General features: G+C 40.2%; 4 protein-coding genes and 1 pseudogene across 6 annotated transcripts; 4 read left to right on the top strand and 1 right to left on the bottom strand.

Annotated features, from left to right (window-relative positions):
* Window positions 1-23,413: 23,413 nt before the first annotated feature.
* LOC109239754 lies at window positions 23,414-24,149 on the top strand. The gene has a single exon (XM_019406338.1). It carries the CDS (start codon window positions 23,447-23,449, stop codon window positions 24,017-24,019), a length of 573 nt encoding a protein of 190 aa, XP_019261883.1. The 5' UTR covers window positions 23,414-23,446; the 3' UTR covers window positions 24,020-24,149.
* Window positions 24,150-29,605: 5,456 nt separating this feature from the next.
* Window positions 29,606-36,879, top strand: LOC109239761. 3 transcript variants are annotated; one of them, XM_019406345.1, is made up of 10 exons: window positions 29,606-29,741; window positions 30,262-30,392; window positions 30,630-30,813; window positions 31,010-31,319; window positions 32,759-33,003; window positions 33,160-33,375; window positions 33,449-33,541; window positions 33,642-33,758; window positions 33,840-34,223; window positions 36,564-36,879. In XM_019406345.1, coding segments are annotated over exons 2-10 (1,641 nt in total). In that variant the 5' UTR covers window positions 29,606-29,741; window positions 30,262-30,390; the 3' UTR covers window positions 36,654-36,879. The 3 variants fall into 3 exon arrangements, with proteins under 3 accessions (XP_019261890.1, XP_019261893.1, XP_019261891.1); XM_019406348.1 differs by having other exon boundaries at window positions 30,262-30,357; window positions 36,564-36,871; XM_019406346.1 differs by lacking the exon at window positions 30,262-30,392 and having other exon boundaries at window positions 36,564-36,871.
* A 935-nt stretch (window positions 36,880-37,814) lies between these two features.
* On the top strand, window positions 37,815-52,010 carry LOC109239763 (annotated as a pseudogene).
* Window positions 52,011-64,782: 12,772 nt separating this feature from the next.
* LOC109239762 lies at window positions 64,783-66,389 on the top strand. Its single transcript, XM_019406349.1, has one exon. It carries the CDS (start codon window positions 64,897-64,899, stop codon window positions 66,055-66,057), a length of 1,161 nt encoding a protein of 386 aa, XP_019261894.1. The 5' UTR covers window positions 64,783-64,896; the 3' UTR covers window positions 66,058-66,389.
* Window positions 66,390-66,681: 292 nt separating this feature from the next.
* On the bottom strand, window positions 66,682-71,073 carry LOC109239744 (uncharacterized mitochondrial protein AtMg00810-like). Its single transcript, XM_019406328.1, has 6 exons — window positions 70,921-71,073; window positions 67,716-67,821; window positions 67,443-67,547; window positions 67,233-67,401; window positions 66,995-67,134; window positions 66,682-66,947 (listed from the first exon to the last, which is right to left on the bottom strand). Exons 1-6 carry the CDS (start codon window positions 71,071-71,073, stop codon window positions 66,682-66,684), a joined length of 939 nt encoding a protein of 312 aa, XP_019261873.1.
* Between the last annotated feature and the right edge of the window lie 1,016 nt (window positions 71,074-72,089).

The following is a 72,089-nucleotide window of genomic DNA, read 5'->3' as shown; positions in this document are numbered from 1 at the left end:
ATAACTGCACAGGTTTATCTGGAGTCTGGTCCTAGCCTCGTCACTACCTCGCCGGGGTTAGGCCAGGCACTTACCAGCACATGGGGTCGGTTGTGCTGATGCTACACTCTGCACTCTGTGCAGATACCAGAGCAGCATTGGGACAGTAGCTTGGGAGCCAGCCTTCAGTCCACAGAGATCCCGAGGTAGTCCTGTAGGCGTCCGCAGGCCCGGCGTCTTTTCTATATACTATTATGTTCTGTTATCACTTGTATCCGAGACAGACTGAGTTTCTTTCTTTCAAACATTTGTATGTAGTAATCATAGACAGTCCGTGAATGTTGTGACACCGGTTTCTGGGTAGAGACATATGTTGGCTATTCGTATCGATTTTGGTATTATATTTGTCTAAGTCTTCCGCTTAATTTTCGTCTTCCGCTATTATTTTACTGTTTGTCACCTGTTTCTACAAGTTGTTAAAAGGATTAAATGAAAGAGTTAATGATTTCTAAACTTCGTGGCTTGCCTAGCTTCTACGAGTAGGCGCCATCACGACTCCCGAGGGTGGAAAATCTGGGTCGTGACAAGTTGGTATCAGAGCACTAAGTTACATAGGTCTCACAATTCACGGACAAGCTTAGTAGAGTCTGAGGGATCGGTACGGAGACGTCTGTATTTATCCCCCAGAGGCTAGTTAGGAAACCTTCACATTTGTTCTTCCTTATCGTGCGGTTTGGTTTCTCAATACTAATTGAATTTCTACTTTGTTCTTTCGCAGATGGCGAGAACACGCGCTTCCTCATCTACCGATCAGCAGCCCGAGCCCCCAACAGCAGCTCCCACGAGGGACAGAGGGCGAGGCCGAGGCCGTTCTAGAGGCCAAGGCAGGGGAAGAGCTCAGCCCAAGGCAACAGCACCCATAGCGGAGCCCCAGGTTGACTTTGATGACGAGGTTCCAGCCCCAGCAGTTCCGGTGGGCCCAGCTCAGGTCCCAGAGGGGTTTATAGCTACCCCAGTTCTTCAGGATGCTCTGGTTCGTCTAGTGGGCCTTATGGAGAGCGTCACCAGGGCAGGTTTACTTCCTGTAGCACCAGTCGTCTCTCAGGCTGGAGGAGGAGCCCAGACTCCTTCTACTCGCACTCCGGAGCAGGTAGCTCCCTAGTTTCAGACTCCAGCGGCTCAGCCAGTTGGTGCAGTTCAGCCGGGTGTGGTAGCTCAGACCGGCGATGGTACAGCTATGTCTGCCGATGCTTTGTGGAGATTGGACAGGTTCACCAAGCTCTTCACTACCACTTTCAGCGGTGCATCTACTGAGGATCCCCAGGATTATCTAGACAGCTGTCACGAGGTTCTGCGGAACATGGGGATAGTTGAGACCAACGGGGTCGATTTTGCCACATTTCGCTCGTCTGGATCCGCCAAGACTTGGTGGAGAGATTATTGCCTAGCTAGACCAGCAGGATCGCCAGCCTTGACCTGGGAGCAGTTCACGCAGCTATTTCTGGAGAAGTTTCTCCCTATCACACAGCGAGAGGCCTATTGGAGGCAGTTTGAGCGCCTCCAGCAGGGATCCATGAATGTCACCCAGTACGAGACCAGATTCATTGATTTGGATCGCCATGCCCTTCTTATACTTCCCACTGAGAGGGAGAGAGTGAGACGGTTCATTAATGGACTCATTCAGCCGATTCGTCTTCAGATGGCTAGAGAGACTAGGAGTGAGATATCCCCCAGGCCAATTGATTGACTATGCATTGACTTGTAGTATTGATGCCCCGATAGAAGGTTTGTTGAATCATCGCCTCGGTCATATCATTGTTTGGGCATTCTTTTACCATTGTTCTAAACCGCTCCCAAATCTCATGCAAAGGTTCCGTGGGTTCTTGCTTGAAAGCCAATATCTCATCTCGAATGCTGCCATGTGCCCGGGTGAGAAAAATTTAGCAATAAACTTATCCGCCAACTCATCCCAAGTTGTGATGGAATGGTTGGGGAGTCTCTCTAGCCAATCCAATGCCTTTCCACGAAGTGAGAACGGGAAAATTCTCAACCTAAGAGCATCTTCGGACACATTCGTCTGCTTGCTACCCCAACATGTATCCACGACCCCTTTTAGATGTTTGTAGGCATTTTGATCCGCAACGCCCATGAAATACCCACGCTGCTCAAGTAAGGTCAACATCACATTAGTTATCTGAAAATTGCCCGCCCGGATTTTGGGTGGGACAATAGCACTTGCATATCCTTTGTTTGGTAATACTCTGGGAGCCACTCTTGGAGATTGCGGATGAGGGTCTGGAATATTATCATTAGCATTGGCTTGGCGGCCTCGTCGTGGTCCGGGAGGTACAAGAGGCACCTCATCCTCTCCAATTTCATCTACCTCCTCCCCCGCAAGCATATTCCCAAGAGGATCATTAGCATTTAAAGCCATTTGGTACCTGTAGTAATCACACACACAAATTAGTAACAAAGAAGGAAAGAAGAACAACACACAAAACTAACTAAATAGATAGCCAAAACCATTAGCTCCCCGAAAATGGCGCCAAAAAGTGATCACTATCACTCTACACTACTACAAAGTAAGAAGAGAGGGTCGCAATAGCTTTTACCCGATATGAGGGTCGGGATCGAATTCCTCAGGGAGCTAGAAAGGGAGTTGATGTATCTATCTAGTCTAGAATCGTGTAATTGTTCCAAATGTCACTTCCAACATTTTTGGGTCTTCTTTTATAAACTACTATTATAAAACTACTAATTATAATTGAAACTAGATTACGCTAAGAGATAATTGCTAAGAGTTGTATCTAATGGATTAAGGGGCACTAGGGTAGTGACTTTCACCTAGGTGGCTAATTGACGGGTAATTGCTTCTAAGGCTTGATTGACGTGATTGGGGAAATATGTATAACCGTTGCACAATTTTACCCACTCTCACACCTCTTGGTAGAGAGAGTGATTTTTCCCAATTGACTCTCTCGAGACCAAATGGGTAGGCAAATTAGCTCAAGCAATTAGGGTTCAAGTCGGGTAATTACTCTCTCGAGATTTAACCCTTTAATTGGGACTATCAATTCTTTTGAGTCCATCCCAATTCCTTGTTGGGTCAATTTTGGAGACTTAGGCTCTCTCTCTGAAGAAGAGCCAAGTCAACTTAGCACAAACCAGTGTTTGCAACTACCAATTCATAAATTAAATCATAAAATTGACCCAAATACAAACACCCATAGTCAATCTAACCTTAAATCACAACACCCATCAATTACCCACACTAGGGTTGAGCCACAACCCTAGCTATGGGTTTAACTACTCATGCTTGAACAAGAAAATAGAGAAATAGATGAAGAAGAAGACATATTAATTAAACACTAAAGTAAAATACAAGAATCTATCATTAAAATTAAGCTAAGATGCCAAAAATAGCTACAGATGATGTTCTCACGAGTGCAGCTTAAAATAAAATAACTAGTTGCCCTAAAAATGGAAAAAGGTTCTATTTATACTAAGCTGGAAAAACTGGACAAAAATGCCCCTGCGGGGTCAGTGCGGGCCGCACAAAATGGACTGTGGCCGCACTAGGCTCTTGGACTTGCAATCTTGGCTCTCTGAACTCAGGCTCCGCGGACCGCGCAGAATGGACCGCGGACGCAGAGGTCTCTGCGGGGTCAGTGCGGACCGTGCAGCTTGAACCATGGCAATTTTCACCTCTCTGAACTTCTCTTCCGCGGACCGCACATAATGGTAGTGCGGTCGCGGAGCCTTTACCGCGGACCGCACATAATGGAGTGCGGACGCGTTGCTTGAAGCCTTGATTTCTAACTCTCTGAATCTCTCTAGTGCGGACCGCACAAAGAGTAGTGCGGCCGCACTAGGCCCGTTCTCCTGAGTTTTGCCTTGTTTTAGATACTTGAGCAGGTTTCACTCCTTTTGAGCCGATCGTTGATATTTCGTCACTTTGTCGATCAAACCTGCAATCAAGCACAACTTATGAGCCTTTTAGGACTATTTTGTAAGAATTTATAATCAAAGCATAAGCAAGAAGGAGCATAAAACACGTCAAAATCCCTAGTTATCAACTCCCCCAAACTTAAGCTTTTGCTTGTCCTCAAGCAAACAAAATAAGACCCACCCCTTAAGGTAAAATCCAAGAATTTCCAGGTATCCGAAAGTAACCTCAACAAGCATCAATTGGGACTAACAATTGCCCTCAATACGAATGCATCATTAACAACATTTAACCTTTGAAGAACCATGGATCAATTGTGACACAAGAGCATCAAGAGTTGACTCAAGACATCCTCAACTCTCCCTAAGCAAACCTCACCTTTTTAGAGTATTCACACACAAATCGAGGTTAATGGGAATTCACTCATCTCTCTCAAGAAAAGGTCACAAGTCCGGCTCTAGGTACCATATGCTTGCCCCTTATGTAAGTATCCACTAATGTAAGCTTCATTCAACTCAAGATCATATAGGGCTTTTGTGGAGTCGTTGTGAAGGCTTTTGGTTCAGGGTAGGAAATGTTTTGGTCTAAGTGGGTTCCATCTTCCCTTAAGCACTTCTTTTTATTTATTTGGCACAATTCACTTGACTCTTTGAGTCATTTCACCTCTTTCCAAGGGGTTAGAGAGACCCATTGTCACTCTTTCTTATGCATTTCAATTCTTTTCTCCTTTTTCAACTTTCCACTCCTTTCTTTCTTTTACTTTCCTTGAATCCCTTTTTATTCTTTCTCACATTGAGCATTATTTTTGTCTTTTTGCTTTTCTTTCTTTTTTTTTCATTGCCTTTCCTTTTCTTCATTTTTGTGCCTTATACCACTTTGTTGTCATTCTCGTCTCTCTCCCCAAACTTATACTTTTGCCATGTGCTCAAGGAAAGATAGGGTGCCAAGAGAGGGTATCTTTTAGAACGGGTATAGGCTTGTAACATGGTTCTTGAAAGAAGAAGGTCTAAGGCTCAAAACGGTTAACTAGGGATCATATCATTGGTAGGCTATGGAATTTGTTCAACTATCATTTGGATCAAGGAGAGCCTATAATCACTTCTCAAGTCAAATTTCACTCAAGATTTCGCCTCAACAAACATTCAGGGCAAGTTCTAGACCAATGGCTCGGGACTTGGACTCGCAATTCGATTTCTCACCACACAAGCTAAAGGATTGCTAAAGGCATAGAGTCGGGGGCCTACAACGACCTTAGATACGATTTGAGCACACAATGGTCCCGAAAAACCCTTGATGATTATCGGCCAACGCAAGAGTCTCAAGGCCACAACTTTCACCATCCTAAACACAACATTTTGTCTTTGACCATGGGATCAAAGGCAAATGTGCTAGGACCAAGTGAAGCTTTACTTGAGGTACCCTTAACCATAAACTACCAAAAACAAAAACAAAAACAAAAACGGACCCAAACCCTTAAGAAAGTTGTCACGCCATCTATCATTGGGAAGAGCCACCCGGTTCACACAATACTCCACCTTTGGAAAAAACCATGGCATTAAGAAAACCAAAGGCTTATTAAAGCGTCCAAAACAAAACAAAAGGCTACGAGCCTATATAAGAAGCTAAAAATGAAAATTTTTGCGAAAATAGAAAATAGAATGAATATGTACAATAGGGGAGTGAATATACAACAGTGAATGAATATATACAGTGATGTAACTATATATACAGACCAAAGGCCGATGCCTTGAGTAGGAAGTCAGCCAATATGGGCAATTTAGCTTATATTCCGGTCGGTGAGAGACCACTTGCTTTGGATGTTCAGGCTTTGGCCAACCAGTTTGTGAGGTTGGATATTTCTGAGCCCAGTCGTGTGTTAGCTTGCACAGTCGCTCGTTCTTCATTATTGGAGCGTATCCGAGATCGGCAATATAATGATCCCCATTTGTGTGTCCTTAGAGACACGGTGCAGCACGGAGTTGCCAAGCAGGTTACCATAGGTGATGATGGAGTTTTGAGATTGCAGGGTCGGGTTTGTGTGCCTAATGTGGATGGTCTTCGAGAGTTAATTTTAGAGGAGGCTCATAGCTCCCGGTACTCTATTCATCCGGGCGCCGCGAAGATGTATCAGGATTTGCCGCAGCATTATTGGTGGCGGAGAATGAAGAAGGATATCGTCGCATATGTGGCTCGACGTTTGAATTGTCAGCAGGTCAAGTACGAGCATCAGAGGCTCGGTGGTTTATTTTAAAGGATTGAGCTTCCCGAGTGGAAGTGGGAGCGGATCACTATGGACTTCGTTACTGGACTCCCGCAGACTCGGAAGAAGTTCGATGCAGTGTGGGTCATTGTGGATAGGCTGACCAAGTCAGCACATTTCATTCCTGTGGCGGTCTCCTATTTTTCTGAGAGGTTAGCTGAGATCTACATCCGGGAGATTATTCGCATTCATGGTGTGCCCGTGTCTATCATTTTGGACCGAGGTACGCAGTTTACCTTGCATTTCTGGAGAGCAGTTCAGCGAGAGTTGGGCACACGGGTTGAGTTGAGCACAGCATTTCATCCCCAGACGGACGGGCAGTCCGAACGGACTATTCAGATTTTGGAGGATATGCTCTGAGCTTGTGTTATTTACTTTGGAGGCTCGTGGGATCAGTTTTTGCCTTTAGCGGAGTTCGCCTACAACAACAGCTACCAGTCGAGTATCCAGATGGCTCCTTATGAGGCCTTATATGGTACGCGGTGTCGGTCTCCGGTTGGATGGTTTGAGCCGGGGGAGGCTCGGTTGTTGGGTAAGGATCTGGTTCAGGATGCCTTGGACAAGGACAGGAGCATTCAGGATAGGCTTCGTTCAGCTCAGTCCAGGCAAAAGAGTTATGCCGATCGCAAGGTTCGAGATTTGGCTTTCATGGTCGGTGAGCGGGTATTGCTTCGAGTGTCGCCTATGAAGGGCGTGATGAGATTTGGGAAGAATGGCAAGCTTAGCCCTAGGTTCATTGGCCCGTTTGAGATTCTTGATCGAGTGGGAGAGGTGGCTTATAGACTTGTATTGCCGCCGAGCTTATCAGTCGTGCATCCAGTGTTTCATGTATCCATGCTTAGAGGTATCAGGGCGATCCCTCCCACGTGTTAGATTTCAGCACTGTCCAGTTGGACAAGGACTTGTCTTATGAGGAGGAGTCGGTGGCTATCCTAGACCGGCAGGTTCGTCAGTTGAGGTCGAAGAGTTTTCCCTCTGTTCGTGTTCAGTGGAGAGGTCAGCCTGCTGAGGCATCGACCTGGGAGTCCGATTCGGATATGCGGAGCCGTTATCCCCATCTTTTCCCCGCTCAGGTACTTCCTTCTTATGTCCGTTCGAGGACGAACGGTTGTTTTAGAGGTGGAGAATGTGATGACCCAAAAGGTCATCACTTGTTTATAAATTTAATTCTGTGTTTTGAGGCCTTAAAATCCTCTTTCATCTTCACCCCGATTTGCGTGCACAGTCCGGGCGTGTAGCCGGAAAGCTTTTATGTGAAAAAACTGTGAAATATTAAAAAATTTTGACTTAAAATGCATTTAAGTTGACTTCAGTCAATGTTTTGGGTAAATGGACCCGGACCCGTGATTTGACGGTCCCGGAGGGTCCGTAGAAAAATATGGGACTTGGGCGTATTCCCGGAATCGAATTGCGAGGTCCCAAGCCCGAGAAATGAATTTTTGAAGAAAATTGTTTTCTGAAATTGTTTAAAGGAATTTGAAATGAAATTCGATTAGAACATGATGGTATCGGGCCCGTATTTTGGTTCTGGCGCCCAGTACAGGTCTTATATATGATTTAAGATGATTCTGTGAATTTTGGTGAGAAACGGATGTCATTTGACGTGATTCGGACCTAAATTGCAAAAATTGATGTTTTATGAAGTTTGAGAAAAATTCTTTGATTTTGAGGTTTAATTCGTTGTTATTGAGGTTATTTTGGCAATTTGAGCACACGGATAAGTTCGTATGATGTCATTGAGTTAGTACGTATGTTTGGTTTGGAGCCCCGAGGGCTCAGGTGTGTATTGGATGTGTTGTTTTGGACTTTTAAAAAGTTGCAGGTTTTTCTGCTGTTCAGTGCCCAGGGATTTTGTTCTTCGCGTTCGTGTGGGCCCACTCGCGAACGCGTAATACAAGTATCCCAGGTGCCCAATTTCTTGTTCGCGAACGTGAAGCTCGAGACGCGAAACGCGAAGCTGAGGGGGGAGACCCTTTGCGAATGCGTAAGGTTCTGGGGAGGGGTCACCAATTTGTTCATCGCGAACGCGGTCACGGGTCCGCAAACGCGTAGGCTTGAGGAGCCAAAGCTCCGCGAACGCGAAGGTCTGTCAGACCTAACTCATCGAGAACGCGATGTGCCTGTCGCGAACGCGATGAGTATTTTTGCGCAGTTATTTTAAAAGACCAGAAATAGTAGCATTACGGGACTTCTTCCAAAATTCATAACTTCTTCATTTTAACTCCAAATTGGGCGATTTTTGAAAGGGGATTTCACCACCAATTCATAGGTATGTAATCATAGACTCATTTTCTTCAATTTCCATTAACACCCATTAGATTTCTAAGCTTAAATCATGTGATTAAGGGTAGAAAATTAGGGATTTGGGTAGAGTTAGGGCTTTTTGATTATTTGGGGATTTGACCTCGTTTTGGGGTCGGATTTGAAAGAAAATTATATATTCGGGCTCGTGGGTGAATGGGTGATTGGATATTGGTCCGAACCTCGTATTTCGACCAAGCGGGCCTGGGGTCAATTTTTGGATTTTTGGGAAGAATGATTAAAAAGCTATAATTAAGCATTAGAATTGGATTGTTTAGCATTTATTGATGTTATTAAGTCGATCATGTATAGATACAATTGTGTTGGAGCCAAATTCGAAAGGAAAGGCGGTATTTGAGGATTGAGTTGGCCGTGGAAGTTCGAGGTAAGTGTCCGGTCTAACCTTAGCTTGAGGGATTAGGAGTTGTGTCCTATTTGCTAATTGCTTCTTGTTGAGTACGACGTATAGGCATGGTGACGAGTATCTATACGTTGGTGTCGAGCATGACCGTGAGTCTTGAATTGATAGTTGTTGTGTTCTTAAATGTTACTACGAATGTTTTAATTGATGATTCTCGATATTGAGCAAAGATTTAGTTTATTTTCGTGGATTTTATTTATGATTGAGTATTAGTTCTAATTGAGCTGAGTAGGAGTTGAGTTAGGATTGGTTATAGTTGATTCTCCCTTGCCAGGATTTTTGTCTTGATATTGTTGTTCCCTTGTCGGGAAGTTATTATATTGCTTTTGTTCCCTTGTCAGGATTCCTTGTGATTTTGTGTTGGCTTGTAAATGGGAGCGGGTGGTACGCCTACCACAAGATATAATAAAACGGGAGCGGGTGGTACGCCTACCACGAGATTTAATGAAATGGGAGCGGGTGGTACGCCAACCAAAAGATATAATGAAATGGGAGCGTGTGGTAGGCCTACCACGAGATTTAATGAAAATGGAGCGGGTGGTACACCTACCACAAGATATAATGAAATGGGAGCGGGTGGTACGCCTACCACGAGATATAATGAAATGGGAGCGGGTGGTACGCCTACCATAAGATATGAGAAATGGGATCGGGTTGCACGCCTGCAACGAGATGTGAACCGAGAGTGAAATCTGCCTTTGTTTTCCTTATCCTTGTTAGAAGTTAAATTTTGGTTTCCTGATAATTCTCTTGAGATTCTGTTTTATCTGTTATTCCCCGAAGCATGTTTCCCCTTCCCAGCTTTAATTGTTTGTTCTAGTTTATTTTTCCGTTGTATATATATATATATATAACTGCACAGGTTTATCTGGAGTCTGGTCCTAGCCTAGTCACTACCTCGCCGGGGTTAGGCCAGGCACTTACCAGCACATGGGGTCGGTTGTGCTGATGCTACACTCTGCACTCTGTGCAGATTCCAGAGCAGCATTGGGACAGTAGCTTGGGAGCCAGCCTTCAGTCCACAGAGATCTCGAGGTAGTCCTGTAGGCGTCCGTAGGCCCGGCGTCTCTTCTATCTACTATTATGTTCTGTTATCACTTGTATCCGAGACAGACTGAGTTTCTTTCTTTCAGACATTTGTTTGTAGTAATCATAGACAGTCCGTGAATGTTGTGACATCGGTTTCTGGGTAGAGACATATGTTGGCTATTCGTATCGATTTTGGTATTATATTTATCTAATTCTTCCGCTTAATTTTCGTCTTCCACTATTATTTTACTGTTTGTCACCTGTTACTACAAGTTGTTAAAAGTATTAAAATGAAAGAGTTAAAGATTTCTAAACTTCGTGGCTTGCCTAGCTTGTACGAGTAGGCGCCATCACGACTCCCGAGGGTGGAAAATCCGGGTCGTGACAAATATAAACCTAGGACTGCGATTAAGTCACAAGTTTTGGTCGACTTAGTGGTTGATTTCAGTATGGGATTATTACCTCTGGCTACCAAAGAAGCAGTGATGGTTTCAGAATCGACATCAGATGTTTGGACCCTATATACAGATGGCGCTTCCAACGTAAAAGGGTTCGGGCTTGGCATAGTATTGACCACGCCTTCGGGAGAACCCCTAATGCAGGCCATGAGAACGGTTCCTCTGACTAACAATGTAGCAGAGTATGAAGCTTTGATTGTAGGATTTGAATTGGCCCGGGGACTAGATTCCGAGGTCATAGAAATCGAATGTGAATCCCAGCTTATTGTAAATCAGGTCTACGGGATCTTCGAAGCCAAAGAGGAACGCATGCAACAATACGTAGTGAAGGTTCAGGCTCTACTTGCTCAGTTCCGGGAGTGGTCGATTACACATATCCCAAGGGATAAAAATGCATAAGCAGGCACATTAGCTAACCTTGGCTCCTCAATAAAAATGAAGGGATCGAACTCATGTACGATCGTATAGCTTATGCACTCGGTTATGGATGCAAATAACTATTACGCGGTAAACACGACTAATTTGCTCTAGTATTGGAGGAATGAGATCATTGATTACCTCAAGCATGGAAAGTTGCCTGAAGATCCTAAGGCATCCTGGGCGCTGCGCTAAAGCAGTATGTTATAATTTCAAAGGAGGCCAATGGTACAGGAAATCATTCCAAGGCCCACTGGCCCGATGTTTGGGAGCTTCCGAAGCTAATTATATTATGCAAGAAGTCCACGAAGGGATCTGTGGAAATCATTCGGGCGCATATTCCTTAGTACTAAAATTGGTAAGGGCAGGCTACTGACCTCGAATGTAACACGACGCCAAAGCTTTTGTTCAAAAATGTGATAAGTGTTAATGCTACATACCGTTGGTACATCAACCAGCAGAACCATTGCATTTGGTTTTGTCTCCCTAGCCATTCATGAAGTGCGGGATAGATATCGTCGGACTACTACCACCTGCTCCTGGTAAGGTAAGACTTCTTTTGATTTTAACTGACTATTTTTCTAAGTGGGTTGAAGCATTTCCTTATGAGAAGATTGGCGAACGTGAAGTGGTATATTTCTTATGGGAGAACATAATTTGCAGATTTGGGATACCAAATGAGATATCATGTGACAATGGGCCACAATTTATAGGCGCAAAGGTCACGAAGTTCCTTGAAAACTTGAAAATCAAAAGGATCACATCTTCGCCCTATCATCCGAGAGCAAATGGTCAAGCGAAATCAACGAACAAAGTAATTATACAAAATCTCAAAAAGAGGTTGGAAGCAGCTAAAGGCAAATTTCCCGAGCAACTGCCATGAGTACTATGGGCGTATCGAACAACGGCCAAATCGAGCATAGGAGAAACTCCTTTCTCCCTTGTGTACGGAGCAGAGGCCCTAATCCCGGTGGAAGTAGGAGATTCTACTTTGAGATATTTCCAGGAAAATGAAGAAGCAAATAATGAAGCAATGTTGGTCAATTTGGAGATTCGATGAACGCAGGGACTTGGCGCATATGGAAGCTCAAAAGTAGAGAATAGAAAGATATTACATTAGAAGAGCCAACCTCCTTTATTTTAAAGTAGGAGACTTGGTTTTGAGGAAGGTAACTCAAAACACCCGGGAGCTCAATGCATGGAAGCTAGGTCCAACATGGAAAATCCCCTACCGGGTTTCGGCTGTCATTGGGAAAGGATCATACGAGTTGGAGAATCAAGATGGCAAAAATTTGCCAAGCAACTGGAACGTGGCACACCTCAAGAGATACTATTGTTGATGAACATCACCTATACTGAAAGTATGTGTTGCACTTTTTTCCCTTCGTCCAGTTTTTGTCCCAATTGGATTTTTCTGGCAAGGTTTTTAACAAGGAAGCAATGGAAAGCATACTACGAAGGAAGTTTCAACAGAAGAAATAAGACCTTTTAATAATAAGGCACAGGAGCGAAGAATCACTTCCGAGCGGTTAGATAATCTTTTTCTCGGTAGCAAAGTTCCCATTAGGAAGTTTAGTTTTCTATCGAACAAAGGTTACCCGACCATTTACAAGTGCAAGCCACTAGGGGATTGTTAGATAGTCTTTGGCTCGATAGCATAAATTCCTAAGGGGAAGTGAAGTTTGTTACTGAACTGAAGATTATCTAGCAATTCATTAGTGGAATCCTCAAAGGTGTTAAACTTCTAGTGTTCTAATTCACATTCTTCGCATTCGAACACTGGGGGAATGATATGAGGGCATGACAACAACGACTGCCGCTTCGAACGGAATACGAAACCCGAAAGCATAATTATATCATCGGTATAGGGGACTATGCTGCCAGCCCCATAGAAACAATTTGTACAAGTTAGCCACAAGAAATGGCAATTTCTTTTTTGCACAACGGATGCTTATGTACTTTTTGAAAATGGAAGGAATAAAGTAAATTCCTTTTATTTTTATCTTATTTCTTGTTTAAACGATGAATTGTTTTTGTCATTTGAAAGTTATACAAGTACATCAAATGCTAGTGCCGTAATGAACAGAAGACGTCCTCTTCAAGAGCAGCATAAATATCAGAGGGCCCTCTCTAATGAAAACTCTCACGATAAATGGTTTGATTTCGGAAGAACATGTGCCTGAAATTCAAATACTTTCGAGGAAAAAATACACCCAAAGCCTTCCATAATTAGACGCAAATAGAAAAACATGCGCAAAAAACATAAACGAAAAAGGATGAAAGGATTAAACTTGCATAAATGCTTAAACGAAAGTACGCAGAAAGAAAAACTCATGCAATACTTGAGCAAAGGTTGTTTTTATTTACAACGAACGTGCCAAATGGCACAAGTATAAAAGTGGGGAAAAGAAATGAAAATCTAAGTTATTGCATCTCCGGAACCTGGAGGAAGAGAAGCATTCGCGTCCCCAGGAGAAATGGGTAGATCCGTCGCCGGCTCAATGTCTTGGCCTTCATCATTTTGACCTTCATCATCATCGCCTTCCAATTCCTCTTCAGTTCTCGAGAATTCAGAACCGGAACCAGAAGAATCGTAAGCATCAGGCCTAGCCGGGAGACGCCTTTTAGCAGCTCACGAGCTTTATCGATTTCAGCATCAAAGTCAATGACACCCGTTTTATCCTCTTCCAAGGTTTTTCTCCACATACTGTACATAACATATATTTTTTCAACAACGAGGGAAACCGTTCGGTGCTTGAGTTCTTCTTTAAGTTGGAGAACCTCGGCAGAAAGATTTTCCCATGCGGATCTGACGTACCGGAGGCTAACATCGAGATCACAGACAGTGGAGCTGAAAAGTCTATTATGCTCAATGGTCCTCTTATACTTCTCCTCCAGTCGAGCATATTCCACCCCGGCATCAGTAAGCTCTTCAGTTTTGGAGTTCAAGGTCGCTTTCAAATTGTTAATCTTTCAGCGGAGGCAGCCTCGCGATCGGATGCAGCAAGAACGACACTATAGACTTCAGCGCATTTGGCCCTAGCCTCTTCAAATTGAACGCAGTGGGGCAATCTCTTGGCCAAGGGTCTCTACTTCTTGCTCGATTTGCTGCAAACAAGCCTCCAACAAAATAGCCTGAGTAGCTTTGGCTTCCAGTTCTGAGAGGCGAGCAGTAGTTTGGTTCCGCTCGGCTAAAAGTTGATCTCGCTCGGAAGTAAGTTCCTCCTTATCTCGAATCAACCTTTGGAGGCCCTCGGAAGCAAGGAAATTGGCATGTGAAACAAAAAAAGGCAAACTCAAAATACTACTATATCAAAGCGAGAAGAAATAACGAAGGAAATGAAGAATATACCGATGCGGCTTTATGCATAGCACTGTTCAACAAGTACTCTCTCTCGAGAGCTTGTATCTTTGCCCAATTTTTTTTTAAGCCAAAGGCTTCAGATAGTTAGTAAATTTCACCGACCAGGATAACATGTTGCATATGGTGGAAATCGAGAAAATAACTCTTCTCCTCCTTTGTAGGTCTTTTGAGGGGGCGGCATAATTTTTCCCCAAGTTCCTATTAACTGGGGACTGAGGAGAGGAACATTCTCTTCTTGGATAGATGCGGCCGGTGGAGACGATGTAGCAGTTGCTGGTGGAAGAGTTGGTGAAGAAGAAGATGAAGTTGATAGTGTTTGGAGGATGAGAAGTGGCTGCGACAAGCGCAGTGCTAGGTGTTGGTTGCTCGTCAAACGAAGACGGTGGGGACCCGCTACTCAGCCTCACGTACCGGGTGCAGGGATTGGGATCCGAAAATGGGAGTTAGCATTTTCCTCCATCTCAAACTCCCCCAAGAGCATCGAGGCATCGTCCTCGATTGGTGTAACTAACTCAACAGATTGAACAGTCTGTTTGAGTTGAAGAAGATCGTCGTCTTCTATGTATAGAAGCCCCCTCCTCGTTGGCTTCCCCATCATCGTCAATCATCATAATACCTATGGCCGGCCCGGGCGGGGGGCTCATCACCACAACTTTCGGAGGCGACTCGGGAGCGGCATCCTTCAGCCTCTTATTCTTTCCCCCGGCCGCGAACAAACATCTTGTTTTTTTTTGCTTGTTCTCCGGCCGGGGACTCCGAGAAGCAGCATTCGCACCAGAAGCAGGCTCGGAATACCTATTTATGTAAAAGCCTCCTGCAACAGCCTCGCTGCGTCAGCAGGATTAGCTAAAACATCCTCCTCGAGGACGACAATGGAGCCTTGGGGTAGACCTGAATTCAACAGGAAAGAGGAGTCAAACAACTTCTTTATGAGAAAAGGAAAAAACATGACGAGTTCGACTTACCACAATTTCTAGCCTTCCACCCGTATTTCAAGGACAGCTCTTTCCACGTGCGGGTTCCGGGCGGAGTAGCGTCCAAAATTTTCTGGACCCATTGTTCTAAGCCCTCAACCCTAGGTGGAACCCAACGAGTTACTGAAACATGTGAAGGAAGAGAGTTAATAATAATGTGTAATGATCTTTAATGGTAGAAGAAACAAACGATAGACTTACGAGTACACTTCAATAATTTCGGGAAAGTCGGAGCCGTGGCCGGGATGATGTCACTGGTAGCGACTGAAACAAATCGTTCCATCCACCCACGGTCGTTGTCATCATCAGTGTTGGATAGCAGTGCATGGTGGCCACGCTTGCTAAAATTTATCATTCCCCCGCGGATGATTGTAGGGGAATAGAGGTTCATCACTCGGCTAAGGATAGCTCTTCTCCTGTCTCTTGGCACAAGCGTCGAAGACAAGCGATTGTCCTCCACACGGAAGGGCTCACCTATGACAAGCACACTTGATAGCGGAGGCAAAACTCCACAATGACGCAGTCAAGCTCTCTGCTCAAAGAAAACGCTCTCAAAGTAAAGGGAACGTGTAAAAATATGTAAAACCCTTCTTGGGTAAAGTTATCCGCTCCTCCAGGTCGGGAGCGATAACGTCCAAATCTTGACAATGACAATCTTCCATCACAGCAGAGATACTGGAAGGACAGATAGAAGAAGGGTATACGCTAACAGCCCATGTACAAGGGTGATAGAAGGGTACTTCTCTTCAAAATCTTTGGTGGTAATCAGATTCTTTGGGATGATGGTACTCACCATAGGGGGAGCAACATCATCAATTTTACCTTGTTCTTTGAAGAACTAGGGTTTCTTGAAATAGAATCCATTTTTTAATCAAAATGAGGGTTTTTCTCTCAAAGAAGGAAGCTAAATAAAGGTTAAAGACGAAATATGAGTTGAGTAAAGAAAGTTTGAGAAAATTCAGAGTATTATGAAGTGTAAATAAATGAGGTTGGTGCATATGAGTAAAGGTATAGGCGGCAAAACTCGCGGCCATAATTACCTCAATAACTGGCAATAGATATGCTAAATCGTGGGATGACACGTGTTCGGGGGCATTAAATGCGAGGAGACGTGCGTCTAATCAACCGTCAGAAACTTTTCAGAGGGTGTTAGTAAATTTTCCGCCAAAACCAACTTCCCGGTGACACAAATTTATGCCACTGGAAAGCATGAGGACTATCTGTATAGGGTAAAATATGTTATATTAAATGACCGTATGAGGAAGTGACACGTGGAGCCGAAGACAGAAGATAGCTGAAACCGAAGACAACGATCCCGTCTATTTCCGGAGAGAATGATACTCATAAAGATGAAATAAATATTTTTCACCTGATAGCATTTAATGAAGAATGTTCTACAACATTAAGTACACTGCCCGTTACAAGAAATATGGCATTCACTGCCCATCATTACACATTTTTCAATGGCCCTCATAACTGACATTAAAGAGAGGCTTGATCCTAGGACCTTGTTCCCTAGGTGCAACTATAAATAGTGAGCTCTATTATCATTGTAAGGGACACGAATTTTCTAGCAAACATACGCTACACTCTATTCAAAGTTTAAGATAATTTTATCTTCTTGTTCTTTGATATCATTGTTGTTGTGCCAGGAAGTCTTGCTCCCGAATTACCATTTCTGATATTTTATCTCAATCTCAAGGCTAAGTATTACATTTTTATTTAATTCATCTATTATTTTAGGATCAAATTAATTCATTTGTCTATAAACCACGTATAAATTCAATTATAACGTTTTACGAATAAACAAATATATCAACAACAAAAAAAATCGGAAAACGCTTAGCTTTCAATTTCCGTAGCCAAAAGAAGACAAATTGAATCGACATACAAACTTAATTTAAATTTTTTGAGCATAATGTGATGACCCGCCATGTCATCATGCCACATAGGTGCCATTTGGCATATATTAATGCCATGTGGAAGCTTACATAAGAAGAAGGCTAGCATTTGTGAGAAGATTCTAGAGAAGTATGGACATTTCCTTAGGAAGAACCTAGATCCTTATGGATTTGCTAGGGAAGTCCTTAGAATCTTCTAGGCTTGTAGAGAATTTTAGCGAAAGCCTTTTATTTTGGTAAATATTAAGGACTTGTGTAATAATTATTATTTACACACTAGCCCCTAGGAGACTAGTATATAAAGGGGGCCATTCATTTGTAATTCACCAAGCAAACAATTCAAGTTCTCTCTAATACAAAGCTTCCTTTAGCAATTCTCTTGTGTTCTTTCTAGCATTCCCTTACGATCTTGAGTGTAGTAAGGCTGACGTGGCATAGCAAGAACGTGATCAAGTTGTGCAAGATCGTGAGCGAGTTGTCAAGTGCCATATGTGTACTTAGTTAATTACTAAGGACGTGACAACGTGGTATCAGAGCGAAGGTTTCAACTAAGGGAATGGCGAACGACGGAGAAATTAACACTGCCAACACGCAAGCCAACGTCATCCAGGATGTTGCTGGCAAGAGCGGCCGTAGCAAAAAGAGGAATGCCACCAATAAGAGCCAGGAGTTACCACCCAAGGTTGTCTCAAACGAAGGGCTTACATCCCAAGAACCATCTGCCACTGAGGCGAGTGAGGATGAAGTGGAAGTCCTACCCGAGGACGTCTCTCTTGGTAAAGAGTGGGTGATGAAGATGAACGTGGGGATGGACGCCGTGGAAGTCTTTGGCCAACGCTTGGGGAAGGTGGAAGGCACCCTTAGCATTTTTGAGGGGCACACTCTTGAAGAGATTGAGAGTATCCGAAATGACTTGGAGGGATGTACACAGACCGAGATGGAACTAAGGCAAACCATCACTGCCTTAGAGTGTAGACTCATGGAGGCTTTGAGTACTATCGATGCTATGAAGGCAAAGATAGAGTCACTCGAGGAGCATGTCAATGCTGGCATGACCGAGGTAGCTAGCAATGTTGTGGTGACGAGGGAGGCCAAGATCGAGGCTCCCAACCCCTCCGGTGTTCAAAGGTGTTCGTGATGCAGAAGAAGTGGAAAACTTCCTTTGGCACTTGGAGAACTACTTCAGGCACGGCAAAGTGAGGGACGACGAGGCCAAGATCAACACTGCGGTATTGTACCTCTCAGAGACTGCCATGCTATGGTGAAGAAGGAAGATGGCTGACGTGGATAAAGGTCTATGTACTATGATATGGGATCAGTTCAAAGCCGAGTTCAAGCGACAATTCTTTCCAAACAATGTCTTGTACGAGGCAAGGCGTAAGCTCAGGGAGTTGAAGCAAACAGGGAGAATACGTGACTATGTCAAGCAGTTCACTACCCTTATGCTTCAAATTCCCAACCTGACCAATGATGACTTGTTGTTCCACTTCATGAATGGGTTGCAAAATTGGGCTAAACAAGAGTTACCACGTCGGCAAGTCGTGGATATAGACCAAGCCATAGTGGAGGCTGAATCATTGATGGATTTCAGGCATGACAAGCACGACAAAGGCAAAGGTAAGGAATTAAAGATTAGCTATGTCAAAGGTGGGGGAGACCGTGGAAAAGGCAAGGAGATACAACAACAATACTCCAAGACTCAAGATTCCAAAAAGTGGAGTGGCCGTCAGGGCTACGCTGAGAAGAAGGCGCAGGCCGAAAAAAAGGGATGCTATATATGCGGAGGGCCACACGACTTCAGGAATTGTCCTGACCTCAAGAGCCTCAGTGCCATGGTCCGTGAACGGAAGCATCAACCACAAGGAGAGAGTCCGGGAACCGCACAGTTGGGTATGATCGGATTATGTGGTGCTGTCACAAAGCAAGCTATCCAACCTACCGAGAATGGCAATCAGTACGTGGATCTCACCATCAACAACAAAATCGCTCGTGCAATGGTGGATACTAGAGCAACTCATAATTTCGTGTTTGAGGTTGCCGCAAAGAGACTAGAATTGAAGCTTGCTCCAACCAACTCTCGCTTCAAGACCGTGAATGCCGAGGTATAGAATGCTCGTGGGGTAGCTAATGGAGTTGGTGTCAAATTGGGAGCTTGGAAAGGTATGACAAACTTTACCGTAACCGCTATGGATATCTTTGACATCATATTGGGGCAAGAATTCTTTAGACATTGTCATACTTTGATCGACCCCTACCTCCAACGTCTCTTGGTTATGGAGAGAGAAGGAGCTTGCATGGTACCTACAGTGACTATTCCACACGGACAGATCCAAGCACAAGTCTCAGCTATACAAGTTGTCAAGGGAATCAAGAAGGGGGAGCCGACGTTCGTGGCAACCATTGCTAGTCTAGAGGAAGACAAGAATTTTTAAGAGATAGTGCCGCCTTGCATAGAGAAGTTGCTTGAGGAAAACAAAGATGCCATGCCCGAGGAGTTGCCTAAGCACTTGCCGCCTAGGCGAGAGGTGGATCACAAGATTGAGTTGGAGTCAGGGGCTAAGCCACCCGCATTTGCCCCATATCGTATGGCACCGCCAGAGCTAGAGGAGCTCAGGAAACAATTGAAAGAGCTGCTAGATGCTGGTCACATTCGCCCATCAAAGGCACCTTTTGGCACACCAGTATTGTTCCAGAAGAAGAAGGATGGATCGTTGCGTGTGTGCATAGACTACCGAGCACTTAATAAGGTAACAGTAAAGAATAAGTACCCGATCGCTCATTGCTGACTTGTTCGATAGACTTGGGCAAGCCAAGTACTTTACCAAGGTGGATCTTCGAAAGGGCTACTACCAGGTTCGCATTGTGGAAGGGGATGAGCCAAAGACAGCATGTGTGACGAGATATGGAGCCTTTGAGTGGTTGGTGATGCCCTTCGGCTTAACCAATGCACCGGTCACATTTTGCACCCTTTTGAACAAGATTTTCCATCCCTACCTTGATCAGTTCGTGGTAGTCTACCTAGACGACATAGTCATCAACAGCAACACCTTGGAAGAGCACGTGGAGCACTTAAGGAAGGTTTTCTAAGTCTTGCGGGAGAACGAGCTATACAACAAGAGGGAGAAATGTGAGTTCGCACAATCAAAGGTGCACTTCTTGGGTCATGTCATTAGCAATGGCGAGCTACGCATGGACGAGGCTAAGGTACGTGCTATCCAGAAGTGGGAGGCACCTACAAAGGTAACCGAGTTGAGATCCTTCCTTGTCCTTGTTAACTACTACCGTCAGTTCATTAGTGGCTACTCAGCCAAGGCCGCACCATTGACTGAGTTGCTAAAGAAGCACAAGCCATGGGTTTGGACGGAGCATTGTCAAAAGGCATTTGAAGGCCTTTAGGCAGCTGTAATAGAGGAGCCAGTCTTGGCGTTACCTGACTTTGCCAAGACATTTGAGGTGCACACAGATGCCTCAGACTTCGCTATTGGGGCTGTCTTGATGCAGGATAAGCAACCCATAGCGTTTGAGAGCCGCAAGTTAAATGAGACGGAGCGACATTACACGGTGCAAGAGAAGGAAATGACTTCCATTGTGCATTGCCTTCGTACATGGCGACATTATCTGCTCGGGTCGAGGTTCGTGGTCAAGACCGACAATGTGGCTAGTAGCTACTTTCAGACGCAGAAGAAGCTCACACCAAAACAGGCTAGGTGGCAGGCTTTCTTGGCCGAGTTTAATTATGCGCTGAGTATAAGCCGAGCAAAGGTAATGTTGTAGCCGATGCCTTGAGCCGGAAAGCCGAGCTTGCTGCAATCACTTCACCAAGATGGGATATTCGAGAGGCTATAAAAGAAGGCATGCATCATGATCCAGCAGCCAAACAGCTTATCAAGTTAGCCAACAAAGGCAAGACGAGACGGTTTTGGATAGAAGACGACCTACTGCTTACCACAGGTCGGTGGGTCTATGTACCTAAGTCTGGAACATTAGACGACGGATCATAAGGGAGAGTCATGACACAATATGGGCTGGTCATCCAGGTCAACATCGCACTAGGGCCTTGGTTGAGTCAGTCTACTATTGGCCACGCATGCGAGATGACATAGAGTGCTATGTGCAGACTTGTCTTGTCCGTCAACAGGACAAGGCTGAGCAACAATAACCCTGAGGACTTTTGGAGCCACTACCAGTTGCAGAGCGTCCATGGGAGAGCGTGACTATGGACTTTATCACTTGCCTACCGAAGTCCGACGGTTATGGTACTATTATGGTAGTCGTGGATAGATTTTCCAAATATTCCACCTTCATGCCCGCCTCAACGGGTTGCACAACTAAGGAAGCGCCAAGCTATTCTTTAAGAACGTGGTAAAGTAGTGGGGCTTACCAAGGCTTACCAAAGCTATTCTTTGGAGAGAGCTGTTCGACATACTTGGCACGGAATCGCACTTTTCTACTAGTTTCCACCCACAGGCGGATGGACAAACGGAACGGGTCAATGCCTTACTAGAATGCTACTTGAGGCATTATGTAAGCGCGCATCAGAAAGATTGAGCAAGGCTCCTAGACATCGCCCAATTCTCTTATAACTTGCAGCGGAGTGAGTCCATAGGGCAGACACCATTTGAGCTAGCCACAGGCCAACAGCCACAAACTCCATATTCATTACCAGCTGCGTTCGAGGGAAAGAGTTTGGGGGCTTATCATATGGCCAAAAGATGGGAGGAGCAGCTTGACACTGCTAAGTCCTACTTGGATAGGGCAGCTAAGAAGATGAAGAAGTTTACGGACCGTAAGCGTCGTCCCACGGACTATAGAGTTGGGGACATGGTCATGGTGAAGTTTAACCCAAGACAATTCAAGGCACTACGGGGCATGCATCAAAATCTGATTCGCAAGTATGAGGGGCCATTCAAGATCGTCGCCAAGGTAGGCAAGATCTCATACAAGCTTGACATGTCATCGTATCTTAAGATCTACCATGTCTTCCATGCCAGCATGCTTAAGCCATATCATGAAGATAAGGATGATCCGAGTAGGGGCCAATCAAGTCGAGTGCCTATGATTATCACCGCCTCGCATGATCGGGAGATTGAGGCTATTATGGATTACCAGGCCGGGCGAAAACAAGGGCAAAAAGCCACCGCTATGTTCCTCGTCCATTGGAAAGGGCAATCACCGGAAGAGGCTACATGGGAATGATATGAAGACTTATGGCAATTCAAAGATAAGATCCGAGAGTTTAAGCAGCAGCATTCCGCCGCGGTCGTCGCAATATTAGGTGGGGGAGAGTGTGATGACCCACCATGTCATCATGCCACATAGGCGCCAGTTGGCATATATTAATGCCATGTGGAAGCTTCATAAGAAGAAGGCTAGCATTTGTGAGAAGATTCTAGAGAAGTATGGACATTTCCTAAGGAAGAACGTAGATCCTTATGGATTTGCTAGAAAAGTCCTTGGAATCTTCTAGGCTTGTAGAGAATTCTAGAGAAAGCCATTATCTTGTAAATATTAAGGACTTGTGTAATAATTATTATTTACACAGTAGTCCCTAGGAGATTAGTATATAAAGGGGGTCATTCATTTGTAATTCACTAAGCAAACGATTCAAGTTCTCTCTAATACAAAGCTTCCTTTAACAATTCTCTTGTGTTCTTTCTAGCATTCCCTTAGCGATCTTGAGTGTAGTAAGGCTGACTTGGCATAGCAAGAATGTGATCAAGTTGTGCAAGATCGTGAGCGAGTTGTCAAGTGTCACACGTGTACTTAGTTAATTACTAAAGACGTGACAATAAGCTACAAGGAATTTAATAAGGTTAACGTCTCAAACTTGAAGAATGTTTCGCTATGACGTAAAGGCATAAGGTTGACTTGATCAACAAAATTGTTAGTGTCACATTAGTGCACAAGGAGTTGGGTCCCATCTATGCCTGATCATTGTGAAAAAGGAACAGATGAAAAAGAATTTCACTTAGTTGGGTTTTAAAAAAGTATAACTAAAGGCTAATAAAATAAAATATTATAATTTTGATCCCTTAATTATTGGCATATTCTAGTTTGATCCTTGTACTATCTCACTAAATATATGTAATCTTCAATTAATAGAGTAAATGAAACTATAGTAGCATTTCTTCCTTTTAACATTAAAGACGAACATTCATATGATTTTACATTTACAAAATAAATTGAATTTACATGGATTTGTTACTGGAAGGACCAAAAGCGCACAACTATACTATTTGAAGGTTATAAGTAGTATTTGTTCCAACCATAAGGACCAAACTTCAAAATCTTTAATAATTGAGGGACAAAAAGTGTAATTCTCCCCTAATATAAATATACAACACGGTTTGACTTCACAAAACAAGAAAGAAAGGTTACAAGTTACAACTAACAATAATGGAGATGATACCGATGGAACAGTACTATAGCCATTTCAGCCATCGCCACCCATTAAAGATCTCCGATGTAGAAGAAGAGGACCAAGTCATCTGCTCCGGCTGCGAGCACGATCTCTCCGGCGGCTCCGCCTACGCGTGCACCAAAATGAACTGCAACTTCATCCTCCACGATTCTTGTTTCGAGTTGCCAAGGCAAATTAAGCACAAGTCTCACCCAAAACACACTTTAACTCTCCTCTTCTTTCCTCCTTACGACGACGGAGAATTCACGTGCGACGCTTGTGGGAATTCGGGTCATGCTTTTACGTTTCATTGTGAGAAATGTAAGTTTGATCTTCATGTTGAATGTGCTTCGTTGCCGGAGATTGAAGAGAGGAAAGATCATCAACATCCTCTTACGTTGTGTTATAGTAATGTTTTTTTTGGGAAGGATAAGGACGTGGATTTGATGTGTTATGTTTGTCAAAGAGGTGTTGGGAAGAGTTGTTGGTTTTATTATTGTTTGGCTTGTAAATGTGCTACCCATTTGGATTGTGTGTCTACTCAAGAAATTCAAGTTTCAGAAAATTGAGGAGAAAATGTATGCTCTTTAAGAAATTCAATACTAATCGAGAGCTTCCTTTTGATGTTAATTACTCTACCATTTCCATAAAGTTTTCGATGTTACAAGTCATTTGTTTGATTGACAAATTTGCGATTAATTTTGCCTTTAATTAATTGAACCTTGTTGAGTTTTTTTCTTGGTTGGTGTTAAAGCGGATTAGAGCTCGGAAGTGGATAAATATAAAAAAAATTATTTGTGCCTCGTGCAATTGATCTTAGTTGTGTGAGACCTCTTTTTTGTTTCATAATTTTGTGGACCCAAAAGTGTAATGTATGGATCCACAAATTTGTGAGATAAAAAGAGGTCTCACACAACTAATGTCAATTGTATGAGCCATATAATAAAACTTTTTGATAAATATGTACTGGTACGTTATAATTAGCTCGATTAAGATATTTATTGCTAATTAATAAGATGGATTAAGATGATGTATATATTAACATTTTAATGTTTTTGTTTGTTCTCTTAGATGTTTAATTACTATGTCCAGAAGTGGTTGGCCACATGTATAGCCTGCAGATTCTTATATAATTTTTTTATAACTACCTCTTTAAAAGATAAACCGGTTATTAGTATTCTCAATTAATAGTTTTTAATGTGTGTATCCACGATAATCTCATTTCTTTCGACGGAGAGGGGGTCCACCTTCTTCTATTTCTACATCTAGGATTCGACTTGTATCATGGATACTAATAGGAATTCAACCATTATGGCAAGGAAAAGTTTGATTCAGAGGGAGAAGAAGAGGCAAAAATTGGAACAGAAATATCATTCGATTCGTCGATCCTCAAAGAAAGAAATAAGCAAGGTTCCGTCGTTGAGTGACAAATGGGAAATTTATGGAAAGTTACAATCCCCACCACGGAATAGTGCACCTACACGCCTTCATCGACGTTGTTTTTTGACCGGAAGGCCGAGAGCTAACTATCGAGACTTTGGACTATCCGGACACATACTTCGTGAAATGGTTCATGCAGGTTTGTTGCCAGGAGCAACAAGATCAAGTTGGTAAGGATTAACGCTTCATTTCTATTTCTATGGTCGATGATCATAGAAGCCCCTTTACCATTCTGTATAAATGGGCTATTCTATTTGTACAGATAGGGTGGAGGGGCGCATTTAATCCTTGTTTATCTATTAGTTTTCAGTTCTTATCTTCGGCGCGGGGTAGAGCANCTCATAACAGGTTCTGATATTATTAATCACAATTATGTCAAAGGACGAAGAGAAACAAATTTTGGATCCTAAAACTATGATGAAATACCTGTACTTATTTATATTCAGAATAGCTAAGCTTTTATAACAGTACACTAGAATAAATTTAAATGAAGCGACATTTGAATAGTGCAACCCGAAACATAAATAATAAGTAAAGCTTAAATAAAAAAGCATAAATCTGAAAGCTTAATTACTTGGTCCGTCTTGTGTGCACGTGCGCACCCCATAGCCATTATATTGCTCGAGCAGAGGTTTGGAGAACAACCTAATTACAAAAGAAACCCTGTTGATTCATAGAAAATCTACAAGTCAGGATTCTAGATTTCATTCGAAAGTCGAAACTAACAAGTATTGGTTCGGGGATTTTTGCCTTGTTATATGCACATTAGACTTTGTTTTCCCTCCTTTTTCCACTTTTACCGTATGTCTCTGATAGTATTCAAGCTTGAACATAACCAAAGTAATCAAGCTAGAAAATCCAAGCGATACACGATCATTTAAGATACAAGAACTATAGTTACTATTGTTGGTTACTCCTTTTAAAGTTATGAGATTTTTCCAAAATAATTATTTTACATTTGAAAATTATTTAATTTTAAATTTCTCGCTTGAGCCTTAATATCATGTGTTTGTAATTTCAGAAAACCAATTATAAGTTCTACGAGTTCTTTTTAAGCTACATACTCAATTATACTACACCATGTAAATTGAAATAAAAGAATACTTTTAGGGGCGAGCAGTTTTTTCGTTAAACCAGCTTGTTTGGATGGTTGTTATATATCGTTTCATATTGTGTTGTATCGTATTGTATTTTATTATATTATACTGTATCATTTGATATATATAATGTTTGGATAGATCTAGTCCCTGTCGATCGCCCAGTAGGTTTAAGATGAGGATCCGTTCTCTTCTGACCCATGAATGTCCCAATATGAATGTGTGTATGTGATTTGCATGGTAACATGAATGTCCCATTTAGATTTTGCATCTTTTTCTTACATATAAGTAAATAATTCACATATTATTAAAGAGGGATTGAGATTGTATCTTGTATGACATTTTATGAATTATCGCAATTCATGCAAAAACTATGCAGGAGTTTTTCCTTGATTTAGTTAGAGGTAATTGTTGTCCAAATTGTATTCATGTATTACAAAAAGTGGCTAAAATTTGAAAGGTTTGCTAAATATTGATGTAAAATTGCATGGGGCGTTTTATTTGGTCGCCCCTTTTTAACTTATATCCGTTTTGTTTTTCCGTTTGCATCCGTACCCATTTTTTTGGTTAAAAAATATTTTAAAAAGATGACTTTGCCCTTTTTTGATAAAAGACTATTGACAAACTGCATGACAAAAACTTAAGCATATTTTGACTGAAATTTTAGCAAATGAACTAAAAACTTTAGCTTGTTTAGACTGAAATTTCGGATAAAACTCAGGACAAAATTGTAGACTGCATTACAAAACTTCAGCATGTTTTGGCATAAAGTTTTAACAAATGAACTAAATAACTTCAGCATGCATTAGCAAAAACTCTTTAGAAAATTACATACTGCAAGACAAAAACTTATGCATGTTTAGTATGAAGTTTTAGCAAATGAACTGAAAAACTTAAGCATGTTTAGTCTGAAGTTTTAGCAAATGAACTAAATAACTTCAGCAAGTTTTGTCTGAAGTTTTAGCAATAACTTCAGCATGCATTAACAAAAACTCATTAGAAAATTTAATACTACAAGACAAAAACTTAAGCATGTTTAGTCTGAAGTTTTAGCAAATGAACTAAAAAACTTAAGCATGTTTAGTTTGAAATTTTAGCAAATGAACTAAAAAACTTAAGCATGTTTTGTCTGAAGTTTTAGCAAATGAACCAAATAACTTCAGCATGTTTAGAGTGAAGTTTTGGATAAAACTCATGACAAAACTGTAGACTGCAGGATAAATAACTTCAACACGCATTAACATGAAATTTTAGTTTCAATGTGAAACAACTTCATGCTATATTAGCATGAAGTATTAGCTTCAACATGAAACAACTTCATGGTACATTATCATGAAGTTTTCGCTTCAACGTGAAACAACTTCATGCAAGTGTGATTCTGAAGATGAATCTGGATAAGTTTCTAATTTTTTGATAAAGCTGCTGCGAGGAGAGGGGGAGATCTTTTTTCACGAATGAGGTTGCAGATCACGCGATTAATGCATGATGCAGGTTTTATATCTTTTGTCAGGGGTGTAATTGTAATATACGAATTTTTTTTGCAACTGGCTACCAATCAATAATATTTAAAAATAGGGTACAATTAAAAGGTGGCACAAATATAGGGACGACTATAAATCCTACAATATTAATTAACGGTCTATAAAATGGCTACTTGTCCATATCTTCTGACAAAATTGGCCTCTAGCGCCCCCCCACCCCCCACCCCGGTCGATTGTTTAGACACGAAAGGTAAACAATTACTTGGGCAAAATTTTCCAACACAAGTCTTCCCTCACTCTGCTTAATAAATTTCATTTATCCAGAGTTGGCCCAAGAGAAGAGAAAACATTTCTCAAAACTCCTTCTCAACCTTCCACACCCTATTCTCCATTCCCATCAAACCCACCCTCACACCCAACCCAAAACCCGCCCCCCAACCTCCACCTTAAATAAAAATATTATTAATACTACTTTCTTTTCATGTTATAGATAGATTTTTTTTGGTTGCATTTCAACTAATGATATGATATAAAAAAGCATTTTATTCATTTCAATAAAAAAAGTATTTTCTTTTCATAGAAAAAGTATTTCTTTCATTTCAACAATTTTTTTTCCATTTCAACAAAATGAGTATTTTTTTATTATGTAGAAAAAGTATTTTCGTTCATTTTGATAAAATGAGTACTTTATCTTCATGCTGTAGAAGAGTACTTTCTTTTTCAACCAAAAAAAGAGTATTTTTATTTTTAAGTTATGGAGCACAAATTTTAACTTTTTTTGCATAAAAATGTAAAGCAAAACATTAGTTCCTTTGGGTTTGTGTGAATATTTAGAAAAATAATTAAATTCTTGAAGAAAAAAATAGAGTCACGAAGACGTTGGGTATTTGGAGGGAGAAGGAGGGGAGGGGGGTAAGCAAGGAAATATGGGGACTTGGGGGAATGCGGGGGTGCGGGGAGTAGCATAAAAAATATTTTCCTAAAAATATATTTTCTAACTTCAAACTAAACACTAAAAAATATTTTTCGGAATTTTTTTCCACTCACAAATCAAACAACAAAAATAAGTAATAAAGCACTCATTTTCATTTCCATGGAAAACATTTCACCCTAAGGGTGTGTTTGGTATGAAGAAAAATATTTTCCAATTTTCCCATGTTTGGTTGCCTTAAATGTTTTGAAAAATATTTTCCTTATCAATTTATTTTCTTCCAATTGGAGGAAAATATTTTCCTTAGCAAGAGAAGGGAAAACATTTTCCAAAGCTCCTTCTCAACCTTCCCCACCCTCGCCAATCCACCCTATCCCCTCTCCAAAAAAAAGTTTTTTTTTTTTTTTTTCAAATTTCAGTTTTTTCGTTATCTCCCACCCTACTATCCCTCCATCCCCCCTCCCCCCTGCCCGCAAAAAAAATTTTTTTTTGCAATTTTAAATTTCTGTTTTTATTTTCTGTCTACCCTCCCCCTCCGCACTAAAAAAAAATTTTACTTTTTTTTTTTGTAATTTAAATTTCTGTTTTTTTCGTTTTACTGCCCCCCCCAGCGCCCACCCCCTACCCTTACCCCCCCTACCCCCCCCCCCCCCCCCGAAAAAAAATAAATTTAAATATATTTTTCAGTTTTTAATTTTATTATTTATTGGTTTAAATGCTCAAAATTTTACAAGTTTCAAAATTATGAGTTCGGAGGTTTATGTGTTTGGAAGTTTACGGGTTTAGAAATTATAAAGTTTACGGGTTCGAAATTTCGCGATTTTGAAAGTTTAGCGGTTCAAAAGTTTATGAAATTTGTGGGTCCGGAAGGTTGTTAGTTTGAAAGTTTATGGCTTCATGTTTATTATATTTAAATTATTTATGAATACTTTTGAGAAGTCATTTTCCTTAATTTGTGTACCAAACACCGAAAAATGAATAAGATTACTACTTGCTTTCCAAGAAAACATTTTCCACGGAAAATATTTTCCGTTATACCAAACACAACCTAAAACTTAAAAGTTTCCCCCCTTCCCGCGAAGAATTAAAAAGAAAATTGAGGGCAAAACTTTTACTAACGACCTTTAATCGCCACGTAACCTATTTATGGTGACTAGGTCGCCACCAATTGCTATCCTTTTTCGTTTTTCTTTTAAAAAAGGAAAATGAAATAAACCAAAAAAGCCCCCAATTTCCATAAACAGCTCGTCGTCACCACAGACTCCAGCGAAGGCTTCTCAAAGCCAAAACCACCAAATCAGACTTGGAAGGCTGCTTTCTCTCAATTCTCCGGTCTTAAAAGGTGTGTATTAAGCATCAAATACAGCCAAGTATTTTAAGAAGTTAGCTTTTTCATTCATCTAATTTCGTCTTATTATAGGTTATATTCTTCTACTATGTAAAAATTTTCACCAGTTTCTTCCGACACTTATTTCGAATTGGGCTTCTCGAGCTATAAATCCAGCCTAGCTCTGTTATTTTAGTGCCAAAACCTGCTGAGGGTTGGTTGCTTCGGAAACCCTAACCCTTATTTGGAGGGCTATTATTTGATCTCGAATTTGTGTTCATTTGATCTGCAAAAGATCATTTGAAGACTGTTATTAATTGAACAAAAAATAATCTAGTGGCAGTTTGACGAGTGATAATATAAGTCAGTTAAAGCAGGATAATAACAGAGAACTAGTAAACAATTTCAATAAGAAGCATTAACCTAATAACAACAAGTCCATACTCTGAAGAAGATTTTCAGAAATTGATATTATGTCTCAATTTTGTTTACCCTTTTGTCTAACGTGTCTCATTCAACTGTCTCCTTTACAAAGGCTTTAGAGATTCTCAAAGAAGTTCAGCCAAATAACAGAGTAATTTGAGCCTGAGTGAACAATTTGCTGGAATCTATTGGAAGGACTTTGGCCTCGGTGCAAATACTTTCCCGCTTTCAATTTCCAAAAATGTATTGAGTTATAAGTTTCCTGCAGTTAACTTTTTCTGCTATGAATATACTGAAGTAGTTAGCTTTTCCTTTCCAATTTTTTTGGCCTTATTGTTTTCGCTGTCTGATTATTGGGTTCTTAGTGTAATGCACTTCAAGCGTTCTAGGGCTCCACATCTCATTAATTTGTATTTTTATGGTTTCAATACTATATACAGAATGTGAATGTTCATTTTTTCCTTTTATGCGGTGTTGTAGGGACGAAATGACAGGATATGCCCGAGGTAGAGGTCGGCGAGGTGGAAAGGGCCGTGGATGTGGTAATGTTGAAGGAATAAGTGATAATTTTGCAGTGGTGTCATCCGTAGATATTAATCCATCACAGAGACCTACTCTTGATCAAGCATCTCAGCCACAAGCACAACCAATAGGGATTCCTGAAGCAAGTATTTTAGTGCTATGAAAATTCTGATGGACTTAACCTTTGCTTTTTATTGTTTTTCGGCCTTACCGTTTTTGATGTCTGATTATTGCTTTCTTAGTATAAGGGACATCAAGTGTCCTTGGGCTCCACATCTCATTATTTTATATTTCCCAAAATTTGAATCTTTATTTATACATTTTATGTGATGTTGCAGGAAGTGATAGGATTTGCACGAGGTAGAGGTCGGCGAGGTAGAAAGAGCCGTGGACGTGGTAATGTTGAAGGAATACGTGATGATTTTGTGGTCGTGTCATCCGTGAATATTAATCTACCACAGGGACCTACGATTGATCAAGCATCTCAACCACAAGCACAGCCAACAAGGATTCCTGAAGCAAGTCAGCGGACTTCTCTAGAATTGAGGAGCCCTGAAACAAGTCAAGGACCGTCTTCAGGGTCAGAATTCTCAAGGAATCTGGAAGGGAGTGTACATCCTTCTTCAGAAAATTTAAATAGCGGTGCAGGTTAGTTTTTTGCATTTCAACACTTCCAAGTGGTCTCTTTCCCTCTTACTTTATTTGCTTTATAAAATTACTTTTACAATTTTTAACCTGTTTTGTTCATTTTGTTTTTTAGAAACTGATTTCTGTAGCTAGATTCTAGTATTCTATTGTTGGCTCGACGCCACTGTCCTATTTTCTAGGGTGTATTATGCATTTCTACTGTTCAGTTTCTAATAATCTGTTTTAATGAGATGACGATGTCTTCTTTCTTTTCTTTTCAATGAAAATCTTCAAGGCCGTATAATGTAATAAATAATAGTGTACAGAGATTATTACACTCTTAATCCTATTTACTTAAACTGTACCTATGTAAGTGTTCCATGGACTTCAGATCTAGCTTCTTATGTATAAGTTTTCTTCATCATCATCTTGCATGGCCTCTATAATTGGCATGGCTGTTCCGGCATGAAACAACCTTTGAATATCTGTCATGGCAATGCAGTAAACACATTTATAGATGCAACAAAATCTGCAGTGGGATGGGTCAGGCCTAGACCAGACAACATCGGGATTCTGCCAAACTACCGCATCCAAAATTTATGTATAGAAATTGACTATTGCTGCTGGGCAAAACCATGGAGCTAACCATCAAAACTTGAGTGCAATAATATTGGTAGTTACAAAAAGATAGACTTGTTAGCTATACAGTTGGGTGGTAACAGAAGCCTGGCTAATTGAACTACTGAAAGACCTATTTGAAATTATTGCAAAAATTAAGGTATCTTAATCTTTGCCAAATAGCCATCAAATAAAATTTGTTCTTTCTCTGGTTGTCCATCTATATATTAACTTCAAACTTAGCAGTCACATAATGACAAAGAAGTTAGCAGTATCTTCTCTGAAATTTGTGCTTCTTGATGCTGTAATCTACTCATGTGGTGTGCTGGCATAAAACTTATTTTTTCTGTAATAAGCAAGTTTTTTCTTGGTATCTGTTGTCAACAGAATGAGCTATATATCAGTTCAATAGCATGGACAACCATGATAGGAGGAGCTATATTTTTGAGTCATTTTGCTGAAACTGTTGATACTTTATCTATTAAACTAAATGATATCTGGATATATCACCACAGCTTACACGAACCACCATCTCTGGAAAGTACCCTCAAGATCTCTTATAATTCTTGCCAGCCATATCTCTGTTGGATTGCTTTGGAATTGTTCTGAAAGGTGTATATATATGTTCTCCCTTTCTCAGCTGGTAAAGCTATTGGCTTATAACCAGTTCCAGATGCAGGCTGCTGCGGTGGGGAAAAAAGTAATCATTTAGTTTAGCTTAGACAGAAAAAAACTTCAATTTTTTAATCAGTATCAGCTGGTTTCTGTTTTTCTTTTGTAATCTGTATAATATATCTCTTGCTGTAAAGTTTTCTAATTGTCCTATATTTCTTGCTTCGCAGTTTCTTTCAGCAATACTAAGAAAGGCAGGGGAAAATATAGATCCGTACACGTGGATATGAAAACTCAGTGTGGTAGCAAAATCACAGTTTACATTCCGGATGACATCGATAGAGCTGTGGGTCCCGGGGCTAGGGATATTGTTAATTATTGTGGCTTGATCATGAGGAGCACTATCTCGTTCAGAGATGGTGAGTGGGCAAAAATTTTTGCAAAGCATGGACAAACGATGTGGCTGAAGGTTCAGGTAATATGTTACTAATTTACTATCAATATTTGATTCTATAAATCATGCATTATTTATGCTGTTAGGATAACAATTGTAACTTTCTTTATGCTGGTTTATTTATAAAATTACCTCACCTCTCAAAAAGAAAGTTATAACTTCATATACATATTTCAGGAGAAATTTGAAGTTGGTGGCGGTAGGGGAGAGCATGTGTTGCAAGGTTTTGTAGCCAGCACTATGCAAAGGCTTTTTAGAACGTGGAAGACTCGGTTGCATGCTGAATACTTACGTTATAATACTGATGAGGAGAGACTGTCCCATCCGCCAAAAGATGTTATGCCTGAGGATTGGGAATTTCTGGTACAATATTTTGGAAGTCCGACATTCAAGGTAGTTTGATAAAAGAATGTTTGGTATATTATCATTTGGATATTGGTTTCTTAATCTATTGCCTGAATTGCAGGCTGTAAGCGAGAGAAACAAAACAAACAGGAAAAAGCAAACAACTAAGCATTCATGTGGCTCAAAGTCTTTTGCAGAAGTAGAGGAATCTACGGTGAAAATGCATTTACTTTAACAATCATACACTTCTTTGTTATTTATTTATGCCGAATTAGGTGCTCACATGTGTTTTCCTCTACTGAAATATATTGTAGAGGGATCCTCTGACTGGAGAGAAGGCACCGCCAGATCGTGTCTGGGAGCTCCAACATACGCGTAAGAATGATAAAGGAGAACTGCTGTGGTCAGATCCACGATCTCAACAAATTCATGTAATTTCCGAAAATCATTGGCTTATTATTTTATATATTTGTTATTATATGTTAATTATAAATGGTCATGCATAATTGCAGGACCAGATCCAGGAACTTGTGGGTCAGCAAGAATATGAAGAAAACGACAGTCCAATGAATGGAGATGAGATTTTAGCCATTGTACTTGGCGAGAGAACAGGCTATGTTCGTGGAAAAGGTTATGGAAAAAAGCCTCCCAAAAAGAGCTGCATGCAACAGGCAGACTTGGGGTCTAGCCTGTCTTCTGCAATAGAAAGTGTGCGTCATGAGATGCAAGCTGACATGGAGCGAAAGTTGCAAGAAGAACGTGAACAAATGCGAGCTGAAATGGACAAAAGGTTTCAAGAGCAGATGGAAGAGGAGCGTAAACAAATGCGATTAGAAATGGACAAAAGGATCCAAGATAAGATGGAGATGGCTGCTCTAATGGTCAGAATGCAACAGGTATTGTTCTTTTTCTGCTTTGCTGCCTGATCATTATTTTAAATAAGATTGAGTCTCTTAATGTGATCTTTTGAGCTCCCACTCCTTTTTCTATTCACAACCTTCACTTCAATGCATTGCTGTGTGTCCTAAGTAACTGTTACATATTAATTAGCAGCTAATGGCGTGAGACATGATATTGCAGAAAAAAGAGTTTTAGTGTCCAATTGGCAACTTAGTCCTGCTTTCCTGCCATTAAAAACCGCATAAAAGACTCTTGTACTTAAGACAATTTATGGGCTGCTATATGTCGTAAGACAAATCTGATTTCAGAAAAAATTATGGCTTGTAAAGTATGGTTAGAAACAAGAACACGCATCTGTGACTCATGGATTGGAAACACCACTGATCTTGGTGTATGCCAGGTTGCCAGTATGAAATATAAGAGCTATTGGGAACTCATGGTTTGGAAACGTCATTAATCTTGGTGTATGCCAGGTTGCCAGTATGAAATATAAGAGCTATTGGGAACTCATGGTTTGGGAACGCCATTAATCTTGGTGTATCCCAGGTTGCCAGTATTAATCTGGGCTGGAACTTCTATCGCCGGTCCAGTACTGCCAATCTAGTTTGCTGATTAGCCCTTCCAATATGTTTTCTCTTCCTTTCTTTTTTCTTTTTTTCTAATTTTCTTTTTCTATGTTAAACAATGAACACAAATGATCACTTCTGAAATAGGGAAGAGATCAATAAACTAAAGAGTAAGTATTAATCAGGAGCAAGCAGCAACATATGGTAGTACCATACGCTTGAACGAGTTGCATTTTAGTAATTCAGTTGTTAAGCTATGCTTACTGCTAAAAAAGAGGTTGTAACTGGTTAGTTGTTTAGATGGATGAAGGTTGAAGTCTTACCACATTCCAACACCAGCAGAACTTACCACATTGCCTGCATGGTTTATATGGTTTCCGAACATTGTATAATTGACGTGCATTAAGACAACGGCATTTACCTGAGATGCTTTGTTTGTTGAGCAGATCTCACTGTCAAATGATCTGTATAAATGGAAAGGTTTTTTTTGAAAAACAAGTTCATAATAACTGTTTATTTAATTAGGTAGAATGTGCAATACGTTATTAAAAAGACGAAAAAGGAAAAAGCATAGAGGTCAACTATGATGTTGAAGATAGAAGGTATTGACATTGAAAATGGTGACGGACCCCTAAATATGGCAAAGGAAGGCATACTAAACACATATGCTAGAAAATGTAATACAACTGGGGGTGTCAATTTTTGAATAAAAAGAGAAAACTTTAAGAGGAAATGTTCTTGGTGGCTGCTTTTTATTTACAGAAAATAACTTAAAAAATAACACGTGTTCCTGTAAAAGACGCTGACTTTTTTACTCTGAGGACCTTGTGAGGTAGCCCAATCCAAGACCATACACGTATCCTAAGGACAAGTAAGTTACGCCTATGATATAGCAAGTCAGCACGGCTTCTTATGTGGTCTCTCATACCTGACCCCTCACTTTACCTAGAACAAGAAGCATACCACCAGAGTAAAGTGCAATTTGATTTTTCTATTTCTCAACGGCAGCTGGACAAATGCTGGAGCTGATTTGATTGGATTTAGAGGAGGGTAGGGAGGGTTGTAGTCATGTAAATTCTTCAGGTCTACATATGTGGTATTAACTAACTCCAGCCTTGATGACCTTATTCTGGAATGCTTGCTACCTGGGATCATGTTGCCAATGTAAATAGGTCCTATGCTTCCAAACACTTTTTTGTAGCTTGTTGCATTTTGGATATTCTGTCTGTTGGAGACAGTTCTAAGCTGTGAGTCAGGTATTTATCTATTTGAACGCTCTTGTTTACTCCACTTACCCCTGGAAATATTATAGAAAAGCCTGGTCATGTCTGATTGAGGTTAATGTGGTATTTTGGCTTGGCCACTTGCTTGACACTCTGTAGAATATGTAAACTTAAATCTTTGAATACATTATTCTTTAAGCTTCTGAAATTGTGCTGAGTAGTTGATTTGCACACCTTAGCCTCTGGAATCATACAAAAATGAACACAGAAAATTGTAAATACAATAAGATATAATGTTGGGGAAAGTCTGAAAATTGAACTTGGTTATTTGTGTTTTGTTATGTCTTCAGAGGATTTTCTGAAAGTTGATCTTGTAATTCTGTGGAGCTAATAACTAGCCATATTTTCATCAAGAAGTTCATCTTACTTCGAAGTCTCACTGCATTTTAACAATTTATATATTTTTGAAGTAACCTGAATTTATTAAGTCAACTTGTTTGTTATTGTAATTATCAAAGTTATTTTTTGCTCTTTTCTCTAATGGCAGGGTCAAGGTTCTTCAACTGCCCGTGTTATCCAAGGGAAAAAGCAAAGAAGCACGGAAGCCAGTTGGGGCGTTAAGCGCAAGCGTAAGTAAAGCATGGATCTAGCTCTCATTGCTAGATCTCTTTTGTTTCCTTTTTGTTGGTGTAATTTTTCCCTTGTAAATTCCCCTGAGCAATTTTTGGATTTTGTTGGCTCCTTGTATCTACCTTAGCAAACTTGTATCGGAGATGAAACTATCTTTATGTAGTGATCATCTTTTGTTCTTTTTGCATGTGCTTGATGCCATTAATGAAAGTACGTACTTCGTCATTTTGTTATGAACACATGTGCAGTTTAAGGAAATATAAAAAATATACTATGTTATTCAAGAGTAATATCTATAGACTCAAACACCAATTAGATAGACAACAAATTCTTGAAAGATTACTATTCGGTGAAATATTTATTGTTAAGCGTAGAGTCTATGGACAATGAGATGCATGTGACTTGGTGCAAAGTGTGGTTTAAGCGAGATGTAGCGTACAACTTATTTTTCTCATAGATTCAGGACATTTTTGTCCCAAATATGAACTAAAAAACTGAAATTCAGAAAAACTAATTCCTAAATAACAGCCCCTTAGAGTGGCTACCTGATGTCATTTCTATGAGGCACTGGCCTTCCTTCGATGTTAGATATCACTTATTTAGGATATTGAATGTTGTTCCAGTTAGCAAGTTTAAGCATTTCCTAGATTTCATTTCCAGGAAGTTAACTTCTAAAAGGAAAATGGAAATGGTCGCAGCCAAAAAGTTAACTTTTAATTTTCTTTATTTTAAGGAAGAAATAAACTAATTGACAATTAAAACGTCTAGTAACGTTAAACATAACATTTAGGAGCAATTTTATTTTGAAATATCCTCCTCCCCCCCCCCCCCAAAAAAAAAAAAAAAAGAAAGAAAGAAAGAAAAAAGAGTTGCTCCAAAATGTAGCACGTAGGGTCAATAAGCAACTTGCTATAGTAGCACAAGCTGATCCAATCCAATTAAAGTCCAAAGTCTATGTTCATCTTTGACTTTTTAATCACTCAACTTGCTTACGATATTTCAAATGTCCAAATTTGGAAGCACGAAGAGTGATTAGTCAACTCATTATACCCCGTAAAATTTTCCACAAACGTAAATTCCTTGAACCTCAATATTTGACTTTCATGTCACCAACTTGCCAAGATTTCCATATTTAACATGCTATGTATATCACTTACAGAATACTTAAAACCACACTAGTACTAAGTGTTTAACGAATAAGCCAAAAAAAAAAAAAAAATTAAAAAAAATGAAGCATTTCAGCCACCCCCATGCCTTGGAACTCTCTGAAGTTCAAGAAACAAATGACATATAATTAATCTGCTCAGGTTGTGAGAATAAACTTTCTGGCACTTCTTACAAATGCACCAAACCTAATTGTGAATTCACCCTTCACAAATCATGCTTCGAATTACCAAGAAAAATCCAGCATAATTCCCATCCTAATCATGTAAGAGCAGTGCACAGCGGAAACAAAAGATCGAACATACCTTCAGCCATTGTTACGGTGTCGTCGGCGATCGATGTTTTCCTCCGTTGAGTCTTCTAAGCACTTCAGAAATTCTCACTTGGTGTAGTAATTAAGAGGGTTTTTCTGTGCTTAGGGACCCAATCCATAGTTTCTCCTTTTATACTGTTCTTCCATCAAGAAAAGTTACTTTTTCAGATGTATAAGGGGCAATAGTTTCTTTATGACAATGGACAGTTTCAAATAATTAAGTTGAAATGAAGTTTCAACTAGTTCAAATTAAACGGACCATCTTTATGACACATTCAATAGAGGACGTTACTAACATTCTCCCACTTGGTCCGTATAATTAATGCCCAAGTCATAGTACTAATACCTTAAAGAGAATCATAATACATGAATCACGACAATAGTTCCTCTAAAATCGAGTAGTATCTTCCATGTATCACAATGCAATATGCCTCTAAATCTAAGCCCATATTTCTTAATGAATAACGAGAAACTTTCAGAAACTACTATATTTTAGTGGTTATTAGCTAGTTGTAGCTACCATTTACTATATTACTTCGTATAGCTATGTTTTCAGATTTTTTTAGAGTGTATTCGATGTATTTAAGCTACTATATTCATGAATACAGCAGCATTTCTAGGCGTGAAACAGGGGATTACAGCTAGATAAATTTTTGTATTCGAGTATATTCGACTGTATTCGTGGCGTGAAACATGGGATTACGGCTGGACAAATTATTGTATTTGACTGTATTCATGGCGTGAAACAGGGGATTACACTGTTTTTAAACGGAAAGTGAATCAATTAACATAATAGACTCCTAATATAACTCAACAAACTCAATTATAACACACAAATTTTGTATTTCCAGTTATAAAAAAGATTCTCAACCGAAAAACACCCTAAAAATATAGCAATCTTCAGAGAAATTATATAATACGTCTGAATACATAAATTTAATTAATTAAAAAAAAATATATGAATACATTCATGGAATATAGCGAGAAAGTGAATACAATGAAATACATAGAATACAGCGGGATACATTGAAATACAATGAAAAAAAGATAATGAATACAATAAAACACATAGAATACAACGAGATATATTGAAATACAATGAAAAAAAAAGACAATGAATACAATGAAATACAGCGAGATACATTGAAATATATTAACAGAAAATTCAAGTTGCTCGGCCTCCAATTCCGTCGTCTTTGTTCAAGAACAACCCTAATGTCGTCTCGTTAAAGCAGCATCAATATCCAGTCCTCGCTCGCCGTCACCGTTGCATCCGATTGCCAACGATTAGCACGTAATTATCGGATTGAAGACAAAGCATGTGATGAAGGGGAGAAGAAGAAACTTAGAAGCCGCTCTAATAGACTGCCTCCATCGACGGATTCTTCTCCATCTTCGGAGGAGAAGTCGTGTTCTCCGCCGCTTATTAAAAGTAGCACCAACAGAAGCCGAAGTCTAGTGCCTTCATCTTCAGCCTTGATCCGGCGGAGGAGAAGACATCGAGAAGTAGAGAGAGAGAGAGGGAGAATAGATATGGGGTAGAGGATAGGAGAAATTTGAGGGGATATGAGAGAGAAAAATAATACAAAGCTTATTTTATGGCTTAAGGATAGGAGGTGACCATAAATAGATATTTGGCTATAAAAAATCAAAAGGTTGCTATGGAATATAATTTTTTAAAAGGGTATTTATTTAAAATAAATAAGGTATCAACCTTTGCTATAGGAGGTAACTAATCCATGAATAAACCCAATATTTATTCTAGGTTCATACTTTAGTGATATTTCTCAAAATAACTGAATGTGTACACAATAACAATATGAGAAATTTCATACGATAATAGAGTTTCATCAATATTTGTTGTTATAACGAAATTGACATAGTGGAACCAAGTCCCATTGTAATTACATGATCCTTAGTGGGCGTTTGGACATAAGAATTGTAAAATTCCAAAACATGGCGAAATTTTTTTCAAGTGAAAATGGTATTTGAAATTTAGAGTTGTGTTTGGACATGAATATAATTTTGGGTTGTTTTTGAAGTTTTGTGAGTAAAAATTTTACAAAACAGTTTTTTGGAGTTTTTCAAATTTTCAAAAATTTTGAAAATGCATCTTCAAGTGAAAATTGGAAATTTTATGAACAAATGCTGATTTCGAAAAAAGTAAAATTTTTTTGGAATTATTTTTGTCCAAACGGGCTCTTAAATTTTTGTGGTGGCATGCCTTTAGTTATCAGCTAACATCAATTTAGTGCTAATGTGCTCAATGATCACTTTTTTGTCTTTAATACGTTCTCTTATGGCTAGATACTTAATGTCGATATGCTTACTTCGACTCCCACTTTTGTTATTCTTAGCCATAAAGACAGCAACTGAATTGTCACAATATATCCTCAATGGCCTAGAGATCGAATCAGCAATTCTAAGCCCCGAAATGAAACTCTTCAACCATACACCATGTGAGGTAGCCTCAAAACAAGAAACGAACTCAGCCTCCATAGTGAAAGTAGCAGTTAGAGCCTGCTTGGAACTCCTCCATGATATAGCTCCACCGGCCAACATAAAAACGTATCCTATTTGCATGAATCAACACAGCCAACAAAGTCTGAATCAGAGTAGCCAATTACCTCTAAAATGTCTGATCGTTTGTACATAAGCATGTAGTCTTTTGTCCCTTGAAGGTATCTTAAGACTTTCTTTGCATCTTTCCAGTGGTCAAGACCTGGATTACTCTGATATCTTCTCAACATTCCAACAACAAATGCAATATCAGGCTAGTGCAAATCTGAGCATACATTAAGCTTCCAACAACAGAAGCATATGTTATGTTTTTCATTTGTTCCCTCTCAAGGTCGTTCTTCGGGCACTGGTTCAAATTGAACTTGTCACTCTTTACTATGGGAGCTACACTTGGTGAACAATCCTTCATCCGAAACCTCTCTAAAACTTTGTTGATATAGTTTTCTTGAGATAAACCTAAAATACCTTGATGTCTATCTCGATGAATCTTAATGCCAATGACATAAGATGCATCACCCATATCTTTCATATCAAAATTTTGAGAGAGAAATTGTTTCACCTCATATAGCATTCCCTTATCATTGGCTGCAAGAAGAATATCATCCACATATAGAATTAGAAAATAAATTTTACTCCCACTGACCTTTTGGTATATACATTGATCCATAATGTTCTCAACAAAGCCAAATGAAGAGATTACATCATGAAATTTTAAATACCATTGATGGGACTTGTTTCAATCCATATATGGATTTCTTTAGCTTGCATACCATGTGCTCACCATTACTAGAAGGGAATCCTTTAGATTATTTCATATAAACCTCTTCCTCTAGATCACTATTGAGAAATGCAATTTTCACATCCATTTGTTGTAATTTTAAGTCAAAATGGGCTATTAATGCCAACATGATGCGCAAGGAATCTTTCTTAGATACAGTAGAAAAAGTCTCCGTATAATCGATTCCTTCCTTTTGAGTGAATCCTTTTGCAACGAGTCTTGCCTTATATCTCTCTATGTTGCCTAATGAGTCTCTTTTAGTCTTAAAGACCCATTTACATCTAATGGCTTTTACAACACCAGGCAACTCAACAAGATCCCATACCTCGTTACTTTTCATGGAATTCATCTCTTCTTTCATGGCATTGTACCACAGTTCTGATTCTTTACAACTCATAGCTTGTGAAAAAGACTCAGGATCATTTTCGGCTCCAATGTCAGATTCTTGTAGATACACAACGTAGTCACTAAAAATTGCCGATTTTCTTTATCTACTAGATCTTCTTAATGTTGTATCAACATTTTCCTGAGGATTATGTTGCTCAACTGGTTGTTCAATAGTTTCATGAATTTCTTGAACAACTTGATCTACTAGAATATTCTCATCAGCTTGTGGAACCTCAATGACTGGTTGCTCCACACCCATTTGTACTTGAGGAGTGTTGTGCACAATAACCGGTCTTTCACTTGAAGTGGAAGGTTGATTGTTTACAGATACTATATTCTGAAATTGATCACTCGCACTGATCAAGTCATTCTCAAGAAATTTTGCATTTCTTGATTCCACAATTCTAGTATTGTGAGATGGACAATAAAATCTGTATCTTTTAGACCTTTCGGCATATCCAATGATATACCCACTAATGGTCATTGGATCCAATTTCTTTTCTTGTGGGTTGTCTACTCTAACTTCAGACGGACATCCCCATACGCGTATATGTCGCAAACTCGATTTTCAGCCTTTAAATAACTCAAAAGCTGTCTTTTGGACAACCTTATTTGGAACTCGGTTTAATATATACACTGTCGTTTTAAGTGCTTCAATCCACAAGGACTTAGGTAGCTTAGAGCTACTCAACATACTTCCCACCATGTCCATTAAAGTTCGATTTCTTCTTTCCGCTATACCATTTTGGTCTGGAGAACCAGGCATAGTATATTGAGGAACAATCCCATTTTCTTGAAGAAACTTAGCAAATGGACCTTGTGCTTGTCCATCCTTAGTGTATCTACCATAATACTCACCACCTCTATCAGATCTCACAATCTTAATTTGCTTTCCTCATTGTTTCTCTACTTCAGCCTTGAAAACTTTAAAGGCTTCTAATGCGTCGCTCTTATTATGATGCATGTAGAGATACATGTATCGTGAGTAATCATCTATAAAGGTGATAAAGTATTTCTGACCATATTCATCCATATCTGGACAACATATATTTGTATCTATGATTTCTAATATGGTTGAACTCCTCTTGGCACCTTTCTTTGATTTGTTGGTCTGCTTGCCTTTAATGCAGTCCACACAAGTATCAAAACCAGTAAAATCTAGAGCACTAAGTACTCCATCATTCACTAATCTCTTAATTCTATCCATGGAGATGTGTCCTAATCTTCGATGCCACAAAGTAGAGGAATATTCATTCATAACACATCATTTTGTACCAGCTTGATGCATAACATTATGAGTGACATCATTTTGTAAATCAATAGAGAAAAGACCAACAGACAATGTAACATTACCGACAACTTTAGATATATAAAGTAGATTAATATAAATTTCTGAAAAGTTGAAGGAATAACCAAAGGGTACAGGTCTTGAAACCGAAATTAAATTCCTAGAAAAATTAGGAACATAAAAGGTCTTTTCTAATTTCAAATGAAACCACTACTAAGAACTAAACACATGTCCCAATAGCCTCCACATGCGATAGCATCTTGTTTCCAGAATAGATGTTTCGCTCAGCTCCCACTGGCTTCCACAGGTTTCTTAATCCCTGCAAGGAATTTGTAATATGGATTGTAGAACCAGAATCAATCCACCATGTGTTATGATTAACATCAGCCATATTAGCTTCATAAGTTACAAGAGAGATTGAATTACCTTTCTTCTCAAGCCATTTCTGAAATTTGACGCAATCCTTCTTCACGTGGCCCTTCTTTCTACAAAAGAAACACAAAGATTCTTTCTTGATGTCCGTTTCGGGGGGTACCTTTCCTTTTCCCTTCTTCTTGGCTTGATGTGTCCTCTTCCTTGAGTATCCATGAATGCACTTTCTCCTGTTTCCATCAGCAATCGGCCTTCCCCTTGAACACGCATGGTCAGAAGTTCATTAATAGACCATTTATCCTTATGCGTGTTATAAGAGATCTTAAATGGAGCATACTCTTGTGGAAGAGAGTTCAATATATAGTGCACAAGGAAAGTTTCAGACATTTCAACCTCAAGCGTTTTTAATTGAGCCGCTAAGTCTCGCATTTTCATGATGTGCTCACGCACACCTCTCACACTAGTGAGCTTCATAGATGAGAATTTCATAATTAGCGTGCTTGCAAGTGCCTTATCTGAAGTCTCAAATTGTTTATCAATAGCCTTCAATAATGCCTTGACATTAGTATACTGTTCGACAGAACCACGAATACCAGCAACAATTTTGGTCTTGATGAACATGGTACTCAAGCGGTTAGACCACTCCTATTGTTCATGAAGAGCAATTTCAACTGGAGAGCTAGTTTCAGTAATATGTGGTTCGTCTTTCCTAATAGCATAATCAATGTCCATGCACCCTAAATGAACAAGAATTCTCTCCTTCCAAATCTTATAATTCTCACCATTAAGTTTGGGAATATCACAGATATCAAAAAAAATTCACCGGTTGCATAACTGCAAAAAATATGCATACTTAGCATAAATTTGATGCAAATAAACATATATCATGATTCACCAATTGAAACCATGTAAAAATTGAATCTAGTGACATAACAATTGCCTGTAGGCTAAATTTTTAATTCAATTAGATTCATTCCTTATGATAGAATTGTCAATTTTATTACTGCAATGACATCCTATCCCTTGATAAAACTATCAAATTCTAATCCATAATCCCTGTAGGTAATTATGAAAAAATATTTAATATTTTATCCTAATTAATTACGCAAAATGTAATAAAGGTTCTTAAGTCATTATATTGTGCATAACTAATCACAAGCTTATTGTCTAAATTTTCTTATGTGATCCTTATCCTTATATTTCATTTGACTAAAAATGCTGTGGCTAATCTCTAATCAAATAAATTTTAGATCACTTAGACATTAATCTCAATACTTTAAAAATAATTTAATGTCTATAATTTTCTTATGTGATCCTAAATTTTACTTAATCAAGATTGTTGTGGCTAAATTCTTATTAAATAAAACTATATGGATCACAAGACATTAAATCTAAAGTTCATTTAAAATTTATTGCAAAATCTATTATACAATAATTAAGTTTCATGTTCCAAAGTAATTTTCTGTATTTGTATGTAAAAGCAATAAGGAATATACATACAACAAGGCACATGAATGATCAGTAATTTAAAATTTCTTAATTCTACTAGCACAAACTGAAAATTTATACACAATTGACAATACTATAAAATTTTTAACAAAAAAAAGTACTATTTAAGTAATCAACGCTGACACAGATGCACATACATATGGCTACTTCTGATGGGGTCATCACACAACTAAAAGCAAAACTCAAAAGCAGTGCAATAGTACATCACCAAAAGCAAACACTTTACAGGTCGTCTTCAACCTCTAGCAGGTCATTTCGACCCGGTTTCAGACCCAGTTATAGGTCCGACTTGTTCTCACTATTCTGAACACCAAAAATTACATTTAAATTGCAGAATGCTAGAACATCGATTTCCAAATGATCTCTAACATTAGTTTTCAATAAAAGTTCCGAAAACATGATTTATTTAAAATTAATTTTACTGTAAAAGTTTTATAAACGACCATGAATGATCAAGGCAGAGGTAAACGACTGCTCTGATACCAAATGTAAGAGCAGTGCACAGCGGAAACAAAAGATCGAACATACCACCAGCCATTGTTACGGTGTCGTCGGCGATCGAAGTTTTCCTCCGTTGAGTCTTTTAAGCACTTCAGAAATTCTCACTAGATGGTGTAGTAATTAAGAAGGTTTTTCTGCGCTTAGGGACCCAATCCATAGTTTCTCCTTTTAAACTGTTCTTCCATCAAGAATAGTTACTTGTTCAGATGTATAAGGGGCAATAGTTTTTTTGCGACAATGGACAATTTCAAATAATTAAGTTGAAATGAAGTTTCAACTTGTTCAAATTAAACAGACCATCTTTATGACACATTCAATAGAGGACGTTACTAACAAATCACCCTCTTACTCTATACCCTAGTCTACATGAACGGGACTCAATTTATTTTGGTTGTAATGCATGTGGTGAAGAACCAAAAGCTTTTGTTTACGAAGCCTCGATTGCAACTTTAGCCTCTATGCTAATTGTGCTACACTTCTAGAAATTCGAGAAAAATCGTCCAAAAAAACTGACCAAAGTTGGTCGGTAATGGCCAATTACTGTCCAAAACGCGATCATTAACGTGTAGTCGGTATTTTGAAGGTCAGAAGGGCATACCGACCAACATTGGTCGGTCAACTAAATTCAAAAAAAAAAAATGCCAAAAAAACCAACCAAAATTGGTCGGTATTTTAATTATGTAATTAAAATATGCACCATCTGGGAATCGAACCGGGATCTATACTGTGACAAGATACTATTCTACCACTAGACCATTGGTGCATTTTGTTATAACCGACAAAAGTTGGTCGATTTTATTAAAAATAAAATTACCGACCGAATTTGGTCGGTTTTTTTTACATGACCGACCGAATTAACCGACATATTCGGTCATTTTTTTAAATATTAATTTTAATTTTAAATCAAAAACTGACAAAAGTTGGTTGGTTTCTTAAAAAATAAATTTCGCGGGACTCAAAAATAGTTTCCCACATTTTTGCGCCAATGAAAACCGACCAAAAATGGTCGGTTTTTCGTAAAAAAAAAATTAATAAAATATTTTGAAAAACCGACCAACTTTGATCGATTTTTTGGCTGATTTTTTGACCGACCAAAATTGGTCGGTAGACCGTGGTCAATTTTTGCCGAATTTCTAGTATTGCTATCTCTTGGCTAGAAACTGTGACTCGTGAAGATCACCTACACTCCAATATCAATGGCCATTTCTTATTGATGATTATGTGCATCTCTTTTGCAAGGTGTGCGACGGACTTTGCAAAGACAATGGTTGGCTTTATTATTGTGCAGAGAGTAAATTTAGCACACACTTGAAATGCGCGACTGTTATAAGAGAAGATGGTTCGAGCCTTGAGAACGAAGAAGAAGAGGAAGAGAATATGACTAATGAGCAAAGATTGATGATGGCAACAATCAAAGCTCAAGCACTACTAGAAATACGCAAAAAACCGACCAAAATTTTCTGACCAACGTTGGTCGGTTAAAAAAGAGACCAAAAATCATCTAGCTTGGACAGAAGCTGGAAGAAAATATTGTACATTTATTTTAAAAAAAATACCGACCGAAGTTGGTCGGTAAAATGGCCAACAAGTTGACCCAGCCGGTCAGACTTGCTTAGTCAAAGAAACTTTCACATTACCGACCAACTTTGGTCGGTAATGTGGACCCAGTTTTTTAAATTTTAATAGTTATATTATTTATTTAAAGTGTTTTATAAAATTTAAAGAATTTATATTTAAAATAACCGACCAACGTTGGTCAGTTAATGCAGGGGAAGCATTTACCGACCAACTTTGGTCGGTAAATTTTAATTTCTGGAAAATAACCGACCAAAGTTGGTCGGTTATTAGGTCAACATTGGTCAAAATTATGAATCACTTTTATATTTACTATCTAAATAATATAAATGTAATCCGTTAACACTTTTGTAATTCAAATAATGAATACACGAACATATACTATAACATGCTATATATGTAGTTAAAGTAATACATCGAAGCGTGTTATATATATATATATATATATATATACATATATAAACGTTTTGTTTTTAATATTCAACGATGCATCTAAGTAAGTTATAAGTCAATGAATCAATTCACAAATAGATATATTTGATGATAAATTATATATACTAATTAGGAGCTTCACAAGTCTATCCCTAAAAGAACCCGACCCTGAGCTGCCACAGCATCACGAGCCCTACACCTTCATCCAGACACCAGGTCTTTCCTCACAGAGCCATAGGACTATACGTCCGACATACAGTCCAGCTGACTCACGGCCACATGGATCGCAGCCATCTGCATCACAGCTATCTATATCACATCCCTACATATCACACCCACATGGATCGCATCCATCCATTTCACAGCCACTCGGGTCACAACCATCAGTATCACAGCCACTTGGGTCGCATCCAGCTATGTCGCAGTCACAGGGATCACAACTATCTTCATCAGCGACTCCATCTATTTCAGGCCTTCGCCTGTGAGGCAGTAGCTCTGACCCCCCTACACCGTCCACACATGCCTCTGATACACATGTTTCGGACGATGATGACGAGGAAGTGCATTATGATCAACTGAGGGTGATGGGTAAGAGTTATTTGTTATTTTTGAGTTTATTGTTTTGTAACGTTTTTATTAAGATATTAATGTGTTTTTATTATTAAATTGCAGGTTCAAGCTGAGTAATAAGACTACGAGGATAATCACCAATGCCATCATAAAGCTTTATGATGGCCCTTATGCGACATTGACTGATTTCCCATTCTCGCTGAAGGAGCAAATTTCAATCAATTTAAGGTATAAATGTTCTTTTAAGCAGTTTAATAATTTATATTTATGATGTTTCCATATAATATTTAACTTTTGAAATACAGAGCAAGTGTGTATGGGAAGACCGCTATAGCACGGAAGCGGCTACAATTTTCATCATAAAGCTCGCAAGAGATTGACGGATGCTTTCTCCGATGCTAGAAAGAAGAAAAAGAGGCCTGGATGGTTACTTCAGAATTTATGGGATGATTTTCAAAGGCAATGGCTTACCGCAGACTTCTTGAGAGGAGCAAAAAAGGAAAGAAAGCTCGCGCATCCGAGAAGGGAGGCTCCTTGCACACTGGAGGTGCGATCAGCCTAAGGACAATAAAAAGAAGATTGGTACGTAATTGCTTAAATTATTTTACTTTTCAAAGTATATCTATTCTGTTTATTAACTAAATTAATTTATTTTTAGGAAAAGAAGTTGGGGCGTCCAATGAGCTATTCAAGGAGACGCATATTGTAAAGAAGAAGAAAGAGACGGATCAAGAAAGGTGGGCCGAAGACCGGCCTCGACTGCATATATAAACTTTCACTTTTCTTTAAGTATTATAATTTACTTTTATATAAATTTTGAAATTCTAATTCAATTTAAAATAATATAGGGTCGCTACCAAAGTAACGTGGAGGAATTCATTCGCAGTCATCCAGTTGGTGAATCGGGCGAGCCAACCCAACCTTCGGACGAGGATGCTGAAAGAATATGGTTGGAGTCTGTTGGCGGTCCAAAATGGGGGAAGGTATACGGGTTTCCTACTAAAAAGTTCCATCGCTATAAGTGTGAAATGCAAGGAATAGGGACTTCCTCGCAAGGCGATAAACTAAATGGGGAGAGCCTCTGCGCTATGCGAGAGACTGTGATGAAGATCACATCCGAGCTAGAAGCGGCCAAGGAAAGAGAAAGGGTTAGAGATGCTCAATTCCTTGGATGCAAGCTCAGATCAGAACTCTCCTATCTACTGGAGCTTTTCCGTTTTCCCCGATCTCGTGAGTCATCGCCAGAGGTTCAACCTCCACGTGATCTTTCCTCCCATCCTGCTCGTGATCGTTCCTCCCATCCTCCCGTGATCATTCTTTCCTTCCTCCACAAGACCCTTCTCTATACCGTCTTGTAGATTCAAGTTAATCAGACAGTGATAATGATGTTTTACAAAACACCCCTTGACGTTTATATACTTTGAACTAGACAAATAGAACCAGTTTTGAACTTGTTGTAATTAGTATTAACTTGGTTTTGGATTGTTATGTTCAATTGAACTTTAATTTGTTAGTTTTAAAGTATTTATTGAATGTTTGGTTGTTGTTGTTGTTGTTGTTGTTGTTGTTGTTGTTGTTGTTGTTGTTGTAGATGCTCAATTCCTTGGCATGCAAGCTCAGATCAGAACTCTCCTATCTACTGGAGCTTTTCCGTTTCCCCGGTCTCGTGAGTAATCGCCAGAGGTTCAACCTCCACGTGATCGTTTCTCCCGTCCTGCTCGTGATCGTTCCTTCCGTCCTCCCGTGATAATTCTTTCCGTCCTCCACAAGACCCTTCTCTATACCGTCTTGTAGATGCAAGTTCATCAGACGATGATAATGATGTTTTACAAAACACCCCTTGACTTTTATATACTTTGAACTAGACAAATAGAACCAGTTTTGAACTTGTTGTAATTAGTTTTAACTTGGTTTTGGATTGTTATTTTCAATTGAACTTTAATTTGTTAGTTTTAAAGTATTTATTGAATGTTTTGTTGTTGTTGTTGTTGTTGTTGTAGATGCTCAATTCCTTGGCATGCAAGCTCAGATCAGAACTCTCCTATCTACTGGAGCTTTTCTGTTGCCCTGGTCTCGTGAGTCATCTCTAGAGGTTCAACCTCCACGTGATCGTTCCTCCCGTCCTGCTCGTGATCGTTCCTCCCGTTGTCCCGTGATCGTTCTTTCCGTCCTCCACAAGACCCTTCTCTATACCGTCTTGTAGATGCAAGTTCATCAGACGGTGCTAATGATGTTGTACAAAACACCCCTTGACTTTTATATACTTTGAACTAGACAAATAGAACCAGTTTTGAACTTGTTGTAATTAGTTTTAACTTGGTTTTGGATTGTTATGTTCAATTGAACTTTAATTTGTTAGTTTTAAAGTATTTATTGAATGTTCGGTTGTTGTTGTTGTTGTTGTTGTTGTTGTTGTAGATGCTTAATTCCTTGGCATGCAAGCACAGATCAGAACTCTCCTATCTACTGGAGCTTTTCCGTTGCCCTGGTCTCGTGAGTCATCGCCAGAGGTTCAACCTCCACATGATTGTTCCTGCCGTCCTGCTCGTTATCGTTCCTTCCGTCCTCACGTGATCGTTCTTTCGGTCCTCCACAAGACCCTTCTCTATACCGTCTTATAGATGCAAGTTCATCAGACGGTGCTAATGATGTTGTACAAAACACCCCTTGACTTTTATATACTTTGAACTAGACAAATAGAACTAGTTTTGAACTTGTTGTAATTAGTTTTAACTTGGTTTTGGATTGTTATGTTCAATTGAACTTTAATTTGTTAGTTTTAAAGTATTTATTGAATGTTCGGTTGTTGTTATTGTTGTTGTTGTTGTTGTTGTTGATGATGATGATGATGTTGTTGTTGTTGTAGATGCTCAATTCCTTGGCATGCAAGCTCAGATCAGAACTCTCCTATCTACTAGAGCTTTTCCATTGCCCTGGTCTCGTGAGTCATCGCCAGAGGTTCAACCTCCACGTGATCGTTCCTCCCGTCCTGCTCGTGATCGTTCCTCCCGTCCTCCCGTGATCGTTCTTTCCGTCCTCCACAAGACCCTTCTCTATACCGTCTTGTAGATGCAAGTTCATCAGACGATGATAATGATGTTGTACAAAATACCCCTTGACTTTTATATACTTTGAACTAGACAAATAGGACTAGTTTTGAACTTGTTGTAATTAGTTTTAACTTGGTTTTGGATTGTTATGTTCAATTTAACTTTAATTTGTTAGTTTTAAAGTATTTATTGAATGTTTGGTTGTTGTTGTTGTTGGTATGCTGGCAGGTAGTGTAGCTACAAAAACAGGCATTTTATGCCAAAATTAAACCCAGAAAAACCGACCAAAGTTGGTCGGTTTATAATAATAAAAAAATAACTGCAAATTACCGACCAAAGTTGGTCAGTATTCATTAAAAAAAATAATAATTGACTATTATCGACCAAAGTTGGTCGGTTAATGAACAAGGAATTCCCAGAATTCAACCTTACCGACCAACTTTGGTCGGTATTGTTAAATTTTTATTTTTTTAAAAGAAATATATATTTTCATTTACCGACCAACTTTGGTCGATTTTTTTTTAATTTTAATAATTAATAAAAAAACATAAAAATTAAATACACCGACCAACTTTGGTCGGTAAAATTAAATTAATAAAATATGTTTCCGACCTAAGTTGGTCGGTAAATCATTTATATTCTTCAGAGTCGTTTTAATATACCAACCAACGTTGGTCGGTATATTAATACGACCATCAAAATAACGACCAAACGTATTTGGTCGCGTTTTGGTCGGTAATTGGCCATAATCAACCAATATTGGTCGGTTTTTCTGATCGATATTTAGTGAATTTCTAGTAGTGAAGGACAATAGGCAAGGCTTGACTTTCAAGCTCAAATGGCCTATATGAACGCCCAATTCCCAAACTATAACCAATATGTGTCGTAGCTCTCATCGTTATTAATGGTTCACTACAGACGTACTTTAGTGACCGAAAATAATCGGTAGCTAATTTCGACGAAATAGACACGGATTTATGGTCATATCTCACAAACTTAAATAAAAGCTCTTTTCTTACTAGAGAAGAGAGTCTCTCGTGTTATGCTTGTTATATATCGTTTCATAATGTATCGTATAATATAATATTGTATTGTGGTTTTGATGTATACAATGTTTGGATAGATTGTATTGTTTGTCGTCGTTTCATGGTGTCATGCACCAACAATATAAAGAATAAACTTGCAATATTATAAAGAAAAAGTAGGGTACAAGGTAATATTATTAGATTAAAAGGTAGGGTAAAGGTTAAAATAGGATTATTTAATATTAAAAAAAGGCAAGATGAGAGAAAAAAAATAAAGTAACTACGCAACCACACCAAATCGGTCGTTCCATAAAGTGGCACTTTTCATCGTTATGCAACGATGAATTTAACGATATAATATAATAAAATTTAAATAACAATCAAAACAAATTAAAGTAATAATACAATACAATACAACAGGTAACAACCAACCAAACAAGCTGTTAAAGTTACAAGCTGGTTATGTGTAATGTTTCTTCGAAAACTTCGTGCTGTTGTTTTCATTGGTTTCCCATTTGGTTTATGTATTTTAATTTTCACAATAAAAGAGTAACTCTTTTGTTAATTTGTTTCGCTGGAAGTGGAATTTTGACCATTGTACTCAACTATTTTAGTAGGCACTACAAAAAAAAACCCCAACCAATACCATTCACCATATATACCTATGTGTGAAACTGTAATCTCATGGTCCTTCCTACTTTTTTCCCCTTCATATTACGTTCATGGTCCACTCTCCCATTCGAGAACAAAAAATGATATAAATTAAAGAAAAAGATGGAAAAGGACTCGTATAATGTAAAATTGGCAGTACTAGTCTAAGCATGAAAGTAGGTGTGTTTACCCTAAAATTCGAGTAACAATTAAACTTATATCGTGGTTTTAAGAATATGTGATTCAATCCAATACCAATTGATAAACAAGGAATTAAATAGATAAATTAGAGAATAAAATAAATCAAACCAGTATGCTGGCCAAATTTCGACCTCAACTTGTGGTAGTCTCGAGGTGTGATAATAGGAATAGCAAATGATAAAACAACTCTGATGAACAGTAAGCGAAACAGCAAGAAAGTAATGAATGTATATATTCTTGTCAGTGAATAATGATTATTACAAATGAATGGGATCCCTCTTTATATAATAGAGAAGTTCTAAACAAGGTACACTTCTAATTATAGTAGGAAATTATATTAACATCTAATTAACCTCTGCAAATCGGTCCGTTCCGAGATTCACGCCACGATTCTCGATCAATTGCGGATATCTCGCCTTTTCCGTTATCAAGCCACGCTGGTGTCACTCGAAGTCTGCCTCCTTCTGTCTGCAATAGAGGTCGACCTCGGGATGACTTGACGTCCAGGCTTTTCGACGTGACATTCCTATCTCGACCAAAGAATGAAATCGGGTAGTCCCGATTTCTACCGTATACAGATAGTCCCCTCGTTTTTTAGAGTAAAATGATAAGAAATGACTTGAGCCTCGATTTTCTGGAGACCCCGATAGTGATGTCATCCCCGTGACATAAGCGGTCGAGGTGACTGAAATGTCCCGTCGGTATAGTTCCCCAATCCATTAATGCTTGCCAGTGGTCGGTCGGCCACTAGCGCCACCGAACTGTCGCCGTGAATCTATAAATACAGGTTCTTTATTTGAATCAAAGCTTTACTTCCACCTTCACCAAGTTTTTAAGTCTTTTCCTCTCTCCATCTCTTCTCTTTCACCACCCGTTGAGTCAATTTCATTAGTACCAAAATACCAAATTTCACCTCTTTCCGCTTCCTTCTATCTGAATCAATGGCGAAAACCTCCAAGACCGTCCCATAAAAGGAGAAGGCTTCTTCCTCTTCTTCCCGGCCGGCCGATGATATAATGCCGGTGGAACCGCTCCCTATCGAGTATGTTCCCGGTCCTTGTGTCTTAAAATCCGACTTCAAAGTCGAGAATCCTCCATCGGTCCCTAGCCGATGTGAACATGTGTCTAGATACATCTGCTCAATAAAGGCGAGCAATCTCGAGGCTATGAAGAGAGATTGTAACTGGGGGGCCGAGGTCGTGGTAGAGGTCCCCGCTCCCGAAGAGAGTATTACTACTCACGTGGAGGGGTTTCTAAGTTACACTTGCCCCTTCACATTGGGTCCTCTTGACCCAGTTATCATTGACTTTTGCAAGAGGTACCAGGTTACCCTCGGCCAGGTTCATCCCTCGTTCTGTCGTATGGTGATCATGCTCCGCTTCTTTTCTAGCAAGGCCAAGGGGTTGGAATTCACTCTCAGCCACCTCATACGGTTGTATCGACCTCGAATTTTTCGAGGATTAATCAAGCTCCAATGCCGATCAACGAAGTCCTTTTTTGCGAGCATCGATGAGGACAAGGACCAGGGTTGGATGATCCGGTTCGTGCGGGTAAAGACCTGCGACCTCATCCTAGAGGAGAAACTGCCGTTCCCCGAGAAGTGGAACCACGATCGTAAGTAACGTATTACCCATTAGTCTTCGAACTTCATTTTTTGCTTTATGTAATGCTTTCATCTGTTATGCAGCGGTTGCCTGGATGTCTCACGCGGTCCCCGACCTTGAAGATTGGGTTCGGAAGTTTGCCTCGACTTCCTCCCATGCCGAGCGCTGCTGGCGTGACTTGCAAGGGGCAGATGGGAGGCCAAGAATCACGGTAAGCTTATCTTGTACGCTTTCGATGCCTTTTTCTGAAATGTTTTTTTTACTTATACTTGACTCCTTTTTATGCAAGCCTCGGAGATGTTGTTGAACTAAGACCGGCCCCACATGAGGAAGAGGTGGCTCCCAAACCGGCTAAGGACAAGAAAAGGAGAAGGGCCTCACCTTACGATACCTTGAAGCCTAAGAAGAGTAAGGCTCGTAAGTCGAAGGACGACTCCGCCGCTCTATCTGCCGACGTTGCCCGAAAACTACGAGATGAAGAAGAGGAGGGGGAAGATGCTGGTTGTGAGCTGGTGCCTTGAAATAGGGGGAGCGTCGAAGCTTCAAAAGAAGCTGGGCCGATGATGGCCGAGGAGACTCACCCTCGGAACGAGGAGATCTCGGAAGGCGCTCCGAGCAAAGTCCCCGAGTCATCGGGGGTCGAAGATATTTCCTGCTGTGATAAACAACCGGCGAGTATGCCCGAAGGGTCCGGTTCTAAGGCTTTTCAGAAGGGATAGAGTACCCCAAATGACTTGCTTGGGGAAATCAATATTGATGATTCGTTGCCCGGCCTTGAATTTTTTGAAGGGCAATTTCGGGAGGCTCGATCTATGTAGACCCCCGATGTGGGAACGGCCCACGACGGGGAAGACATATTCCGTGGCTGCCTTGCGGGGGTCGATGATGTTTCCGACTTAGATGCGACGATCATTTTTGATGAGGCCCAGCGTCTCCTAAACCAGGTAAACTTCATCTCCCGTTATTATGTTTGCTTTTATTTCCTTCTGTCTGATTTCTTTCCTTTATCCATAAGCCGCGATGCTTCATCGGGAAGCATTCACCAAATCCAAAGCCGAGCTAAATGGTGTGAGTCCGATCTCAAAAGGCTTACTGAGGAGAGAGATGCCCTCAAACACCTCTATGTGCAGAAAGAAGAGGAGATTAGGGACCTCCGAGCAGACTTGGCCCAGGCTCGTAAGGAAGAGGCCGAGCTAGACGAGCAGGTAACTATCCGTTTGAAAGAGTACGGTATCGACCTAACTGTGGAGGCTAATACTTCAATATCTCAGTTGCAGCAAAAGCTGGAAAGGATCGAGCTGCTCCGAGGGGAAGTCGATCAAATCAAAGCTGATTGTGATCGGTGGAAGGAGAACATGGACCGCCTTGCTGCGGAGAAAGAGGCTACCTTGGCCAAAGTGTCATCGGCCGAGGTCCAACTTCGGAGCATTAAAGAGAAAAGCTCAGCCCAGGCCAAAAGGATCGATGAGCTTGAAGCCGAGCTTGCTGAGGTCAAGGCGGAGGTCGGGAAGACGAAGATCATGGCTGACAAGTCCATAGCCGTGTACCTGGACGATGCCGAGGCTACTCAAATGCAGCTAAGGGAGGCTTCTAATCGAGAGCGATGGAGCAATGACTTGGCGAAGTGCCAATCTCGGAGGGAGACCCTCGAGGAAATCCATGCTCGAGGTTTTGACCTCTCCAAAGAGATAGCTCAAGCTAAGGCACTTGAAGATGATGCCTGGTTGCTTGTTTCCTCCGATGATGATGATGATGATGATGATGAAGGCAGCCAAGGCGCCGGTAACGACGAGGGGCCTGAAGGAGAAGCTGCCCCTGATGGAGAAGCCAGCCCCGGCCATAGTTAGGATTTTTTTTTCCATTTCTTTTCTGTAAGACCCCCGTCGGTCCCTTGCACATATTTTGCCCATATATGTAAATAAATTTTCCCTTTCGAATGCCTTCTCAATTTTTATCTGCAAACACGTTTTTTGCCTTGCAAAACTTTAACACAATCTTATTCCCCTCTAAAAGATGGCTATTATTCCCCTCTTTTGGCTTAAAATACTTAGTAATTTTTTTTATGCCTTAGCATGTTTTTTTACCCATTGGGTTTTTTGGGGGTTCGATGTCGACTGAAACCCCTTTGCTTTTTGTGACTTAGAACGCTTGTGTTAAGATAATTTGATACCTCTTAAGGTTTTTTGAGGATTGATTTAATCGAAGCCCTTTTGATTGTTTGCCGAGGGTAGCCTTTTTTAACCGGTTTTTCAAAGAATTCGAAGGCCTATTTTTATTGCGGGATTCGGACGTCTCTGAGCTGCATTAATTTGGTCTTCGCCTTTGGGTATGCCTCTTGGGCTTATTCCCCAATAACACTTCAAACTTGTTCGAAGTGTTAGTCCCCGAGAATGATGGCCTTGGCCTATAGATCGAGGGGTGCCTCTTTGAGGTCTTATGAATTCGAGTTTAGATAACTCGAATATGTCGATCGTTGACGACAGTCCCTGAGCCATTTCTCACAAAATCATAAGTATGAAGCTCGTATAGTAGAAAATTTTCTTTGAGACACAAGATGTTTGATATAGGAAGAATGCTTCTTTGAATAATTTATACGTGCGTACATGTTTTTCCATTGGGGCTCGACTAATCTATATAGACACGGTTCATTCGACCGTTTGGCCCATTACAAAGTTTCCCTATCGAGACCCTTTGACATAAATTACTTTCCTCGAAAATATAACATCCGAGGGTGATGCCCCCCAGTATTCGAGGTTGATTGTAAAGAAGCCTTGGATACTGTTGAATCTCCCTCAGGTAGCACATAATTATTGCCTCGTTAAAAACCTCGTCGGAAAAACCCATTTGGGGTAACAACCGATCTAAGGGAAAAAGAGTGCAACGCGTGCTTTAAAACCTAAGGTCCTCGTGTTGAAGAGTTTCTCGACGTCTTCGATCGAACACCTGCAATAAGTTAGTATCAAATACAAATGGAAAGGGGGAAAGTCATACCTTAGCAATTATACCATTTTAGGAGTGATATATTCCAATTGTTTAGCAATTGTTCGCCCTCCATTGTTCCAAGTATGTAAGATCCCTTTCCGATGATACCGAGGACCCAATATGGTCCTTCCTAATTTGGGCCTAGTTTCCCTTCGTTCGGGTCTCGAGTATCGATGGTGACTTTCCTCAGAACTAAGTCCCCGATTCTGAAGTGGCGAAAGTTGGTTGTTCTATTATAATATCTCTCGATTATTGCCTTTTGCGCAGCCATCCGAACGAGTGCAGCTTCTCGTTTTCATCCAATAGTTCGAGGCTAGTATTCATAGCCTCGTGATTTTGATTCTTCCGTTGCATGTCAAAATATGGCTCTAGGTTCCCCGACTTCCACCGGAATTAAGGCCTCGGAGCCATATACTAAGGAGAACGGGGTTGACCCGTAGTGGACTTTGATATTGTTCGATATGCCCAAAGAACGAGTAAAATTTCTCTCCACTTCCCCTTAGCGCCGTTCAACCTTTTCTTTAGGTTTTGAATGATAGTCTTGTTCGTCAATTCGGCCTGCCCGTTACCACTAGGATGATATGGCGTTGATAATATCCGTTTTATCTTGTGGTCTTCAAGGAATTTCGTTACTTTGCTTCCGATAAATTGTTTTCTGTTGTCATACGCTATTTCGGCAGGTATCCCAAATCGACACACGATGTGATCCCAGATGAAGTCTATAACCTCTTTCTCTCTCACTTTCTCGAATGCCTGTGCTTCAACCCATTTAGAGAAATAGTCAGTCATAAATAAAATAAACTTTTCTTTACTTGGGGCCGATGGCAGAGGGCCGACGATATCCATCCCCCATTTCATGAATGGCCACGGAGATAGGACTGAATGAAGTTGCTCTCCAGGCTGATGGATCATCGGTGCAAATCTTTGACATTTATGACATTTCGAACAAACTCCTTAGTGTCTTTTTCCATGCTATCCCAGTTGTATCCTGCTCTAACAATTTTGTGAATCAGTGATTCGGCGCCGGAATGGTTCCCACAAGTGCCTTCATGGACCTCTCGTAAAACGTAATCTGTGTCTCCTTGTTCCTAAACATACTGCCAATGGTCCATCAAATGTTCTTCTGTATAATGTTCCATCTTCCTCCAATGTGAATCGAGCAGCTTTGGTTCGTAGGGCCCTCGAGTCTTTAGGGTCCGATGGGAGCTTTCCGTTCTTCAAGTATTCAATATATTTATTCCTCCAATCCCAGGTTAAGCTTGTAGAGTTTATTTTGGCATGACCTTCCTCGATCACAAATCTCGAGAGTTGAACGACAGTCCCCGAGCTGATCTCATCTTCCTCGACCGATGACCCCAGATTTGCAAGTGCATCAGCCTCACTGTTTTGTTCTTGAGGTATATGCTGTAAAGTCCATTCCTTGAAACGGTGCAAAGTTACCTGCAGCTTGTCCAAATACCTTTGCGTTCTATCCTCTCGAATTTCGAAGGTTTTGTTTACTTGGTTCACCACCAGTAAAGAGTCACACTTGGCTTCAATGACTTCTGCTCCCAAGGTTTTAGCTAGCTCGAGACCTGCAATTATGGCCTCGTACTCGACCTCATTGTTAGTCAAACCTAAAAGTTTTGATAGACAGCCTAATAGTGCTGCCCGTGGGCGGCTTCAAAATGATGCCTAGCCCGGATCCCTTCACATTCAAAGCACCATCTGTGAAAAGGGTCCATACCCCCGATGATGTGCCTGATTTAACAAAAGTTCTTTTTTAACTTCGGGTACGAGGGTCGGCATGAAATCGGCCACGAACTCCGCCAAAAATTTGAGACTTGATGGCCGTTTGGGGTTGATACTCAATATCGTATCCACTAAGTTCGACGGCCCATTTGGCCAATCGGCCCGATAGTTCGGGCTTATGAAAAATATTACGAAGTGGGTAAGTTGTTAACACGCATATGGGGTGATAGTGAAAGTATGGTTTTAACTTTCTAGAGGCGCTTATCAGTGCAAGTGCCAATTTCTCTAAGTGTGGATATCTAGTTTCTGCTTCTCCTAAGGTTTGACTTACATAATAAATGGGAAATTGCGTACCTTGCTCTTCTCAAACTAGGACACCACTTACCGCGATTTTCGATACTGCCAAGTATAAGTAAAGTTTCTCATCTGCCTATGGAGTGTGAAGCAGTGGTGGGCTCGATAGGTATCGCTTTAATTCCTCTAATTCCTGTTGGCATTCCGAGGTCCGGGTGAAATCGTTCTTCTTTTTGAGTAGAGAGAAAAATCTGTGGCTTTGATCTGACGACCTCAAGATGAATCGGCCTAAAGCGGCTATCCGTCCAGTCAGCCTCTGCATAGCTTTTACACTGTCCACGACGGTGATGTCCTCGATCAGGGTTGATCTCGATCCCCCGATTCGATACCATGAAGCCCAGGAATTTTCCCGAACCGACCCCGAAAGCACATTTCTCGGGGTTGAGCTTCATGTTATATTTCCTCAAAATCTCGAACGTTTCCTGCAAATGAGCCAAATGGTCCTCTGCGCGCAGGGACTTAACTAGCATGTCATTGATATAAACTTCCATTGACTTACCTATTTGTCCTTCGAACATTTTATTTACTAGGCGTTGGTAAGTAGCTCCTGCATTTTTTAGCCCGAAGGGCAATACATTATAACAATATGTTCCATACTTGGTGATAAATGAAGTCTTTTCCTGGTCTTCCGGGTTCATTTGAATTTGATTGTACCCGGAATAGGCATCGAGAAAGGTAAGGATCTCCTGGCCAGCCGTGGCATCGATCATGCGACCGATGTTAGGCAGTGGAGAAGAATGTTTGGGGCAAGCCTTATTTAAATCTTTATAATCTACACACATTCTAAGTTTGTTCCCTTTCTTAGGGACTACGACTACATTGGCTAACCATTCGGGATATTTCACCTCCCGAATGGACCCTATTTTGAGAAGTTTAGCTACCTCGTCCTTTACAAATGCGTGCTTTACCTCGGACTGGGGTGTCCTCCTTTGCTTCACCATTTTGAACCTAGGGTCGAGACTGAGCCGATGCGTCATTATCTTCGGTGGGATCCCTGTTATGTCTAAATGGGACCAAGCAAAATAATCTATGTTATCAATAAGAAATTGAATAAGTTTTTTCCTGAGTTCGGGGGTTAATCCCATTCCCAGGTATACCTTTCGCTCGGGCAGACAATCGATCAATATAACCTGTTCCAGCTCTTCGACCGTTGATTTGGTGGCGTCAGAATCTTCGATAACAATAAAAGTTCTATGGGTTAGAAAATCCTCTTCTTCTTCTTCTTCTGTCTCCCGCTTCCCCAATTCGGTCGAGACTGGTGGCTGTGATTGCTAATTGGATTCCAGTTTACCTTTGATGCACGACCTTTCCGAAGTTGATAACGTTGATATCGACGTTACCTCATCAACCACAAACATTTCCTTTGCAGCATGCTGCTCCCTGTATACTATTTTTACACCGTCCGACGTCGAGAATTTCATCATTTGGTGGAGAGTCGAAGGGACTGCCCTCATATTGTGGATCCAAGGCCTTCCGAGTAGGGCATTGTACATCATGTCGCCCTCGATCATGTGGAATTTGGCATCTTGAATGGTTCCAGCGACGTTCACCGGTAAAGTAATCTCCCCTTTAGTTGTTTCACTGGCCATATTGAAGCCGTTTAAGACCCGATCTGCGGGCACGATTTGATCTTGTAGGCCGAGATGCTCCACAACCCTTGATCGGATGATATTCGCCGAGCTACCTGGATCCACTAAAACACGCTTAACTTGAACTTTATTTAATAAGATAGAAATTACCAGAGTGTCGTTGTGTGGCTGAGAAATGCCTTCTGCTTCTTCGTTTTGAATGATAAGGAGCCTTCGGGCACATAATCTCGGGTTCGTTTTTCCCTAGTGATTGATACCTTAGTGCGTTTGAATATGGGTCCCTGTGGAATGTCGACCCCACCGACGATCATATGAATGATATATTGTTCCTCCTGTTCATTTTTCCTGTTGGCGTCCCTTTCTCTGAAATGATTCTTAGCTTGATCCTTGAGGAACTCTCGAAGGTGGCCCTCATTTAATAGACGGGCTACCTCCTCCAATAGTTGCCTGCAATCCTCGGTCCTGTGACCATGCGTGCCATGATACTTGCACATCAAATTTAGGTTTCTTTGGGAAGGATCGGTCTGTATGGTTCTGGGACAACTAGTATCTTTGATCCTTCCGGTTGCTGATACAATGCCCGATACGTCAATGCTAAAGTTATATTCCGCTAACCGAGGTGCCTCTGTGGGATCGGCATGCTTATCAAAACCACTTTTGCTCATAAGTCCCCAAAAATTCTATCCTCGATCACTTCTTCGATCATTCCGGGCGGAATTGTGTCCTGAACCATTATTCCTTCGATCTGCACTATATGGTTGATATCGTTCTTTGTTCGACCTTGGCTCTCTGTCGACGTCCCTGTGGGTTTTAACTGCCGACCTGTTTGGATGTACTGAACCGGAAGGGGCTCATAATTGGTCGTCCTTGACCCTGATCTTCGATTGATATCGATTCTGCATATCTTCCCAAGTTACAGATGGATACTCGATCAAATTTTGTTTCAGCTGATGTGATGCTATCGAACTCCGCTCGTTCAACCCTTGGGTGAAAGCTTGAACGGCCCAATCATATGTGACCGGTGGCAACTCCATGCGTTCCATTTGAAATCGGGATACGAACTCCCTTAGCATTTTGTTATCCCTTTGTCTTATCTTGAAAATGTCCGATTTTCTTGTTGCGACCTTTATGGCCCCGGCGTGTGCCTTTACGAAAGAATCTGCTAACATGGCAAATGAGTTAATGGAATTTAGTGGCAGGTTGTGATACCAAATCATTGCTCCCTTCGAAAGGGTTTCTCTGAACTTTTTCAACAGCACATATTTGATTTCATCATCTTGTAAGTCATTTCCCTTTATTCCGCACGTGTACGAAGTGAAGTGTTCATTAGGATCGGTGGTCCCGTTGTACTTAGGTATGTCCGGCATACGGAACTTCTTAGGAATGGGCTCCGGAGCCGCACTTTGAGGAAAAGGCTTCTGCACGAACTTTTTCAAATCCAAACCCTTTAGGATCGGGGGTGTCCCCGGTATCTGATCAACTCGAGAGTTGTATGTTTCCACTTTTTTATCATTAGCTTCGATTTTCTTCTATCCTGACTCAATTCTTTTGGTGAGATCCTCGAGCATTTTCATTATTGCAGGATCAGTCCCCGATTCGTTACCATTCGACCTTTCTGGCACTGGCTCGGTACGACGAGTGATTTCTGGCTCGACCCCACTTGGAGTCCCGTGTTGATTTTGCAACTGAGCAATATCGGCCTGTTGAGCCTGTAGCATCTCGAATATCACCTGGAGACTAACTCCTCCGTCTCCTCTGCCCTGTGTACCTTGACCACTAGATCGGCCTTCCCTGCGTACACTCCCTTCGGGGTCCGCGCCTAGGTCCGCATTTAGAGCAACGTGCGAACTGACATCGACCGGATCGACAATCGGTGCTCCCTCGAGATTAGCCGGTGGCACCCCGGCTCCTGGAGCAATTACATTGTTGTTTTCCCTATGAAACCAGAGATCATCATCACCATGTGTGGGTGCGTTTTGTGAATTTGACATGTTTTAACCTGAGAGAAAAAATACTTCACAAGAACAAGCGTGAAATAATGTGTGTTATTAGAATCAAAACCGAACAATCACTATTATCCTTAGCCCCACAGTGGGCGTCAAATTGTTTACCCTAAAATTCGAGTAACAATTAAACTTATATGTCGTTTTAAGGATATGTGATTCAATCCAATACCAATTGATAAACAAGGAATTAAATAGATAAATTAGAGAATAAAATAAATCAAACCAGTATGCTGGCCAAATTTCGACCTCGACTTGTGGTAGTCTCGAGGTGTGATAATAGGAATAGCAAATGATAAAGCAACTCTGATGATAGTAAGCGAAATAGCAAGAAAGTAATGAATGTATATATTCTTGTCAGTGGATAATGATGCTTATTGGGGGTTCTAAACAAGGTATACTTCTAATTATAGTAGAAAATCATATTAGCATCTAATTAACCGCTGCAGATCGATCCGTTCCGAGATTTACGCCCCGATTCTTGACCAATTACGGATATCTTGCCTTTTCCGTTATCAAGCACGCCTGTGTCACTCGAAGTTTGCCTCCTTCTGTCCGCAATCGAGGTCGATCTCGGGATGACTCGACGTCCTGGCTTTTCGGCGTGATATTTCTATCTCGACCAAAGAATGAAATCGAGTAGTCCCGATTTCTACCGTATACAAGGCCTAAGGCTGAGTGATCGGTTTGCAAGTTAGGGATGATATAAATGATTACTATATAATTCTGTTTCTGAGAGAATAATGAATATGACTATATGAGAGAACGAAACAGTTCGTTCCACTTTTGGTTAAAAAATTAAATTAGTTGGCACTAAATTAAATACCTTTTTGGTTTGATTTTAATCAAGCAAATAAATACTTACTAGTCTAAATGAAATATAGTAGAATGAATTATTAGTCAGCAGTATGATAATGAATGATCCAATGGCAACTTGGAAGAGCAAAAAGTCTAACAGTAGACTTTGACCGTAACTTCCAAGTTCCATGAACCTCAATACAGTTGACTTCCCAGGTTATAAAAAATAGTAGCTCCGTGCACAAAACATCATGCGTTCACGTAGAGTTTGGTGAAGAACTGCACCATATGATGTATATAATGTAAACAACCTATCTTAATACAAGTATCAGTAGTTGCTTCCACAATTCGAACCCATAACTTAAATTTGTCGAAATTGGATTTAACTTCCTATTTATATCACAAACGACCAGACTAGAATTAAGGTTCTTAAATAATGAGCTGTACGAGCAAATGAAAGTCTTTCACAATGCCTCCCTCATGCTAGCTAGCATATCTATATGAATAATAGCAAAAACCTTCATAATGCAATTACGCCATTTTAATCAGTCAAAGTATGTAACTAAACTATTTTTAAATAGCAATTGGCCCAAATTGTTGTCGTAGACGACTTACAGAAGAGATTTAAAAAAATGAAAACCAAGTCGTACGTTGAATTGAAGCAAGCAATCAATTAGCACTGCCAACTTATTAGTATCATATTCTAGTTAAATAGGGTACGTAGCTGTAAATACGAATACAAATTAGCTAGTGTGATCACTGAACTTGCTAGCTCTCTAATATATATATATATATATATATTTCGATTGTATACCTCCTTATTGATTACCAAGGAAGTTAATTACAAAGGAAAATGGGAAGAGAGAAATGGAGGGATGTTACATGTCAAAGTAAACAACACTTCAGCCACCCCCACATCTTGAAACTCGTCAATCCAATTGAAGCTACTGAAACTCTCAGTTGCAATGCTTGTGAAAAACCAAACAAGAATAACAAACCTAATTTCTATGGCTGCAATAGCTGCCAATATTTTCTCCATGAAAACTGCTTAAATGCTCCTCGTTTTCTGGAACATTCCTCTCATCCTTACCACCACTTGACCCTCCTCCCAGTTCCAACTTACACAAATCGTTCCTATACATGCAAGGCTTGTGGTTCTGATGGTATTGGCTATAGTTTTAGCTGTGCCGCTTGTGAATTTGATATCCACTTGCATTGTGCCCTTTTACCTCAAACTGTATTACTTCCGCAGCACCGTCATGAACTTGAGCTCATATTTGATTCACCTTTTGAGGAAGATGAGAGCACTGTTTTTGTTTGTGATCTCTGTCACGACAATGCAGATCTTAATTACTGGTTGTATTATTGTGCTGATTGTGATTTTGGAACACATCTTGAATGTGGAAATTCCAAACCTGTCAGCCAACAAAAACGAGAACTGCCAGTAGTCAACATACCAGAAGTCAATCCAATCATGAAACCAAAGGAAGCACCAATCAAGATACAAGAAACCAATCAAGAAGAGGAAGAGGAAGAGGAAGAGGAAGAGGAAGAGGAAGAGGAAGAGGAAGACGAAGTGGAAGTGGAAGAAGAAGAAGAAGAGGAGGAACAGGAAGACGAAGACGAAAATGAAGAGATAGAGGAAGAGGAACTCCAAATTCCAAGGTCAATACATGTTGACAAACACCCACATGAGTTGGAGCTGTTCTCTGGTTCTCCATACGAAGATAAGGATACTGTATTTGCTTGTGATATCTGCAATGCAATAATGAACAAAGACGAGTGGTTGTACTATTGCGCTGAATGTGATTTCGTGACGCATTTGCATTGTGCAAGTCCTGAAGCTGATGTTTTACCGAGATCACAACAACGTCAAAATCCAAATCTAAATCCAAATTCAGCAGTTGAGATGATAAATTCAGCTAATGAAGCACACGAACAAATTATTGCAGCTCAAATTCGTGCGCACATCGAGGCACAAGGAAGAGCGGCTGCTCTTTCACTCTGGGACTGATCGTCCCACCACCAACATACAGTTACATCTAGCTGTATCGTCATTATCTAATGCATCCGCTTTGTCGACGTTCAGTTTTTATTGCAAAAATAAATGCTCTGTTGTTGCGTTATATCTCTTTCGAATATTCTTTTTCAACTTTTGTGTCTCTGATCGTTGATGATCAAGTTTGTCCATTTCCTTTATGATTTCAGTGAACATCCTGAATCGAGCAGAAATTTAGGAACAAGCAGATTAGGGTTTATGTGGAACATTCGAGAAGAAGAAGAAGAAGTGAAAGACAATGATTTATGGCTGAAAAGCTAATTAGGCATTGAGCCATTTTCTATTTATATGTAGTCCTTTTACATACAAGTGCTATTTACAAAAGAGGCCAAGACTAAACAAATTACACCGATACAAAGAATGGCTATGTACAAAATAAAATAGTGGACAATAGTGGCCGGCCCAGACATTACGTCTTCCTTATTGGGCTTGAGGCCAAGTAGTCAGATATCCCAACACCCCCTTCAAGTTGGAGGGGGAGAACACCTTCAACTTGGACAAGAATGACTGATGGAGTACACCAGTAAGAGGCTTGGTGAAGATGTCGGAAAGTTGGTTAGAGGTGGAAACATGAAACAACTAGATCAAGCCATCCGCTAACTTCTTTCTAACAAAATGACAACCCACCTCGATGTGTTTGGTTCTCTCATGAAACACTGGGTTTCTAGTAATGTGAATTGTAGCCTGATTGTCACAAAAAACAGAAACAGGATAAGAAACAGAAACAGAAAGGTCAGGAAGCAGCCTAGTGAGCCAAGTTAGTTCAGCCACCACTTTACTGAGGGCCCTGTATTCAGCCTCAGTTGATGAGAGGGAAATAACAGGCTGTTTCTTAGATTTCCATGCTACCAAACAGTCACCCAAAAAGACACAAAACCAGATACAGACTTGCGAGTATCAGGACAAGCTGCCCAATCACTATCAGAATAAACTGTGAGAGTACAATCAGGAGAGTTAGAGTAGAATAGCCCAACATCAATGGTTCCCTTCAAGTACCTCAACATGTGGAAAGCAGCAGTCATATGAGGCAATCTGGGAGCTTGTAAAAACTGACTTAAATGTTGTACACCAAAACATAGATCAGGTCTAGTATGGTCAAGAAAAGAAGCTTACCAATTAGACTCATGTACCTTTCAGGATGGGCAAACAACTCTCCAGAATCAGTCTTCAACTTGGAATTCAAATCCAAAGGAGAAACAACAGAAGACACCTCCAAACAGTTATACTCTTTAAGTAAATCCAAAACAAATTTTCTCTGATTTAAGAAGACACCATCAGGTGAAGTACTGACCTCAATCCCTAAGAAATAGTGTAAGAGACCCAAATCTTTTATCTTGAACTCATTATCCAAAACTTCTTAAGAGCAGAAATTTCAACAAGATTGTTCCCTGTCAAGATGATATCATCTACATATACAGCAAGAATGACAATGTCACCAGAAGACCCTTTGACAAGCAAGGAATAATCATTTAAGGAATGAGTGTACCCTCTTGAACATAAAGCTTAGGACAACTTTGCATACCATTGTCTGGAAGCTGGCCTCAAGCCATAGAGGGATTTCTTTAGCTTGCAAACTAAGGGGGAAGATGAGGAAGAAGAGGAAATGGAAAGACCTTGAGGAAGCTTCATGTAAGCCTCCTCATGTAAATCACCATGAAGGAACGCATTGTTCACATCAAGCTGAAACAGAGACCAACCATATATGCTTGATGGCAACAACTACAACACATTGTGGACAATTTTACAACAGGTGAAAAGGTTTCAGTGAAATCCACTCCTCCACCTGTGTATCACCCCTAATCACAAGCCTTGCTTTATATCTCTCCACACTACCATCATTATAGGTTACAAGTACTTTGGTCATAAGTGCTTTACTTTATGTGTTGATGATCTAACAAACTTACTATCCAGAACCAGATAAGGAACCTGTTACACATATACAAGACCTTAAGATCACAAGGTTCCAGGTTGGGATCCAGCATGGGATATGATTCAACTCCTCAGAGTGTAAGGAACAGCTGAGGGAACAGGTCCTTACAAGTTCCCGAGGAGACTGTACGAAGTCAACTCTCCAGCTGGAAAGCTGCTGCCTGCACACACTACTGTACAGAAACAATGCAGCAGTCAAGTTTCCAAGGAAGGATTTTTACCTACCCTGCTTACATCATTGTATGTGAGGTCATACATGCATTATTAACACCAAGGGAGGTAAAATACATTCACTTTAACAATTAGAGATTTTACTCAAGCTCACTCACGTGACCATCCAGCAAGCAAGTTTCAAGTGCTTCAAGAACAAAGAACAAAGCAACTACGGACCAGTTCCCACATTGAGTCATTGTATGTCCTTAGTTGAGTTGTAACTTTGTAATAAGTTCTTGAATTGTAATTCCTATCTAGCTTGTTTAGAAGCATTCACTAGGAAACTCTTTGTAAACCTTACACTACTAGAAATCCCGGAAAAAGCGATCACAAAAAGTGACCAAAGTTGGTCGCTTATAGGCCACAAAGCGACCAAAAAACGTCCAAATGGGGCTGGTCGCTATTTTGCTGGTCCCTTTACCTTAGAGACCAAATTTGGTCGCTAATTTAGCGACCAACTTTGGTCTCTAAGGTAAAAGGACCAAATATTCCGGGTAAACAACATACCGACCAACTTTGGTCGCTTTAATATTTTAATAATATAAATTTTGCGACCAAAGTTGGTCTCTAAATTTAAATTACGTTTTTTTTATTATTAATCAAAATATAGCGACTAACTTTGGTCTGTAAACCAAATATTATAATTTAAAATTTGGAAAATAGCGACCAAAGTTGGTCGCTCTTTTTCAATTTTTTTAATTTTTTCTGGGCAATAGCGACCAAAATTGGTCGCTAATTTCAAGAATTTAATTATTTTTTAAACTTAAGCGACCAAAATTGGTCGCTATTGTCCAGAATTTTTTTTTTAATAAAATAGCGACCAAAGTTGGTCGCTTTTCAGGAAATCTGGTTTAATTAGCAACCAACCTTGGTCGCGAATAGTTTTTTTAAATAGAAAAGCGACCAACAAGCGACCAAAGTTGGTCGCTTTTCTGGGTATAATTTTGGCAGAAACTGCCTGTTTTGGCAGCTACACCACCAGCCAGCATATTAAATTCTCTATTACAAGCAACAACAACAACAAATACCAACAACAAAACCAACAACAACACAACAACTACAACAACAACAACAACATTAAAACCAGCAAAGTATAAAGTTCAATAGAACTAACACATTAAGCTAACAAAACTAAGTTAATGCTTATTACTAGCCCATTCGAAAACCTGTTCTATTTGTCTAGTTCAAAGTATATAAAAGTCAATGAGTGTTTTGTACATCATTATCATCACCGTCTGATGAACTTTCATCACCACGACGGTATACAGAAGGGTCTACTTGTCGAGGACGGAAAGAACGATTACGGGGAGGACGGGAGGAACGAGCATGGGGAGGACGGGAGGAATGAGCACGGGGAAGTCGAGCCTCTAGCGATGACTTACGAGACCGGGGAATCGGAAAACTTCCAGAAGCTAGGAGAGATTTGAGCTGCTCTTGCATGCCCTGACACTGAGCTTGCATGCCCATGTACTGAGCATCTCTAAGCTTTTCTCTTTCCTTGGCCGCTTCTAGCTCGGATGTGAGCTTTGTCACAGTCTCCCGCATAGTGAAGAGGCTCTCCCCATCAAGTTGCTCGCCTTGCGAGGAAGTCCCTATTCCTTGCATTCCACACTTATAGCGATGGAATTTCTTAGTAGTAAGCCCGTATACCTTCCCCCATTTTGGACCTCCAGCAGCCTCCGTCCACATTCTTTCAGCATCCTCGTCCGAAGGTTGGATTGGCTCGCCCGACTCATTAGGTGGCTGATGCGTAATCCTCCACTTTAGCTGTGAAGCGACCCTATAAGAAAAATTACATTGAATTTGTATTTCAAAATTTATATAAAAGTAAATCAAAATACTTAATGAAAAGTGAAAACTTACATGTACAGTCGAGGCTCGGCCCTCGACCCACCTTTCTTGATCCATCTCTTTCTTCTTCTTTACAATATGAGTCTCCTTGAATAGCTCATCTTGGTTAATCGGACGCCCCAACTTCTTTTCCTGAAAACTCATAAATTTTAGTTAATAAACAGAATAGATATACTTTGAAAATTAAAATAAATTAAGCAATTACGTACCAATCTTCTTTTTATTGTCCCTAGGCTGATCGCACCTCCAGTGTGCAAGGATCCTCCCTTCTCAGATGCGCGAGCTTTCTTTCTTTTTTCGCTCTTCTCTAAGAACTTTGCGGTAAGCCATTGCCTTTGCAAATCCTCCCATAAATTCTGAAGCAACCAGCTAGGCTTCTGGTTCAACTTTCTAGCTTTGGAGAAACTATGCGACAACCGCTTGCGAGCTTTGAGATGAAAATTTGCAGCCACTTCCACGCTATTGCGATATTCGCATACACACTTGCTCTATATTTCAAAAGTTAAATATTATATGGAAATATCATAAATATAAATAATTATACTGCTTAAAAGAACATTTATACCTTAAATTGATTGAAAATTTGCTCCTTCAGTGAGAATAAGAATTCACTCCAAGTCGCATAAGGGCCATCATAAAGCTTTCTGGTGGCTTTGGTGATTATCCTCGTAGTAATATTACTCGGGACGAACCTGCAATTTAATAAAAAAACACATTAATATCTTAGTACAAACTGTACAAAACAATAAACGTAAAAATAACAAATAACTCTTACCCATCACCCTCAGGGACTATGATGATCCTGCCATATTGATCATAATGCACCTCCTCGTCATCATCAACATCACCGTCCGAAGCATGTATATCAGAGGAATGTGTGGAAGGTGTAGGGGGGTCAGAGCTAGTATCTCGCAAGCGAAGGCTTGAAATAGATGGAGTCCCTGATGAAGATGACTGCGATCCATGTGACTGCGACATAGCTGGATGGCCCACAAGTGGCTGTGACACTGATAGCTGTGACCCGAGTGGCTGTGACACTGATGGCTCTCATCCATGTGGATGTGACATGGATCGATGTGATCCATGCGATGCAGATGGGTGCGATCCACGTGGTCGTGAGACAGGTGGACTGTATGTCGGACGTATAGTCCTATGGCCCTGTGACGAAAGACCTGGTGTCTGCACGAAGTTGTAGGGCTCGTGATGCTGTGGCAGCTCAGAATAGCCCTGGGGTGGAGGCAAAGACATAGGCATAGGCATAGGCATCTCTGAAGAGGGTGGAAAAGATTGAGTATTATCTTCTGCCCTCCTCTTTGGTTTCCTAGCCTTTTCTCGACCCCGAGAACCAGTAGGGTCATTGTTACCTCGACCCTTGCCTGTCATCTGCATAATATAATACATATTTAGATTGAAACATATAAAGAAACTAGCTATAAACGAGAGTTATTAAAGAAACCAACTTTTTAAAGCTCATCGACGTATTGTTCCTCGTCCGAGAATTCTTCTTCCTCACTAGTTTGAGCTTCAGCAGTTGATTCTTCTTCCTCGTTTTCTATAATTCTTACTTCATTTATGTCAACTTCTTCCAATATGTGTTCAGGATGTTCCAAATCATTTTATAAAAGTTCGTCCACTATTTGGTGACACTAGAGATATCGTTTTAATATGCAACATCTAACACATTCTCGACTTCCACCCTACCTACAGGCTTAGTTTTTATTACAATCCACCAATCGGAATTATTCTGCCGCAATGGAGAAGGAGCATAATACACTTGCCTAACATTATTTGCAATTATGAAAGGATCATAGCGATCATACTCCCTCGTATGATTAACCTCAATTATGTTGTATTGATTGTATACTCTTGTACCTCTTGTTGGATGTAGGTCAAACCACTTCATCTAAAGAGTATCAATTTCTTAAATGGCCAACCTGTATATTCTAGTTCTATTATTTCTTTGAGCACACCATAATAATCAATATCTCCAAAAC

The sequence above is a fragment of the Nicotiana attenuata genome, unplaced genomic scaffold, assembly GCF_001879085.1.
Source record: "Nicotiana attenuata strain UT unplaced genomic scaffold, NIATTr2, whole genome shotgun sequence".
NCBI lineage: Eukaryota > Viridiplantae > Streptophyta > Magnoliopsida > Solanales > Solanaceae > Nicotiana > Nicotiana attenuata.
The sequence above is the reverse complement of the archived record's forward strand: the minus strand, read 5'-3'. Positions and strand labels throughout refer to the sequence as shown.

Coding starts and splice junctions, on each gene's coding strand:
- LOC109239754 (XM_019406338.1), top strand. CDS start 23,447: ATGGAGATGATACCGATGGAACAGTACTATAGCCATTTCAGCCATCGC.
- LOC109239761 (XM_019406345.1), top strand. Junction 33,542..33,641: donor CAGAAGTAGAGGAATCTACG/GTGAAAATGCAT, acceptor AATATATTGTAG/AGGGATCCTCTGACTGGAGA. Junction 33,759..33,839: donor CACGATCTCAACAAATTCAT/GTAATTTCCGAA, acceptor GCATAATTGCAG/GACCAGATCCAGGAACTTGT.
- LOC109239762 (XM_019406349.1), top strand. CDS start 64,897: ATGGGAAGAGAGAAATGGAGGGATGTTACATGTCAAAGTAAACAACAC.
- LOC109239744 (XM_019406328.1), bottom strand. CDS start 71,073: ATGTCGCAGTCACATGGATCGCAGTCATCTTCATCAGGGACTCCATCT. Junction 67,822..70,920: donor ATGTTGATGATGACGAGGAG/GTGCATTATGAT, acceptor AATGTGTTGTAG/TTGTTGCCATCAAGCATATA. Junction 67,135..67,232: donor TTGTTTGCCCATCCTGAAAG/GTACATGAGTCT, acceptor ACAAGCTCCCAG/ATTGCCTCATATGACTGCTG.